The 71,166-nt window shown below is 44.2% G+C and overlaps 5 protein-coding genes and 2 pseudogenes across 5 annotated transcripts; 2 read left to right on the forward strand and 5 right to left on the reverse strand.

The window, feature by feature from the left end:
- The first annotated feature begins 514 nt into the window (after positions 1-514).
- On the forward strand, positions 515-1,834 carry LOC141025445 (F-box protein At2g43440-like). The gene has a single exon (XM_073500723.1). The coding sequence runs from the start codon at positions 515-517 to the stop codon at positions 1,832-1,834; it is 1,320 nt and encodes a 439-aa protein (XP_073356824.1).
- Positions 1,835-11,425: 9,591 nt separating this feature from the next.
- On the reverse strand, positions 11,426-14,190 carry LOC109736659 (multiple organellar RNA editing factor 2, chloroplastic). Its single transcript, XM_020295869.4, has 4 exons — positions 13,739-14,190; positions 13,447-13,544; positions 13,278-13,343; positions 11,426-11,776 (listed from the first exon to the last, which is right to left on the reverse strand). Exons 1-4 carry the CDS (start codon positions 14,167-14,169, stop codon positions 11,625-11,627), a joined length of 747 nt encoding a protein of 248 aa, XP_020151458.1. The 5' UTR covers positions 14,170-14,190; the 3' UTR covers positions 11,426-11,624.
- A 5,525-nt stretch (positions 14,191-19,715) lies between these two features.
- On the reverse strand, positions 19,716-21,950 carry LOC109736662 (immune-associated nucleotide-binding protein 9-like). The gene is made up of 4 exons (XM_040392514.2): positions 21,418-21,950; positions 20,436-20,713; positions 19,960-20,124; positions 19,716-19,871 (listed from the first exon to the last, which is right to left on the reverse strand). Exons 1-4 carry the CDS (start codon positions 21,674-21,676, stop codon positions 19,719-19,721), a joined length of 855 nt encoding a protein of 284 aa, XP_040248448.2. The 5' UTR covers positions 21,677-21,950; the 3' UTR covers positions 19,716-19,718.
- Positions 21,951-28,669: 6,719 nt separating this feature from the next.
- Positions 28,670-30,031, reverse strand: LOC109736667 (pathogen-related protein). Its single transcript, XM_020295875.4, has 4 exons — positions 29,785-30,031; positions 29,512-29,644; positions 29,140-29,441; positions 28,670-28,945 (listed from the first exon to the last, which is right to left on the reverse strand). Exons 1-4 carry the CDS (start codon positions 29,920-29,922, stop codon positions 28,817-28,819), a joined length of 702 nt encoding a protein of 233 aa, XP_020151464.1. The 5' UTR covers positions 29,923-30,031; the 3' UTR covers positions 28,670-28,816.
- Positions 30,032-30,719: 688 nt separating this feature from the next.
- LOC109736661 (uncharacterized) lies at positions 30,720-34,591 on the forward strand (annotated as a pseudogene).
- A 5,855-nt stretch (positions 34,592-40,446) lies between these two features.
- Positions 40,447-42,667, reverse strand: LOC109736666 (crocetin glucosyltransferase, chloroplastic-like; annotated as a pseudogene).
- Positions 42,668-58,682: 16,015 nt separating this feature from the next.
- LOC109782001 (protein ENHANCED DISEASE RESISTANCE 2-like) lies at positions 58,683-64,487 on the reverse strand. The gene is made up of 22 exons (XM_020340590.2): positions 64,152-64,487; positions 63,826-63,900; positions 63,518-63,571; positions 63,375-63,440; positions 62,893-62,993; positions 62,755-62,810; positions 62,544-62,657; positions 62,421-62,461; positions 62,221-62,321; positions 62,052-62,147; positions 61,773-61,837; positions 61,609-61,680; positions 61,327-61,482; positions 61,007-61,233; positions 60,838-60,874; positions 60,583-60,728; positions 60,399-60,500; positions 60,199-60,243; positions 59,940-60,080; positions 59,746-59,841; positions 59,444-59,545; positions 58,683-59,360 (listed from the first exon to the last, which is right to left on the reverse strand). Exons 1-22 carry the CDS (start codon positions 64,485-64,487, stop codon positions 59,151-59,153), a joined length of 2,439 nt encoding a protein of 812 aa, XP_020196179.1. The 3' UTR covers positions 58,683-59,150.
- Between the last annotated feature and the right edge of the window lie 6,679 nt (positions 64,488-71,166).

The following is a 71,166-nucleotide window of genomic DNA, read 5'->3' on the forward strand; positions in this document are numbered from 1 at the left end:
AGCTCCGACGCATGTCAGTTGAAGCCCCTCTTCTGTCCTAAATCCCGCTTTTTTTCAGGTGCCGTTTGAAGTTTTTTCAGGTGCTAGATGAAGCATTTTCATCTGTTGGTTGCAGCTTTTTTTTTTGCGGTTGCGCCATGGCTGCCCCTAGCTTCCTTGTCTAGTGTTGAAGCTTTTTAAGATACTGGATGTAGAATTTTAGGATGCCGGTTGTAGCATTTGGAACTGCCGATTGCAGCTCCTCCGCACGTCGGTCATAGTCAAATCTGCTCTCTCGTTGCAGCAACAAAAAAAGCCCAAACGTTTTCCAACAAAAATAATAGTAGAATTTTAATTCTATTCTCACGTGAAGTTTGGGGTCTGTTAAGAGCAAATCAGGAGTAGATCGGTTCACGGCTTTGAGAGATAACTTTAGCGCTAGCCTCCTATTAGATCGGATCTCACGCCAACATATATAGCCCAGACTTTTGCGCGAGGTCATCGGCTTGATCTCATACCACAGATTGATTCGACAATGCAATCTTTCGGGGAGGAGCTTTTGCGTGCGATCCTGGTGAAGCTGCCGACCAGGGACCTCGCCCGGTCCGCCTGCGTCTCCCGGCAATGGCGCACCGTCGTCGGCGAACCCTCCTTCCGCAGGCTCCACGCCAGCGCCACCCACGTCGTCTCCGGCCCACCGGAGACACTGGCCGTCACGGAGATCCGTGGGATGCGCATACGCCTAGAGGCGGTGGTCCTCAACGTCGCGTCCGAAAAGACAATGTGCCGCATCACCGACCTGGCCGGTGGGTACGTCCCCACCAACGCCTGCAACGGTTTCCTGTGCTTCGCAGCCAACGCCGAGGACTGGCATGTGTGCGTCTGCAACCCTGTCACCGGAGATAAGATCAAGATCGCGCCGCCGCCAGAGAACAAGGGCGTCCGCTCGCGCATGTATGCCATGGGGTTCAGCGCGTTAACCCACCAGTACAAGCTGTTCCGACTCTCCTTCCACCATCGTGACGGCTCCGGCCACTACCTGGACGCGTACACTTTAGGCGGCCACGACGGGTGGCGCCGGAACCCACATCTACTCCCATGTCGCGCGAGCTACAACTGTGCATTCCCGCCACCGGTGCTCATCGATGGCAAGTTGTACGTCTTAGCTGAACCGGCAGAGTATGGCCAGGCGTCAGATAAGATAATAGTGATCGATGTGGACAGCGAGACGCACTGCATACATCACCTCCCGGAGGAGTTTACCGGGGCGGTCATTGCAGCGATGCACGCCTTCAACCTGAGCGGGCAGCTATGCATCGCTATTCGCCTTGCTGGCCAGCAGCGACTACGCTTCTGGGTCATGCCACCGCTGCTGGGAATGAGCCTGTTTGGCAGCTGGGAACTGCGCTACACCTTCGACATGAGTGTCGACGATGATGGCAGGCAGGACATATCAAGGGGCGCCTGGTTTGATGACGGTGACAGGATGTTGTGTTACAGGCTACATGACCATCTCTACCAATTCGACACCACCAACAAGAAGGAGGAGGTCGATGGTTCCATGCAATGGGACCACGATATACAGTTGCCAGAGGTTCCACCGCAAGAGAAGCAACGATGGAACGTCTACAGTGGCTACTGTCCCAGCCTCGTCTCGCCTCGTCTCGCATTCGCCTCCCCCATGACATCACCGGGTCACATGGATGAACAAGAACTCTTCGAAAAGGCGTTGGTGCACGCTCTGCGACGCAAGAAAACATTGAACTCGAAGAAACCATTCCCTACAAATGTTGGCCTGCCCGATTGCACCGGTGACGAGCGTGTTGCCAAAAGGATTTGCGAGCCAAAACAGTAATCAATCAACAAGATAAATATTGGAGAAATCTTATCCTAGAGCATAAGGCATTGTGACAATGCAAGATTTCTCAAGATGGAACATTTATTATCTATGTAATAAATTATCTTCTAGTTTCATAATTATTTATCGTTTTGTGGCCAAATGTTATACCCTCCCGTACTAGTTTCTATACCAATAATTTATGTATTATTCTCATTGCATTCGAATTAAGATATATTTTATTAGTTTTCTGCTAGTGTGTTCTATATGTAAGTGTTTCAATCTTGTCAGCCCGTCCTAGTCTGCTCAGCCACACGTTTCCCATGCGACTTGGCACCATCCTAAATCCCTTCCCGTTAGTGCATCGCTGAAAAATTAGCGATTTAGAGAAAAAACGAGATATGCAAACTCTTCCGAGTATCTGGACTGGCTAAGCTCATAGATTTGGCACATGATGTGTAGTATACTTGTTCGCAACATATGCTGTGCTAGGGGCTACGACAAGGAACCTGACAACGAACATTGTCATCAAGAATGCCGACTTGCGCATGTATGCCATGTGGTTCAGCGCGTCTGCCCACCAGTACAAGCTGCTTCGCCTCTCCTTCTACCACCGGGAGGAAGCTGGCCACTGCCTGAACATGTACACTTTAGGAGGTCACTGTTAGAAGGGAGAGATAGGAGATTAGCGGAATATGATGGATGTATTATTGAGCCTCGAGGGCGAGTATACATTGAGTACAAGACTTGGAGGGCAAGACGTCTCTCCTGGAGATAAGGTAGTAGACATGTTACAAATCCTAAACTACCAAATATACCTCTAACATCCCCCGCAGTCATAGCGGTAGCGTTACGAACAACAGGAGCGTCGCAGACGGTCAGACTGGAGAGAATAGCAGCCGACAGGCTGACATCCCCCCGTAGTCGTAGCGGGAGCGTCGTGGACGGTGTCACGTCGCGGACGCGCTGACTGTAGAGGAAGCCGACGAGTTGCTCAAGCGGATGATAACCCTTTGTGCCATTGTCGAGGTAGCCGAGAGCGTAGGGTGGTGTAGCCGTGCGAAGAGTGTCGTGGTCGATCTCGAGTCGGGGTAGCTGGTGTCGAGGGAGTCGTCGTGGAGCTGCGGGCGCAAGGAGGCGCCGAGTTAGTCATGGGCGCAGTGGTGTCGAGGTAGTGGTGCGCCAGGAAAAAGACGGTGTTGATGAGGCGTCGTGCCGGGTTTGCCAAGCCTGGGGACACATCGTGGGCGAAGGCACGCATCGGGATTGCCAGCACCGAGCATGCGTAGACAGACGAAGACGAAGTTGACGAAGCGCCGACCAGGCTTGCCAGGCCCGGGAACACGTCGGGGCTGAAGGCACGCATCAGTGTTGCCAACACCGGGCATGACGCCTCTCCTGGAGATAAGGTAATAGACAGATTATAAATTCTGGACTACCAAATACATGTATCGCAAATATATCTCTAACGGTCACAATTGGTGGCGCCGGAACCCGTACCTACTCCCATACCGTGCGAGATACAAATGTAAATTCCTGCCACCGGTGCTCATCAATGCCAAGTTGTATGTATTTACTGAACCGCCAGAGTAGCGCCAGGCATCAGATAAGATAGTGATCGATGTGGACAACGAGACGCACTGTTCGTAACACCTCCCAAAGGAGTTCATGGAAACGGAGGGAGTGAATATGAGCACGTCCCTTCACCAAGCTTCTTTTGTGTTCATATTTGGTCCATCACAGATATGATTACGAACTGATGAAGCCACATATTCACTCCCTTCGTGTTCATATTCACTTCCCCCGTCAAACACGAAGAGAACAAAGTATATGGACATGAAGCGATCAAACAATATGTATGATTTAGATCGAGTGACTGATGTGCTAACCTCGGTTGTTCTGATCCGGCGACGAAGACCGATGAAGTGCTTGTTGTCGGGACGGCAGTGGCGGCCGGCGATGTGGCAGAGGAGATTGAAGCTCGAAGGGCTGGCCACTCTGTTTATAAACCTGACATAAACCAAGTGTCAGGGGAGCCCAATAGTTTCCGATTTTTAAAAAGGACATGGGAATATAAGCCGAGTGTTCAGGGAAGCATACTCGGCTTACACGAACGGTCGTCAAGCTAGCCGTTAAGCGCCGACGGCGTACACGTGGTAGCAGCTTTTGCCGATGAATGGTTTTAAGCCTAGTACATTTTTTACGGCCACACGGCTTACTTAGATAAGCCGTGTATTTTCTTGGAAGCCGAATGGCTTTTGTAGGAATACACGAAGCCCGAGTTCCTATATTTTCCCGTGTGTCCCTAGTAGCTCCCCACACGCCCGGTTGCAGTACCGCGGTGTGTCGGTTGTAGCCCTATCGTGCACCGTCCGCAGTAATTTGCATCGTGCCAGCCATCATCTCCCAACATTGCAACGTGCTTTGCGCAATATCACGCCTGCTATATATGACGGTGAGGATGGCTGGATCGATTTCTCTGATGGCCACAACCTACGACGGCGACAAGCAGGTGCTGCCACGGCCGCCACCGGATGTTGCGACCGCGTGCGGCGACGTGTGCTGCCTCTTGGGACGGCACTGGTACAGCGAGCATGCCAATAGCAAGCGACTAGCCATGTGCGGCTGCTGCATCAAAGTCGGAGAGCCCAACAGTGACATCGCCGATTTGTGCAACATTACCGAGGAGGAGCCTTCTGGGCAAGATGATGATGGTGCTAGCCATGTTGATGGTGAAGAGAGGAAGTGGAGGGAGGAGTATCGAACCAGGGGTTACGTCGAGGTCGACGAGGACTACTACATCCAATTGGCTGAGATGCAGGAATTGTGGGCAACGGAGGACTTTAGCGGGATCACCTTGGTTGACTCGGACGACGAGGGCCTCAAAGCCGTTCCGTCCGGCGCTCTCCATCCCCGGATTCGGGAACCCCTCATGCAAAAAGAAGCACAAATCATGCCAAATCATGGTCGTGTGAAGACGGAAGAGGCAGTCGACCAAGAAATCATCGCTATTCTGAGGAGATTGCGCGATACTAACCCAAAGTCAACGGTACATATCTAGTTGAATTTCTTGCTCTACCTAGCTGGTTAATTAATGATCTACTCCTGTGTCTGTACATATTTTGAACATCTATCTGCTTGCTGCTGCAGTTTTTGAAGGAGCTTAATACCTATGGGGGGCGGCCATACGAACCTCGCCAAGAGTAAGAAGAGATGGCTGCTTTCAAGGAGAATGGGCATGAAGACGACTTTTACCACTCTGACCCCACCGCCGCCGACGGAATTATATAGGATATGGCTATCTATACTACTATAAGGGATTTAATTGTATCATCGAAGATGCAACTGTGTTTGTAAGTTTCATCTTGGTGACATGTAAGGGGGTATCTATCTATTTACTAGTAAGCTTGTACGTGCAAATGCACGTCTCGACTAATATTACAAAGATATGTCAGAATTAACATGCATACAAAGGTATTTTGATTGCATTAAAAAGTACTAAAAATCAACAAAACACTTTAACATGGCAATAAGCTATGCACAAAGCCAAAAAAACATAAATATCTCATTATTTCTTAATACATGTAATTAATTCTCGTACAACAACAGAAATTTTGTGTGCAACTTCATTGTCGATGAAGCTAAGTATGGTGCACCGCAAATTGATTCCTTAGCTGGCAAACATCGTGAATGAGAATAAAAGTCATTATCCTGGGAATTTTCGCTTAGTAGAATGTAAAATCATGAAACAATGAATAGACCCTGCAAATTGGTTGATTTAGTTCTTCCCCGTACCATGAGTGCATAAAACTAAAAAGCAAAAGAATCAAGATTTTGGCAATGTGCTGATACACAATTATTCACTTCTTTAGCATATCTAACAATATGAGAACCCCATTTTAAGATTCTCTAGCAATGTGCTAATAAACAATCTAATGACCTACATATGTATGATGTCTCTTATAAGAACAACTGATAAACAAAGTTAGGTAGGGTTCCTTCGATTCATTCGATTTTTCGAGGATACGAATCTTAAGGATCTTTTCCCTATGGAGATGGTTTGATATTTTCCCAAAGGATTCTTTGTACTCCATTTTGGAATGTCTCTCAAAAGAACGATATATGAATTACTACATAGTTAGATATATACAGGGATCCTTCGGTTCTCAAGAGTTCCATAGGATTTTCTATGGATATGAAGCCCGAGGATCTTTTCCTGAAGTATTCTTTGTACTCTATATTGGAGGAAAAAAAATCCATCCTCTCAAACCTCTAGTTATGATTTCATCTGTTAAAATTGTTACATATGCCTAAAATGAGGGGGTGAGAGAACTGAAGAGAGACTATCCAATTTTTTAGGCTTAACAAGGGATGGGTAAAACGCAATTAATGGTACCTAGGTTTTTCTTAATCCCGTATTTTGATAATCAGATAATCATGTGAATCAAAGAGACCCTAAGAAGCTTTAGGGACTTCAATTAAAAACATATGGCAGCATTCAGTCTCATCATGTGTACCACACAACTCTTTGCCTTCGAAACCCACACAAAGACACCACATAAAATGAATGGAATTGAAGGATATAATCTGTTTTTTACTTATAAAAGCATCATCAAAATCATCGTATGGTTTTCCTAAAAGAGCAAAAAGAAAGGCATGGAAGTTACAAGAAAATACACACATGCAGAATTAGCCAGCACATGCAACTTTGTTTTTTCAAAACCACTATAAATTACAATGGCATGAAACAACTTCACCGCTAAACCAAAGTGTCCAGATTTTGTTTATGCCTACAAAAGTTACAACCCGGAACAACTTCATCAAGAAAATGTTTCTCTTCAGTGCACTTATCAAGCTTTGTGTGTAACGTTTGCAGGTATCATGCAGTAGCAGAAACTTATATTTAATTCTCTTTGATTTCTAGCAGAAGTGACTTATATCGGTACTACATTAGCACAAAACCAGAGTCACAATGAACTTATAAGCTGGTAATAAACGTTGACCAGATCATTGTACTATCCAACAATCTAAAAGAAGAGAAGTAGCACATTTGTAAAAGAAAATACACAGAAACATACCATAGATTACAGCTTAACTTTCCTGTTCAATAGAGCACTAGTAGAAAAAGGACCTAATGTGACACACATTAGTCCCGGTTTGATTTTAGCCCGGTACTAATGGTACCATTAATGCCGGTTCGAACGGCTATTTATTAATGCCGGTTCGTGTTGAACCTTTAGTACCGATTCGTGCCACGAACCGGTACTAAAGGGGTGACGGCAGGCTGGCGTCAGGCCGGGGCCCCACGATCACCTTTAGTACCGGTTCGTGTCACAAACCGGTACTAAAGGGCTAACCTTTAGTACCCTTTAGTACCGGTTTGTGCCACGAACCGGTACTAAAGGGGTCTGACCTATAGTCTCGGCTGCAGACACAAACCGGGGCTATAGGGCAATTTTCAAACTCTACCCCCCCCCCCTTACCGCCATTTCAGTTTTGAAAAAATCAAAAGAAAATGATAAAAACTTCAAAAAATAAAATCCTTCGAGAGGTAGTTATATTACTACATCTACTAGTTAGGAAAATTTGAAAACTTAAATTTGGACATGTTTTGCTAAAAGTGTAGGGAAACGTAAAACGGCTATAACTTTTGCATACGATGTCAGAAAAATTGTATAATATATCAAAAAATTCAGCACGAAAATCCGCATCCGGTTTTGACAGCCTACGGCCTGTTTGCAATTTTTTAGAATCCTCAAATTCCAAAAGGAAAAAAAGATATGCTCAAGTTTCAGTTTTTTTATTTTGGTTAAATCTGGTCAAACTATTAATGTTACTACATAATTATTCAAGAATATTAGTGTTACTAAATAATTATTTCATTTTTTTGAATTTTGGTCAAACCTGGTCAAACTATGGTCAAAGTGTGGTCAAACTATGATCAAACTTATTCAAGAAATATTAGTGTTACTAAATAATTACTGTTTTTTAGAATAATAGTTTCAAACTCAAACGGTGAAACGTGTGACCTAATGCTCAAGCTAAACTGCTGAGGGTTAATAGGATTGACAGCTTACCACTAGTAGAAAAGGGGGCTTTTGTCCCGGTTGGTAAGGGCCTTTAGTCCCGGTTTTTGAACCGGGACTAAAGGGTCGTTACTAATGCCTCCCCCCTTTAGTCACCGGGACTAAAGGCCGCGGCCACGTGGAGCTCCACCTTTAGTCCCGGTTGGTGTTACCAACCGGGACTAAAGGAAATTTTATGATTTTTTTTGAATTTTTTTTTTGCGAATTATTTTTTGAATTTTTTTTTATTTTCAAATTTTTGAATTTTTTTAACCTCTAATCTCTAATCACCACCCCTCATCACTGCTCAATTTATACTCTAATCTCTAATCACCCCTCATCATTCCAAATCATCTAACTTCCCGGACGGTCACCCATCCTCTTACTACTCCAGCCTGAGCATGCTTAACTTCCGGGTTCTATTCTCCCTCGTTTCCAAGTCTGCACTTGTTGTTTTCCTGACAATAGTAAGATGTCAATCCTATTAACCCTCAGGAATTTAGCTTGAGCATGAAGTGACACATTTCACTGTTTGAGTTTGAAACTATTGTTTTAAAAAACAATAATTATTTAGTAACACTAATATTTCTGGAATAATTAGTTTGACCATTGTTTGACCACTTGTTTGACCACAGTTTGACCAGATTTGACCAAAATTCAAAAAAACTAAAATAATTATTTAGTAACACTAATATTCTAGAATAATTAGTTTGACCATTGTTTGACCACAATTTGAATTTTTTTGAATTTTTTGCCTCTATAGATCTTAAAAGCCCCGTAACTTTTTTTCTGTTAGGTTTTTGAGGATTTTGAAAATGTTTAACGGGGTCCCCCAGTTAAAATCAGATGTAACTTTCCGAGTAGATGATTTTTCATATAAAAAACTTTTTAATCCGAGTTCGTATGCAAAAGTTATGCCCATTTTACAAATTCCAGAGAGATTTTGCAAATAAAGTCGAAATTCATATTTGTAAATTTTCCCAACAACTAGACCACATATCACATGGGAAACTTATTTTATTTTATTTTTTGACATTTCCATCATTTTCTTTTGTTTTTTCTAAAACTGAAAAGGCGGTCCACAGGGGGGGGGGTTTGAAAATGAGACATTTAGTACCGGTTCGTGCCATGAACCGGTACTAATGCCTCAAAGCCCATTAGTACCGGTTGGTGGCACCAACCGGGACTAAAGGTCTAACCTTTAGTCCCGGTTGGTGCCACCAACCGGTACTAATGGGCATCGCACCCTTTAGTCCCGGTTCGTGGCACCAACCGGGACTAAAGGGCCCAGGTGAACCGGGACTAATGCCTTAGCCGCACGAACTGGGACCAATGCTCACATTAGTCCCGGTTCGTGATTGAACCGGGACTAATGTGAATATTGCCCTGTGACGAAAGCCCTGTTTTGTACTAGTGAACATTTGTCAGGAAAACAACAAGTGCAGACTTGGAAAGTAGGGGGAATAGAACTCCGAAGTTAAGCGTGCTCAGACTGGGGGAGTGAGAGGATGGGTGACCGGCCGGGAAGTTAGACGATTTGGAATGAGTGATCCACACTTGAGCAGTTAAGAGGGGTGATTAGACACTAAATCATCAAATAATTCAGAAAATTGAAAATAAAAAAAATCAAATTTTTTTTCCAAAATTTTCAAAAAAAAAACCTTTAGTACCGGCGGTTCGTGCCGAACCGGTACTAAAGGAGGGGGCCTTTAGTCTCCACTCTTTAGTGCCGGTTGCAGAACCGGCACTAAAGGCCCTTATGAACCGGTATTAAAGCTCCGTTTTCTACTAGTGGAGCTTCATCCATTACTGCACCACCATTACATATGAACACATACCATCTGCTTTGGACACAATACATGATGGACATAGTCGTCACGAGCATAATCCCAAACCTTTGGTGTTTCTAATTCAAGTGAAAAGTGGTGCTCGGTTTCTCTCCAATGTTCAATAACATGACTGTGGGGCTGGCATGGAGTGGAGCGGGGTGAGGCGCTGCAATTATCCAAAATTCCACATGCTATCAAGATATAATAGTAAAGCTTGTAGGAATAAGGACGTGCAGCAAATGACTTCTGTGCATCAACCCACATGTAAAACATACAGTATTTATTCTGCCCCAGAGAGATCAAATCAAATGTGATATGTGGAACACAAAAGACAGTACACTTATTTTTATCTAGAAAGAGGCAACTTAAATGAAAGTACGAAACACAAGCATTCAGCAAGGGAATCGGCTGAATCAGAATTCTTTAACGTGGAGTAGGGAGAGATTATACTACTCCCTACTTATTTTATCCTTTCTCAAAGTGCAACTTATGTGACTTGAAAATTATACTACTCCCTCCGTCCGGAAATTCTTGTCACTCGAACGGATGTATCTAGAACTGAAATATGTTTAGATACATCAATTTTAGCGATAAGTATTTCCGCACGAAGGCAGTACTAATTTTTTCTCAAAAATGAGCTCAACGGTATAACTTTTATTAGGTATAACCCACATTTGGTTTGTTAAATTGATTTTTTTACGAAAAGGAGGAATACCCCCGGCTGTTAAATTGATGGTCAAAGTTAGATTTTGAAATGTGTGTGCGCCTTATTCATTTAAGTGGAGGGAGTAGTAAACTTTTTTTGCGGAAATCAATTTATATACACATGTTTGAGCATTTGTCATGAAAATGTCCTAGTATCTTCTTCGTAGGTGGGTGTATATCCAGTTTCTGCTCTTGTCGTGGCGTCCTCATTTCAGATACAGCAAATTAAGAGCATGTTGAAATTCCGGAGTCAATTTTGACAGTGGCTTGATTATGCTCCACAGGAAGAACCATTGAAGACATATATTTTCAAAACTATGTCCTTTTTTTTTCACACCCACAACATGGCAGATTTCAGAACATCCATATGTATTTTAGATAAAAGAATAATAGCTCAATGTCTATTTCACAACATGGCCTAGAGCCGACTCCATCGTGCTGTTTGTCTAGACGGCACCGTCACCGTATGATACTGTTGGACGGCCGTATCCTTCACATATCAATACGATTGCATTGAATACATCTTCTTCTTCTTCTTCTATCCGTGAGGATGCAAGGTCAAGAGCATATTGATATTCTTCAGATTCCGCATTTTTTTTTCTTCAACATGGGCAGGCGCAGCAACGCGCGCCTATATGTTCTAGTGACAATACACAACGGGCGGCAGCTTTGTGAAACAAGAGGACAACCTTAAGACCTTGCTACAGGCACTCTCCACCGCTTCCAAGCACATACTGGATCTCCACCACTCCATGGTGGTGGAGCGAGGTTGAAGCTTTATGGGCATACTCTCGTCCCCTGTGAAAGAAGCAAAAGATTTGTAGGCCGAGGCTCCATCTACCTGCTGATTCAGGTTGAGTTGAGGCGCCTTCCCGTAACATTGCACACATTTTGAGCAATATATTCAGGTGGAGACGCTCTGCCACGCCTCAACCCTCAATCAAAAATCTCAGCTCGGATCATTTATACCGTTCAAGTTTCCACACGACAAGATAGCACAAGTACACGACTCACAGCTCTAAAATTCGTTTATGCTATCAAGATTCTTAGTTTCAAGTTCGAAGTAGTCAAATACATACAGATAACAAAGTGGCAACACGAAACGGATTACTAAAACCAAGCAATAACAACTACTCGCTATGTCGAGGGGGTGAAACAGGCACAGCAGGCTGCCTCTGGCTCTGGCCTCCGCCTCGGTCGTGTGATGGATCATCGCTGCTGCTGCTGGTTCTCCCTCCGCCGCGCGTACCGGGTCCTGTCGTTGTACCTCGGCCTGTCCGACGCTCTCTGCGGCACGGGCTCCACCCTCCTCTGCCTCTCGGGTGATCTCTGCACAATCTCCCCATTCACAAACAGCTCGGCTGCACATCACAACCAAACGTCAGAATAAGATTATCACAACCAAACATGTAAGCAAGACATAGTGAATGAAGCATCTCTTTTGTGTCAACGTTTCATAAACAGAAACTTGCACACTACATCAAGGCGAAGGGACAAATTAATAGTGTGCTTCTCCCTTGATTCACAAATATAAGATGTTTTGGATATTTCAATATGGACTACATACGGACTAAAATGAGTGAACAAACACACTAAAACATTTATATATGCATCCGATTCACACAAAATAAAATACAACATCTTATATTTGTGACCAGAGGGAGTAGTCCGCAAACCAAGGCATAGCTCAGGAAAATCACTTGCTTTGACCAGAACTAGGTGATTACCCCAAATTTCATGGTAAAATTAGCAAGGCAGAGCATTTCTCTTAGATATAATCAATACTAGAGGCACCTCTCTTATCTCTACAGATACTTAGCCATGTTCTGTCAGTACAAATACCATTAGAGAATATACAGGGACTTGTTAGGATCCCATTAGCACTAAAAGCAAGAATCACACACTGCACCTCATTGCTTCAGCCACATGGACTGTATAGCAAATTTCGGTAGTTACATACAAATTCTCATAGCACTTGATACCGTGCACTGTTACTGTTATATACTCCCTCTGTAAAGAAATATAAGAGTGTTTAGATCACTAAAGTAGTGATCCGCTCTTACATTTCTTTACGGAGGGAGTATATACAAACAATGCTCATAGCACTTGATTGCGTGTGTTAGGTGTTAGGTATCACTGCCCACCCTAGATAGATTAGAGCAGCAATGGTTGTAGGTTGTAACTAAAGAGGGAATATGTCTCATGATAATTTATTGTACCTCGAACCTGTACAAATATTTTGTAATACTTGGGGAATAAATAACCTTCAGGGAATATGCAGGTACTTGTTACATACTTACATGCCCATAGCAAGAATCACTCTCTCGACGTCAACAACATGGAATACAGAACGAATGTTGAAAATTGACAATAGTCATAAATACACAATGATACACATTGCTCCTACCACTTTATAAGGTGCATTAATAATGTATTATACATAATGCTTAGAGCACTTGATAGTGTGTGTTAGGCTTCATTGCTCAGCAGAGACAGATTAGAGCACCAAGGGTTTGTAATTAAAGAGAGGGTATGTTTCATGATCAATTTTTTCTACCGACGTGCATAACCATCTAAAAGTTCATTAGCAGGAATCAAATATATTGCGATAAGGCTGCACTGTACAACATAGATGGAATCATTTAAATGCTTCTAGTACTAGACATAGATATCTTGCTGGTTGGCACAAGACAATAGATATACTGCAGTACTACAAGTATGTAAAATGGTTGTCGATTTAAGCAGCCGTAATCCCAGAGAACACAGTAGTCTAACTCCCTTCCATAGATGGCATTTTTCAAACAATCATTCAAAAAGAAGCAGAAGAAGGTTGCAGGATATGTATAATATGTCCAGAATTACCTCCATAGTCCTTGTGTTCAGGGTCAACATAGGAATCGGGGAGTACAAACAGAACACCAGGAATCCCTGCAGCACAACCAACGGATGTATTTAGACAAGCTGTCATCTACCGAAAGGAGAAGCAGGACAGGTCAGCCCTCGTAAATTTAGATGTGGATAACAGGTAAACCTTCAAGCTTGTTGGATGTCTCCTCGTCGATCTCGCACCCGAACCCGAAGTAGCGCTCGCACGAGACGTTGTAAATCTTCCTCTTGGCCTCCTCCTCGCTGCCACAACATCCGAAGATAGAACAATATTAGTTCATCAGGCTTACACGAACGATACTTGACAGAAACTAGCGCGGAACTAGTCTCCCAACCCAAACAAGACTCAAATTTGGAGTCTTTGCCACTCGTTTCCTAGCAGCGAGCGAGACAGGCTGAGCCGCTCTCAGACAACGGGATAGAGGCTGGACGGGTACCTGCCGAGGACCTTGGCGAGGGTGTGGATGTAGCAGTCGATCATCTGGTGCTTGGAGGCGCCCTCGCCGCCGGGCTTGTCCATGACGATCAGCCAGTGCTCGTAGTCGCACCCGGGGAACAGCGGCGCCATCTCCGTCGGCGCGCGGTCCCCGCCGCCGCCCCCGCCCCGCGCGGGGGCGTACCCGTCGCCGCCCCCCGGCCGCCTCGCCATGCCCCTGGCGCCCCCGGCGCCGCGGAGGAAGAAGGCCGACGAGGAGGCGACGGCCGCCGGGCGCAGCATCTCCTTCGCCGCCGCCGCCGGGGCGCGCGGGAAGCACGGGGCGGAGGCGAGGCGGCGGGAGACGAGGAGGCGGGCGGTGGTCGAGTGGGAGGTGGTGGTGGGGGAGAGCAGCCTGCGGGCCATGGCGGCGGCGGCGGCGGCGGCGGCCATGGTGAGGGAGGGAGATGGGGAATGGGGAATTCGGGATGGAGCCGGGACGGAGACCTACGGGGGGTTTAAGCTTAGATGGGCTTCTTGCTCTCGCATGTGTGTGGGCTCAGGATCACACGGGCTTTTTCCCGGCCAACTGAAGCCCCGCGGCAGTTTGGTTTTCTCGATCCTCAAAAACAAAACCAAAAAAAAAGGAGGAGGAGGAGGGATTGTCAAAAGTACTCTGCTGTTTTTAATTTGTGTGACTTTGTCCATGACTTCAGGTCCTCGAATTTACATCTAGGGGTTGGCCGCCATATCTGGTTAGGCCAACCCGGTGATCTTTTTGTCCGTTCCTATAAACATGGTGACGGTTTAATAAGGCTTGGCGAGGTTGTCTAACAAAAAAAGCATTAGTACCCCTAAAAAGAGTAGTAGTGGGCGTGCATTTGATAATTCGCTCCAAAATATTGTATTTATTGATCAAGGGGAGAATCGATATATCAAACGTGCTTTCATTCGGTTAAGGCAGCAGTTGTCGAGTTGGTACGGAATTCACCTGACATAAACAACAGCTCATTAGGTTTGTATTTCCAAGCACTGGCTTTGGGATTTATAGTTTTGGATTACCTAAATCATGCTTTCCAGAGGTCTTTCTTGTCTTTTTTTTTAAATCAAAATATGCCTGGATTTTGATGCGAAAAGAAAAGTTGTGAAAATGTATCCTCTGATCCATGTAGTTGTCGCTCAAACGGATGTATCTACCACTTAAATGTGTATGTTTCAGCGTCAACTAATATGGATCGGAGGGAATACATCTTTTACTCCAGAAGGCATTTGCCCGCATTGATCGTTATGATTTGAAAACAGAACACAAGAACCAGAAAAGCACATGAATAGAAGGATTTCAATCACACAAATCAAATGCAAATCCTTTAAAAGAATCCTAGCAAATTCCTTTGAATCGAAGAAGCCTCACGACTATTACAAACTTTAAAATTATTTTCTACATCCATACAGTGTGAAATTCATGTTTATGATACTAATTTTGAAGCCCAATCATGGCCAACGGTCATAGTCAAGTCTAGACCTAGAAAATCCGCCTATTTAGTGATGTTATCCCGGTTCGGTTATAAACCATTACAATTATACATGGACATAACATTGTTCATTAAGATCCATGCGGTTGGCTGGGTTCTGCTGTTCAGTTGAAGAAGCCAAACCAGGCAAGGGGTTTTCATGTGTCAAAAATTACACGGCCACCAAGTTAAAACTATTAAAGTGGTCACGAGTGCTAATTATTTGCCCTATGAAAAAAGCGAGTAGAAGCACACACACGGAGGCGGATGATTGGGATGGCTCTCCTGGCTCCATACATAACCATAACTAATAAGTACCATATTACATGATAGTGCTTAATGCTAAATAGGTACATTACATAACCATAATTTAGATATTAGTAGATCATTCATCTAATAGTAGTCATTACATAACCATAATTATAGTACTCATCATCCCATAACCATGCTGATGGTACTAATAATCAACATATTAAATTATACTGCTCATTCATCTAAGATGGCCTTGATCCCATTGAGCTTCAGCTTGGTCTGCTCCACAACCTTCTCAAGCTCATTAATGTGGGCCTGCAACTTAATCTTCTCTTCAGCAAGCTTCAACTTCATGTTCCTAATGACGTTGGCTTGCGCAACTGTTAGGTTCTTGAGCATGTCATACTTCTCTTGCAGCTTGCTCTCATCAGGTTTGTTCTGCATCTGAGCCCTCTGCTCCTAGGCATCCAAGAGGCCGTTGACATCTTCAACCAACCTCTCATAACTTGTCTGCAGCTTGATCTTCTGTTGTGTCAGATTGAACAGCAAATGAGCTTTCCAGATTCTCCTCAATCTTACTCCTCCTGCACTCTTCATACTTATCCCACAACTTGGTCAATGCATTCTCCATTGAGGCTGGCCAAAATGGATCAACCCATTCAACTAGCCCACAGTTTCTTCCCTCATGTAATATTACACTAGTAGAAAAAGGGTCTATTGTCCCGGTTCGTGAGGGCCTTCTGTCCCGGTTTATGAACCGAGACTAAAAGGTCGTTACTAATGCCCTTGGCCTTTAGTTCCGGTTCTTACATGAACCGGGACAGATGGTCCTCCACGTGGCCGCTGCGGCCGGCCTAGACAGGGGGGCCTTTGGTCCCGGTTGGTGACACCAACCGGGGCCAATAGGCATCCACGCGTCAGCATCTGGCTGGAGCTGAGGTTTTTTTTTTAAAGGGGCTGGTTTAGGGGTTTTGGGGGTTAATTTAGGTTGTTATTAGGTAGCTAATAGAGAGAAGTGTCCTCTCTTATATCTCCGTGCTTGGTTTAGCAATGCTACTGCTATGCCTAAACATGGTTTAGATTGAAGTGAAGGCAACATGTGGTGCATGTCGAAAGTAATACTAATCCTAACTTGATCAAGTTTGGATTGTACTACTTTCGACATGCACCACATGAATGTTGTCTTCACTTCAGTCCAATCCATGTTCATTTCACCCGCTGATGTATAATAACCACTGAAAAAAATAGCACGCTATAGCATATTGAGAATTGTCTCGCTAAATATATCAGTGTACAACGTCTCGCTAATAGCATATTTTGAGGTCGGCGCTATTTTGTTTTAGCACGCTATTTTTTTCATTGATAATAACTCTTCATGCTCGCATCATGCATCATCATATATAATAACAAGTCCCACTAATCATCATACAACTTCTACTTGTTTTTAATAACAAGTCATACGATCATCATCCTCATAGTCATCGAACCAACCCTACTTAATTGTTTTTAGCACATGATCATCAGTATTAGGTAGGACCTAAATACCCTCTTTAAGGTAAAATAGCATAAAACAATATAGACCCTGACTCTCCATTATGGAGAATGGAGATCATCCTATCTCTAATTCTTGCGCTTCGCTTCCTTTTGCTTCCAAGAACCTCCTTACGACTGTCCATACATTTTTCCATTCCTTGATTTGCATGTCTCCACTTCTTTTAGAAATCCGGTATGGACAGTTGAGATTCGTAGGATGACCTGGACGTATGTTCAAAACATTAAGGCGACCGCTCTGATACATCAAATGAGGCACACAATCCTTTGGGATTATCTGTTGAAAAACATAGTAATAACTTCATAGTTAGAAATGATGTACTAATTTTAGAAGTATGCAAAAGATGTACGAATGTCGTAATAGTAAAAAATCTTACCATGGTATCTCCATAGTAGTTACCATAGTTCAACACGTGCACTAGTGGCACGTATTGACCATAATGTGAAGGAGTTTTACAATAGATATTGTAATTCTCAAGATCAATACAAAATCCGACCAGATGATTTTTCTCCTTATAAGTTAACTCAGAGCCATCGGTGTAGTAGGTTCTGTCTACCAAGTTTCGCACATTGTTTGAACAATCAAAATAAGCTGTCAATGGAAATAAGCTGTCAACTATTTTGAAATAAACAATATAAATTAGTTAATAACTATGTTTGAGAAATTCACATAACGGTAAAATTGGAGGCGTATCAACAAGGACCCAAATGTCCATATTGTCTTGCTCGATGTCAGGATCACCAAGATCCATGGTGACAACCATACCCTCATCAAAACCATACATCTTGCAAAGTGCTTCCCATTTTTTGTAACCATGATGGGTCCTTAGGTGAATTTTCTTTGTTTCGAAACTTTCATGGTCTTCAAAACCCATCCTCTCCAAGACATAGCGTCTAGCATGGCATGAGATAAGCTAGTCGAATTGCAAAAGATGAAAAGTACACGTTGAACTTTATGTGACATGCTATTTTTCCTGAGTGATGCATAAGCAAGAAAACCTAGCTAAGTCATCTTAATATAATAGGACATGCCTGGTAGTTTCTCAATTCTTAACTTTCTTTATTTGGCACATGGAAGGACATAGCCTAACACTTTATAGATGTAGGTATTCTTAATGTCTTCAGTTGAAAATAAATGTGATATTCCTTGTGTTGGCACCGTGCAATTTACATGTCAATAGAATTGAATCATAGAGACATGCATCATTAGGTGAAATTTTTAACGAGAGACAGACAAAATACAAGGGGCAAAACTGCAACAAGAATACCACTAACCTGCATGATCTGAACGGCATGTGGAATACCAAAAGGTCTATTCCTACCATGCGGCCCAGTTTGGAACTTGATGAATTCATGAATTCCTGCAGCAAGACAACAACTACATTGTTTCCTATGATCCATTGAGAGGCATAGACACGCTTTGATTTTTCTTTCCGATATATTTCTGATTTTTATGTTACTTCTTTTTCAGGGAAATAGTTCAGATTTTTTATGATTGATTAATCAACAACTCCATTGTTTGTTCTGACCCATTGCAAGGGATATATGTTGATATTTTTTTCAGTTTGTTCCACCACTGTTTCGTTCAGATTTTATCTTTTTTTCACAAATAATATGGACAGTGTGTGGCATTTAGTTGATAGATGTGTCAAATTTACAGAAGTTGCTACGTAAGATGATAGTTGTCTGAAAACAGATCCTGTACACGTGAAGTCCAGCATGGTTCAGTGAAGACCCCCTTTATCTAACCTGAGCAAAGACCCCCTTTATCTAGCCTCTTGATTGACATGACTACCACTGATTGCCCGCCTCATCCGTCATCAATGGTTGCACATACTCTGGTGTAGTGTTGAGGTGGGGAACTGGACACCATTGGGAGAGGCTCTAGGCATGCATTCTTGGATGAACGACGTAGTGGGGAACTTATGCACGGAAGGTTTGACTCAGTTCATCGGGTTGCGGGAGATCATTTCGGAGGTTCAATTGGATGTTCAGTCAGAGGACCGACCCATCTTGGCGTGGAACGAGTCAGGAGTTTACTCGGCGTCGTCAGCTTACAAGATGCTTTGCGAGGGAGGAGTGAGATTCCACTCATTCTGAGCCATCTGGAAATGTTGGGCTCCACTGGCGTGCAAGATCTTCATGTGGTTGGCAGTTCAATACCGATTGTGGACGTCATATAGAAGGATGAGACATGGTTTGCAAGACCGAACTTCGAAATGCCCCTTTTGCGACTAGGAGGAGGACTTGGTCGACCACATTTTGCAGCAATGTGTGTTCTGGCGGCAAGTGTGGTTTCGTTGCATCGATAGAATGGGTTTGAGGATCGAGCTTTGCCCTGCAAATGACTCTAGGTTGGTGCAATGGTGGTCGGAGGTGAGGAAACAAATTCACAAGAAAACTCGAAAAGGGTTTGACACGTTTGTGATGCTAATCTGCTGGACACTTTGGAAACAAAGGAACGCGAGGGTGTTCGGATAAGGCCAGATCAAGAACGAGGGTGATATAGTGGACATGATCTTCGACGACTTGAGGACATGGGCCACGGCAAGAGCTTTTGGACGACAACTAGCACCCGAGTAGTCGAGTAGCGTGAGGGAGTGGGGTGGAGGCTTGGTTAGGGTCGGCTTCTGACACCTAATCAACAAATCTGTAATCTCTTGTACATAATTTCTCTCTTCTATAAAGCTAAGGTACGCCATTGGCGTACCCTCGAAAAAAACAGAGGTTGACGAGCCTCCAAAAATGTTTTACCTTCTTTGTTATGCTTGTCGGTTGTTCATAAATCCGTTCTGCTGAACATCCATGAACACTAATCTCATGTTGTCCGTCTTTTGCTTCCTGGGACAAGGGAATAAAAAGGTGAGAGAACAGACAGGTCAATCCATACAATTGTAATATTACTACGAGTAAAAGCCCAATCAACCACCTGAATGTGAGGGAGCATCTGGTAGAAAAATGCTTTGCCACCATTGCTTGATATAACAAAGTCAACTGCAGCAAGCAATTTCCTGCGTTGCATCTCACGGCACTCAATATTATCGGTCATGTTGTCAAAGAGAACAACCCTATCTTGGCATAGCTTTATCATTTCCTGTAAAAAAAGAGGATGGAAATATAAGCTATATAGGCAAGAAGATTGCGACTGGTGGATACAAGCAACACACAAGAACCATTCTCACAATACAATCAGATAAAATGCAGTTTGAAACAATTTATTGTTGGTGCTAAGAATTAAGATATAGAATAGACCTTTTTCTCAATTTTAAAAATAAGACATAGAATAGACCGTTCTAACAATACAATCAAATAAAATGCAGTTTGAAACAATTTATTGTTAGTGTTAAGAACTAAGATATTGAATAGACCTTTTTCTCATTATAAAAAAGAAGATAGAGAATAGACCTGGAGATAAACCGGGGACCTCACGGCTAGCATTTTCTTCCAAGCAACTTCGTTGCCCATTGCATCCCCATGTGTGAATACTAATATAATGTGGTCAAAGATTTTGTCACCGAAAGACAATTTAATCGACTCAACTATATTCTGCTCTTCACAAGAAAACAGTGATGTGGCCGAGAACACCATAATCATGGCATGTATGCCATCTTTAATCATCTCAATACATTTGATGATTTCTTTACGGGAATCTTCAGTTGAGATCTCCATGTCAAATAATAAGCCTATCAAGAAAATGTAGTGAGGCCATAGTAATTTAGCTTTCAATGAAGTGATTGATGCATGTTTAGTTTTTCATATGCAGCACTCGGAACAAAATAAAGGCCACCAAAAACAAACATACAAAATTTAAATGTGCATCACTAAATGGGATAACAGTGTTGATGTGACATTGAGGAGCACTTGCCCTCATATCATGAAATAAATGTTATTTTTTACAAAAAATGAAACAAATAATATGTGATGAGACGGTGACAGAGTGGAGAGGAACAAAAGGTATATGGTAGCATTGTTTATGTGCCTTGCCGTTGAGTATGCAGACAAAGAAACATGATATCGATCATGCATAGCCCATATAGGAAGATAGTTGCAGCTCTAGAAGAATAGCTTCCATCCGAAAAAAAAAAGATGGATTAATTGCTAGAAAGACAAAACATGGCTCAATTTGATTGAACTGCATACTAGTTAAAGGGTGTTAATATAATTGGATTTTCATTAAAAATCACAAATTTTGACAAATGTTGGATAAATGTCCAGATTCTACTAGGAACGAACATGTGATCCCCTCTAAGAATAAGGTTCTTTTTCTCACAAAAAAAAGATTAAGTTTATTTGGCAAAGGCAAGGTGCGCCATCTTGAATGCATGACCAGTACTAGAAACAGATTGTCGGACATGCTTGAGTAATTAGGCAGGGACTCCGTTGTTACCTGGGGTGTCAATGACGTTGACGGTGCGTGTGGCGCCGCAGCCGTCGTGGAAGGTGGCGCTGCTCTTCTGGCAGGTCTCGGTGACGCTCACGTAGGCGAACTCGGGCGCAAAGGCGTGGGTGCCGAGGATGCAGTTGGCGATGGCGTTCTTCCCGATGCTGATCTTCCCGACGAGGGCGACGGTGACGTCAGAGAGCGGAGGGGAGGGAAGGACCGCCCAGTCCCCGTCCCCGTCTGCACAGCCACCGCCGCCGCCCATGATGGATGGGATCTTTGGAAAGAAACACGGTGAGAACTGAGAAGAGCAGAGATTGCAGCCAGGAGGTGGAGAAGATAGATGACTACGCTGTGCATGCGCACAGGCACAGCGGCCTCACATTCGCCGGAGGTTTTTCTAGGAACAGTACATCGGGAGGAGAAGTGGGGCGTGCGGGAGCTGAGACGGCGCCGGAGTAGGTGGACGACACAAATAGGGGAAGGAGAAGGTGGAGGGAGGGTGTTTGTTCGTCGCCTCGGAAGCTGAGAAGCGCAACCGTCCGGCGGCCGGGGGGATTGAATGCGTCGCCAGTTCACGAGGACGTCCACCGCTTCGTGTTCCACCGGAATTTTGACGGTCAATGCTTTGGTCAATGGCAAAAAAAAAAAACGGCAGAACGTTCGCTGCGAGAAAGGTCCCAGCAATGGCCCGCACAGCGGCTCGATTCAAACCATGTGAATGATGGTTTTTTCTAAATGTCTTCTATGCCAAAAAATTGTCTCGGAAAACGTTTGTGAATGTCATCCTTTCGGACGAACTGTCGCCAGCTAGCGGGGTCCAAAAAAATTATGCTCGTCCAGCCTTTGTCAACCAGCTCGAGCAAAGGATCAGTCTATTTTATAGTTAAAAAAAGTTAGACAAAAGTATAGTATAGATTTGTTTTTCGTCCGTCTGGTTCAAAGGGTATTTCCTAGTTGCCGCTCATCCGGTATATACCTAATAGACTCTTAGACCTAATTCTTTTGGTCGATTCTGCCACAATCTTGAGAATCGAACCTCCCCCCAGAATCTTGAACCCATATTTTTTTGACAATCCCAATAGCTAGTTAGAATGTAAACGACTACTCCGGTGAAAAGTGTACATATAGAAAATTTTGGACAAATTATGAAGTGGAGTAAAAAATGCATTGGGAAGGTGCAAGCCACCACCTCTCTCCTCTTTAATTACCCAACCCCCAATGAGCTAAGTGCATGTAGAAATTAAGGAGATCATGTGTAGAATATTATTGGTCTTGATTACCGTGTGATGAGAGTGAATCATTTTCTTTCTACTTTAAAGTGCATGGAAAGGTAGAAGCACACTCTTTGATGGACAAATTTTAAAGCCAAACATACACTCTTCACCGGACGGAGGGAGTAGGATTGTCAAAAAATATAGGTACTGAGAGAAGTTGGGTGGAGGTTCGATTCTCAAAATTCAGGGAGAATCGGCCAAAAGAACGGGGCATCATCCTCGCTACTATTAATTATTTCAGTGTGTGTGCTTCCATATCATCAGAATTGTTATAACCGTTAATTTTACTAGCTTGATCCACTCGCAACCATCCGATCTATGCATGAGAATTCTTTACCATGCAACATGCATGAGCTCTTTGATTTGCGGGATAGCAAAAAACGCGGGAACAAGAAAACGTAGGATTGGAATGACATGCTCATTGGATTCTTATAGGATTTTATCGTATCACAGAAAAAAACAAAGGAATTCATCTAAGAGGTTGGGGTGGATGCTAGAACTCCTATGAAATGTAGTACATTAATCCTTATAAAAAATTTCTATAGGATTCAATCCTACGAATCAAACGACCAACGTACGAAATTTTTTCAAGGATACTAATTCTTAAAAAATCCCATAAAACCCCTTTTGTATCAAAGAGGCCTTTAGTGTATTTTTAATGAATTTTAGATAACATTGCATTCTAGCTTAAAAAAACATTGCATTCAATTGTGACTAGTTGAATGCCCGCTTATTTCCATGAATAAATAAATATTGACTCAGCAAGTAAGTGAAAACCTCGATGCAAGAGTTAAGGCCTGCAACTTCCCAGCTAGGTATAGTCACTTTTTTGTTGGATGGGTAGCATGTCAAAGTGGTTGGAGATAGGCATGATGTGTTTGGTTGGAGGGATGAACGGTGAATACGAGTCGAGAGGTGACCTTTTCTTATTGAGATGGTGAGATTACCATCAAAATTTTGTTACCATTGATAAATTCGAAGGACCTTTTAGCAGATAAATAATTGCTTTGGTTCCAAAATTCTAAGTTTCCACGATGAAGCCAATCCCATACAAGAAACAACATGTATTACTACACAATACCTATTCACAAATTAAAGCCAGAGAAGAAACTAGTAGAGCATCTACAACCGGACCTGGAACTAGAGCGGAGATCCAACCGGATCCGGATCTTGACCAACCTCTTCTCCCATCGGCAATAAACCCTAGCTACCTAGCTCGGCAGTCCGCTTCCCTCAAAAAAAAAAAAAAAACTGAAGATACAGAATGCAATTGGGTTTATACATGACGAATTGAAGTTACCTCTGTAACGTACAAGGGACCAAGGCAGAAATAGCTTCGGTATGATCCCCATGATGATGGAATCACGCGCGTGCGATCTAGATGTAATTAATCAATTATCTGGTAAGCAATATTCTAGATTAAATATGAACAAGAAAAATGAAGCGCCACATTTCTTTTGAGAAGGAGGATCACCCCCGACCTCTGCATCCGACAGATGCATACGGCCATATATTATTAAAACATTCCAGCGGAGTACAAAGTCTGAAAATAGTCCAGCCTGTAAACGGAGTGAAAAAAACAAAGTCTGAAGAAAAAGGCCACAACCGGCATAAAAACAGGATTAGATGACTAGACACCTATCCTATTAATGGGCTGCCATTCAAACCGGTTGAAGTGCCACATAAAGGGGAGGGGGGGATTAACCTTCAGTGCCCGCCGGAGCAGCACAACTTGACGTCTGACACTCCGGAAATACGTCGGTCGTGATAGATGCAGACCCATGGGTGGCGTGGTGGCGCTGTCGCCGCGCGTCCTGGTAGGCCTACCATCGCCCGCCATGGCCGGCACCCACGGCACACTACTCCTTTGGCCGTCTACCGCATGCCTTTGTCGACCTTGATGTGTTGCCCGATCATCGGCCGCACTCCTGGAACGGCCCCTCTCGCGCCCTCACTTTGCCGGCATCGCAACAGGACTGCCATGTACCTGGGTCCATACGCGACGATGCCAACCACCTCTACTCTTGTATGGCCGTCGCCTATGAGAGAAACGAGGGAGGAGAGAGAGAGAGAGAGAGAGAGAGAGAGAGAGAGAGAGAGAGAGAGAGAGAGGATAGTGACTCCGGTGTTTTCTAGTTCGAGGAAGTGGTGAGAGCAAGAGATAAACGGTTTGGGGTGAGACTAAGGGGGTGGTTGGCTTCGTTTGCCAGATTTTGCTGGCTCCGCATACCCTCTGTTTTGGAGCAATCATGTCGGACATATACCTTCACCCATTATATTCTATATTTCGGTAGATTTCATTTGATTTGAGTGTGGGTAGGGAAAGGCAAGAAAATTTTGATTAACTGAGATTTTTATAAAATTTAACATGATTTGATTTGAGTATGGGTAGAGAAAGGTAAGGAAAATTTTGCTTTAGTTGAGGTTTTGGTAAATTTGATTTGGTTGAGTAAGTGTAGAAAATGCTTTTGAGAAAGTACCGACTGGTTTAGATTATTCCAAGTTTCTCTATTAACATTGGTTTTTATTTTGTGTGGTATCGATTGAGATTAACAAAAAAAATATCAATGGGAAACGAAAGGAGAGGGGGGTGTGGGAGAAAAAAAATCAAGAAAGGAGAGGAGGCGAACCTACCAACTCTCATTTAGAGATTTTATAGGAATAATGGATATCCTTATCCTGCCCATCCTTATAATCAGACGAGCGACAACCTTCTAAGCAGGGGGCCCTAACCAAATGCATCCTTCGATGACAACCTAGTGCGGCTCCATGGCGGCATCCCAAGATGCTCGTGCTATGTTACCAAACCATATGAAATGTGGAAATGCAAAGTAGGCCTGGGCGTTCGGTAGAAACCGAAACTTCGGGGTTTACCTTTTTTCTTTCTAAATTTTGGTTTACAAAACTAGAAAGAGAAAGATACTTCCTCCATCCCAAAATAAGTGTCTCAAATTAATTTAGTACAATCTTGAGACAATTATTTTAGGACGGAGGGAGTACATAGCAACAATTTCTAGCATTGCGCGTCAATCAATTAACATATTTCATTTGTCATTAATCTTTAGGACACTGAAGCACCAATATTCTCGTTCTTTGCATTTGTTAGTGATTTTACAGAGAATGTGTAACAACTAGCTTTAAAGGGAAAGCTCATCCTAGGACTATCCAAAGATAGCAAGGGAACTGCCACTACAATAACAAAAAGGAGCAAAAGGCTAACGCAGGAACAGCTATCAGGTAACGTTGCAGTCTACAACATCACAATGAAAGAACATCCATCAGGCCGCGACCCCCCCCCCCCCCCCACCATGCCGTCAATCCTTCCCAAAGGAATGATGTCGCCTCACCTAGTAGCACTAGAGTTGAGCCGTATTCCTCACCCCCGTTTCGCCGCTCCTGGTGCGATACGATCCTTCTAGGCCATCTCTCCTTATCTCCCACGATTTGTTTTGTTCCTGCGCTTAGCACCACCACCTTCGCGTTGCATCTCACCATCGTCTTGGACCGCGACAAGATCTTTACATGTTCTTTCTATAGTGGGACCTCTTCGCGCTGGTGGGCACCAATGCCTACGTTGTGCCCTCCATGACATGCCGTGCTACTGGAAGTGCTGGCTGCCCATGGCGTAGTTCTAGTACAACTCCAGCCAACACAACACCATTGGCGGTACTCTGTTAAAAGATTTCTATGGTGTGCACCCAAATTTTAGTGCCCTGTCGAATCTCTTCCACACCAAGACATCAGAGTCTCTGCACGAGCTCACGGTGGAGCACTAGCAGTTCACAGAAATTCTCAAAGCACACCTCATACATGCGCAAGACAACATGAAGCACCAAGCGGATCGCAAACTTACAGAGCACTAGTTTGTCGGCGGTGGTCATACGTCTAGTCCTCTGTCGTTAGCATGCCAAGTCCCAAGCTTGCCTACAAGTTCTTTGGGCTGTACAAGATCCTCAACCATATAGCTCCCTTGCATCCAAGCTCGACTTGCCGCAAGAGAACAAGATTCACCCTCCTTTCATGTTTCGCAACTCAAGCCATTTCACGATGGATCATACACCAGTCTTGAACCAATTACTAACATCACTAAACCTCACGATTGGGGTTCTCATTCCTTAAGCAATCCCGGAGTGCCACCTCACGATTCCTCAGGTACTTGTGCATTGGACCACTTTGTCACCTGCAAGTGCGGCCTGGGAGGACTATCACTTTCTGCATCAATGGTTTCCCAGCATGAATTGTGCTGAAGACGTGGCTCCAACTCAAGGAGGGGCAAATGTCACACACTCTTGTTCAGACATGACCAATCCTGAAGTGGAAAAGAGGAACAAGAAGAAGGCCATTGGAAGCTGAGGACGGATAGTCGTCGTTAGGTGTGTGTGTGTGACAAGTGGGCCATAGGTCAGCCAGCTAGGCTTTAATGTATTCATGGGTGATGTGTTGTTCACATTAGGTGGAATATCAGAACTCCCTCATCTCGTTTCTCTGCATCTCACCTGCTCCCCATCTTCTTGCTCTCGATCTCATCCTCTTCTCTCTCACCTACCAATCCCCTCATGTTCAATCCGCAAGGGTTGTTACATAGATGGTGTCATATATGGCTCATCATATGTCTATGGTTGTGGACATGCATAAGAGGGATGAACCTCAAATGTCATTGTTATCATTGTTTCAGTCTGTCTCTTAGCAGCATGCAGACATGCAACTCATACGTGTATTAGGCCCTATTTATATACGCATATTACTATTGGATATATGTGTTGTTCTTGTATGCGCGTTGGGCTATTACCTCATGCCTCCTGGGTTATTATTATTGGATATATACGTTCTGAAAATCTATTCAGCGGACCAATTTTTGGCATGACCCATGGATAGGCGGATCTCCTCTGTGTAAGGAGTTCCCTGATGTGTTTTCTCTCTGCTCGGATCCGACGACGTTGGTTTTCACAGTGACGCACAATGGCTAATGGATCATCTTGTTCCGACGGACATTTAGTCCTGTGGAGACCGTAGATTGGGTCAACTTGCGGGCTACCCTCCCGCTGGTTCTCGCGGACATCCGGACACAGTGTCTTGGCAGCTTTCCCCCTCGGGGATCTTCTCGATTGGCTGAGCTTACCGTGCCTTATGCCAGTAGCCATCTCTCTCCTAGACATTTTGGCTTTGGAAAGCGCACATGCCTATGAAGATTAAGATTTTTGTTTGGCAAATGTTGCAGGATCGCCTCCCATATGGAACGGAGGTATTCAAGCGGCACGAACCTGGCGACAAGTTGTGCCCCCTTTTGTGATGCGCTGGAGAGAGGGACACACATTTTTTTCTCTTGCACGACGGCAGGATTCCTGTGGAGCTTTGAAAGTGAGGCACTGGGCCTAACTGAGAGGCCTCGGACCTGCTAGGTTCCTCCAAACCCGTGCCAACTAGACATGGAGGAGGAGATGGCTCTTCCAGCTTGTGTTCGCGGCGCTAGCTTGGACCCTATGGACAACGCGTAACATGATAGTGATCGAGCGGATCTTTCTTAGGCGGGCCTCTGGCTCTATTTTTAAATTCCTTTCATTTTTGCAACACTTGCACCCGCTATCTATACAGCAGAATCACGACCGTCATGGACACATGGTGGACGCGATGACAGCTGCCGTGTGCCGTCTTGTGTCACCGCAGATCAACTGAGCTCCCGGCTACTGGGGGCCATTTATCCTATTTCTTTTATGCTTTTTTGGGCGGAGTTGTGCCGTTGCTCCAGTAGACTATTTTATTTTCGGTGCGGCTCATGGACTTGTTGCATAAACGTGCTGGTTGCTTTATTTAGAAAGTGGAGCGAAAGCCAATTTCGAGAGAAATACTCATTCGTCCAATTTTGCGTAGCCATGCATGCTTTGAGTCATTTTCATGCATGTAGCTCTTCCGATAGTTATGTCCTCCAAACCAAGTGGGGGTTCTTAGTTCTTACACTTGCACACCTGAAGTGGTGTTTGTACCGAACAAATAAACTGCTTTATTTTAACATTGTATATTGTAAATTTGTAATGTCACGAAATGGAATATAAGCCCAAATTGAAATATGAAGGTGATCATCCAGGGCATTGATTAGCAACATATATGCTTCAATTTCTTTGGTGCTTCAGTTAGTTTCCTCTCATCACAGGGCAACCTGAAGCTGATGCAGCAGCAGCAGGCGTGCTCAAGAAGCTCGCGAGGAAGTTGCCGCGCTCGTAGAAGTACTCTGCCTTCTCCACTTTCATCTCCTCATCAACCTATCATTACATTGTTGCAGCAGCGCATCATATAAGTGAAGTTCCAACTCTGAACAAAATTGACTGTGCAACGCGAAATTTGGTACTCCCTCTGTCCCACAATATATGACATTTTTGCAACCTAACATAATTTGCAAAAGCGTCTTATATTATGAGACGGAGGGAGTATATACCAAGCTGCATGCCAAACTTACATGGAAAATGCAGATGCCAAACAACTCCACGCGCTGGCCGTGAGGAGGGTGGCCCTTGAACGGCCCCTCCATGTACCCCCAGTGCCGGAACTTGAAGGCCACCCTGGGCGGGCCGGTGCAGTAGACGTCGAGCACCTCGATGGCGAAGCCCCGGGGGAACGCCGTGAGGAACGTCTCCATGCCGGAGTCGAACGTCTCTGTGTCCGGGTCGTAGATGCGGTGCTCCAGCGGCAGCTTGGTTGCCAGGAACGCGTTGTAGCCACCGATGGCGGTCCACTCCTTTCGGGTCAGAGGCTTCATCCCTGGTGAAAAGCGTTGGTGCCTTATGTGGCCAGAAAGATCGATGGACGGACTGACGGAGTGAGGTCTCACCGTTGGTGCTGCTGGTGAATCCCTGGGAGTGCACGCTCTTCTGGTCCTCGGGCCGCAACTTGTGGAACATCTCCATCTCCCATGTCTTGAGCAACCGCTGCACCTTCTCTTCCACACTCCCCTCCGCCCATTCCTGTGGCGCATGCATGCGGCGTTAGTCATGTACACGTGATCAACAACAAATTATGTTTGAAAATAAGTACAATTCGTTCCAACACACATAGAAGAAGCACATGGGGCGTGTGTACTCGTGGAACAACATATTGTGGGTACCTTAGTCCTCTCTTCCTCGAAGAGCTTGTTCACCACGTCGAAGTTGGGAGGGACTCCATGCCTCCACACGGTGTTCTTCTCGCCCTCGCCGTCCATGAACGACCGGTACTTGTCGCCTCCTGTTTCAGCAGACGCCATAGCTGGCTAAATTACCTTGGTCTCAGTTCAAGGTACAACTTTTTCTTTTTTGCAGGGGAGTTCAAGGTACAACTTGGTACTAGGTTAGTAGTATTCGGAAGGTGGGTTGAGAGTCAAGTGAAGGATTGATCCCCTACATATAGGAAAAATCTGAGCGGCCTGCCTCATCGCCAACGTCACTGCATTGGAAAAACATGACTAGTATATGCTATCCACCAACCCAGATGTGTCCAAGATGTTAGTAAATATATTTAGTTTTCTCCACTTTTCTCCACTTTTAGCTCATTATTCTTCAAGATGAAGCGTGCATTCACACTGCACCTCAGGCAACTACATGTATTCCTCGTGCTGTTGGAGGGTGTTTGGTTCAATGCAGTGTAAGCAGAGGGTCAAATCTCTTAGCGTCCAAATGCATGCTCACAACACCAACTACTCCCTCTGTTATCTTATATAAGACGTTTAGACAATTTAGATAGAGCACAAGACAGTTCAATGTCAGCTGTCCAAAACGTCTTATAAAAAAGAACGGAGGGAGTAGTTGGCGTTGGAGCTAGTATTTCATTTCGCAAGTTTGGGCTTTGAACAACCACCTCCAAGTCAAAACTAATTCAGTCGGCAAACAGTAGATCCGATGGACGCCAAATCCGATATCGATTCAAAAGCAAGTCGTGTTGCTTGCATCATCCCCGTTCACACCACACCATATTGATGGCTGAGCCGTGAATATATATTCATGCCGTCGCACTCCACAGCTGAGTACTTAGACATCCTCCTGCACATGAGAACTTTGATTTCTACACTCCATAGCTGTAAACTACAGCAGCCATGGCATCTTCCGCTGTCTTGTTTCCAAGCTTTGTTTGGTTTCTCTACCTCTTTTGCTTCCTTTGCAGCCTGCCACTAGCCATCTGCAAGGAAGCTGAAAATGATAGACATGCCCTCCTTTGCTTCAAGTCCAGACTCTCAGGCCCAGCAGGAGTTTTAGCTTCATGGAGCAATAAGTCATTTGATGTTTGCGAGTGGCATGGGATCACCTGCAGCAAACCGTATCCTCGCCGTGTGATTGCGCTGGACCTCGAGTCGGAAGGCATATCAGGCTCCATATCACCTTGCGTTGCTAACCTGACTTCTATTACAAGGCTGCAGCTGTCAAACAACAACTTCAGTGGTGGCATACCATCGGAGATTGGCCTCCTGCGCCGTCTCCGTGATCTCGACCTCAGCAGGAACAATTTAGAAGGTAACATACCGCCATCTTTGGGCAGCAGCTCTTCTCTCACCACTAGTAGAAAAGGGAGCTTTTGTCCCGGTTGGTAAGGGCCTTTAGTCCCGGTTTTTGAGACTAAAGGGTCGTTACTAATGCCTCCCCCTTTAGTCCCGGTTCTTACACGAACCGGGACTAAAGGCCGCGGCCACGTGGACTAAAGGAAATTTTATGCTTTTTTTTTGAAAAAAAAATTTGCGAATTTTTTTAACTTTTTTTTTATTTTCAAATTTCTGAATTATTTTAACCTCTAATCTCTAATCACCACCCCTCATCACTGCTCAATTTATCCTCTAATCTCTAATCACCCCTCATCATTCCAAATCATCTAACTTCCCGGACGATCACCCATCCTCTCACTACTCCAGCCTGAGCACGCTTAACTTCCGGGTTCTATTCTCCCTCGTTTCCAAGTCTGCACTTGTTGTTTTCCTGACAATAGTAAGATGTCAATTCTATTAACCCTCAGGAATTTAGCTTGAGCATGAAGTGACACATTTCACTGTTTGAGTTTGAAACTATTGTTTTAAAAAATAATAATTGTTTAGTAACACTAATATTTCTGGAATAATTAGTTTGACCATTGTTTAACCACAGTTTGACCAGATTTGACCAAAATTCAAAAAAACTGAAATAATTATTTAATAACACTAATATTCTAGAATAATTAGTTTGACCATTGTTTGACCACAGTTTGAAATTTTTTGAATTTTTTTGCCTCTCCAGATCTTAAAAGCCCCGTAACTTTTTTTCTGTTAGGTTTTTGAGGATTTTGAAAATGTTTAAACTTTTCGACTAGATGATTTTTCATATAAAAAACTTTTTCATCCGAGTTCGTATGCAAAAGTTATGCCCATTTTAAGAAATTCCAGAGAGATTTTGCAAATAAAGTCGAAATTCATATTTGTTAATTTTCCCAACAACTAGACCACATATCACATGGGAAACTTATTTTATTTTATTTTTTTGACATTTCCATCATTTTCTTTTGTTTTTTCTAAAACTGAAAAGGCGGTCCACAGGGGGGGGGGGGGTAGAGTTTGAAAATGGGCCCTTTAGTACCGGTTCGTGCCATGAACCGGTACTAATGCCTCAAAGCCCATTAGTACCGGTTGGTGGCACCAACCGGGACTAAAGGTCTAACCATTAGTCCCGGTTGGTGCCACCAACCGGTACTAATGGGCATCGCACCCTTTAGTCCCGGTTCGTGGCACCAACCGGGACTAAAGGGCCCAGGTGAACCGGGACTAATGCCTTAGCCGCACGAACCGGGACCAATGTTCACATTAGTCCCGGTTCGTGACTGAACCGGGACTAATGTGAATATTGCCCTGTGACGAAAGCCCTGTTTTGTACTAGTGCACATATGTCAATCTTGGGGTGAATGCTCTAACAGGGGTCATCCCGGAGTCCCTGGCATATAGTTCATCCCTCCGAATACTTTGGCTCAATAGCAATAGTCTTGGTGGAAAACTGCCAAAGGCTCTCTTCAACACATCATCTCTTGTTGACATTTCCCTCCAACAGAACAACCTTGTTGGTTCCATACCTGTTGTTACTACCACTTCTCCCCCTATTGAATACCTCGATTTAAGCGATAATCATATTTCAGGAAAACTACCTTCCTCACTAGGGAACCTTTCCTCCCTTGTGGATCTTCGTCTTACAGGGAACAATTTAGTCGGGAGCATACCAGAGAGCTTAGGTTATATCTCACCTCTGCAGATACTGACATTGACCGCCAACAACTTGTCTGGGACAGTTCCACCATCTCTCTTCAATATGTCATCTCTGACATTTCTTAGCCTAGGAAACAACTCGCTTGTTGGAAGGTTACCCCCCAATATTAGCTACACACTCCCGAATATTCAGACATTAGTGCTCTCAACAAACAAGTTTGATGGCCCAATCCCAGCTTCTCTTCCCAAAGCTTACAACCTTCGTCGTCTTTACTTGTATAACAACACACTAACTGAGTTCATACCCTTCTTTGGGTCATTGCCAAATTTGGAGGAACTTGATTTGTCATACAACAGGCTAGAAACATGAAAATGGGGATTTATGTCTTCACTCGCAAATTGTACCAGGTTGACTAAGCTGCTGTTGGTTGGGAACAATCTTCAAGGCAAAATGCCAAGTTCGATAGGCAATCTTTCTAATAGTCTCGATTGGCTTTGGCTAAGGGAAAACCAAATTTCTGGGCCTATACCACCGGAGATTGGCAATCTTAAGAGCCTCACTAGGGTTTACATGGATTACAATCTTATCACTGGAAATATACCACCAACTATTGGTAATTTGTACCGCTTGGTCCATCTATCCTTTGCACACAACAAACTGTCAGGGCAAATCCCAGATACCATTGGTAATCTGGTTAAGCTAATTTCTTTGAAACTGGATGAGAACAACATTAGTGGAAGGATACCTGCAAGTATAGGAAGTTGTACTCAACTCGAGGAACTCAACCTTCGTCAGAACTCACTAGATGGGAGTATACTGTAAGAAAAACTGTAATGCGGAAACTTTATGTAATATTGTTTTGCACAAAGTTGATTCAACCCTTTTGACCTCTCCTATTTGCTCCCTCCGTTTCTTTTTAGTCTGCAGATAAAGTTTGGTCAAAGTCAAGCTTTGTAAAGTTTGACTAACTTTATATTAATAAAAACATCAACATTCACAACATAAAATCAATATTATCAGATGAACCGTGAAATGTATACTCATACTATACAGATTTAGTAGTATTGTAAATGTTCATACGTTTTGATATCAATTTGGTCAAACTTTGTGTAGTTTGACTTTGACCAACTTTTATATGCTGAGCAAAAGGAAACGGGTGGAGCACATGCTTTGATGAGCCCATATATAATTTATGCGGAATACGCAGAAATCCATGTGAAATCATCGGCACAGTAGTTGTGTAGCCGATTAAGGTTAGTAGGGTGTTTTGTCTTCTCTTTACGTCTTCACTTCAGTGTTGTTCTGATGGATGAAGAACCAACACTTTCAATTCCAATGTGTGCACCTTCCCGTTACGCCATGCGCTCCCTACTCTCCGGCGAGTGTTCTCGTGTTCTTAATTGATTGAAACTAGATTGTTGGAACTCTCCCAAAGGGTCGATCACATCGAAACACACGAACGCACACGAACAAAAACTTTAGCCAAGGGTACGTCTCGTATCCTCTAATATGCGCAAAATCAACGGACCCGAGCTTTAACGAGCGCGAGCTTAACAAGCCGAGCAACTCGTTAATCCACCCCTAATCATGGACTAGGGCTCAACAGCTAACACGAACTAGTATTTCTCCAATACAAAAGTAGCTTTCCTAACACAGCACGACTAGCACTTCTATTTTGACTGTCACGTGGCTTTACAAAGCCAGGACACTTCCCTAAACTAATCACCGGCAAGGCCGATCACTTCCTAATCGTACAGAACTAGCCTACAAAGTAATACCTTTTTGAGTTGCCATGCATGCAACGCACATCAAATCTATATCTATACCTACCCCTACTAATAAAGCAAGGTGATATTCTTGGTTTTGTCCTCCTTATAGGTTCTCTGAATTATTTTTAGTCCCTTCACATATAATTTCGTCCTTCCACGTATATTGAACATATAATGATTTGTTTTTGCCCTTGAGGGCGTATTGGGCCTTGGTTCTGGGTTTTTCGTCCGCATACACATGTTGCTGCTGTTAATTGGGCCGGTTTACCATCCGTATAGACGCAGGCAAACGTTGCTACCACTCGCCGGACGTGTAAAAAGCCTAAAAATTTACCATCCAGTGATATTGCCTCTTATTTAAGCTAGTCACAACAATTATCACTTTGATGCTCCAAAAGATAACTACGTAAGCAGGTTCTTCCAGCTGGGTTCCCACCTGCTACAAACATTTAAAACGGTTACATGATGGAACACAACAAGCTTAATGTCTTCTTTTTAATTTGTTGGCATGCGCATTTATTTTGAGGTCTCTATCATCGTGGCCCAATATAGGAATTACAATATATAAGTGCTCCAGTAGGCTCACCCGTCCCGCTCTGCACACCTCCAGATCCGGAGTAGGACAGCCCAATCCTCTCGCCCTCGGTGGCAGCTCCTCCCGGGCAATTCTAGGTCCTTCTGCACGCGGCTCCCGTGAGGATGCAGATGCCAGAGTCGGAGGCCAAGGCCGCCCTGCACGAGCGGCAGTGGGCTGAGGCAGAGTCCGGCTCTTCCCGCCAATGTGCACGTTCTATCCCTGTCGACCCGGAGGAATAGCTCCTCCGCGAGGTCATGTGCCGTTCGCTAACCCCGGCGGAGACGGACGGTAGACACCCCCGATGAAAAATGCAAAGGCGCTCCGGATCAGGATTTGAAGCTTCGAAGCGCTTCGTGAAGGAGAAATAGAACGCCAAGGCCAATGCGCCACGCCATGCGAAGAAGCAGTCCTGCACCGTGTGCTGCCTCTCCAGCTACATCTCGTCATCGTTGGAGAGTGGCACCACTAGCACGGACGGCAGCGATGATCCACCTGCCACGGACGCCTACACGGAGATGGACCGCCCCACCAGTGACCACAAGGGCAAAGGACTAGCCAAGAAATGGTGATCTCCGCATCGTCTAGCTCTATGTCTATTTTATATCTAGTATAATCCAGCGAACTATGTCTTTTGGGTCCGATGAAGGGTGTCCGATGCACTATGCCCGACGCAAAATGTATCTGTATTTCTCGTTTGATATATTCTGATTTTGATCTACGTTTTCTATGTTGCTTACGTTGTTGCTTGCAATGTATGGGTGTGGATGCGGGCATATGAGGACTATGGTTGTAGACAGAGAGAAATGGGGACTGCCTGTCACTGCCAGCGGGCGCGTCTGGACACGTCCGCGGCCGTATAGGGCCTCATATTAGACAATTATGGTTGTAGATGCTCTAACATACTATGCTACCATCACATAGCCTTTCTCAAGAAAAAAATGAGTACAATCTAATAAATGCAATAATCTGTCATAATACCTCTATGATACTTTGCACTACGAAGGTAATATAGACTAGTGTCATATGCATGACCCTAGTCTAAGTTACTCGTCACTATGACTAGCCTTATGTCATGACCAAATATGAATACATATACTAACTTATCAGCGTGGGTGCGAAATGAAATGAATATTGTAGCAGTTGCTAGAATCAATATACAGTGAAGGACTAATGACAAACATACCACGACAAGATTGTATTCGTTAAATGCCACTTTTTTAGGGACGTTAAATGCCACTTGTTTGTTGTACTACATACACGCATGACAGGGGCCAACCAACAACCGGTTAGGTGATGATGGAGACAACGGCCTTAATTATGGGTGGAGAAGAAATATTTTACTTACTTGTGGGTTTTGAGTTGCAGTGGGTATAGATCAGGTTATGCGCAATGATTCATAGTCGGTTATGATAAGTTCAGAAATCCAATTGGGCTCAATCGTGCTCGTGCTCCTCTGAGCCGAAAATAATTTTTAAAATGTCAAAAAAAATACAAGCAAAATTTTTATGTGTTCATAGTCACATCAAAATGCTACCTGCAAAATTGTAGGTAAAAAGGTTAAGCATTTTGGCTTGCACAAAAAAATATTGAACACCAAATGTTTGCCCCAAATGTTACACCCAGATTTGTTTTTTCACAGACAAAACAGTGCTACTCCATTTCGCATGAAAATTGTCAAGCACGCTAGCGACACTAACAGAAACATCTAAAAAAATTCAGATTTTCTTGAAAAATACAATTTGTTTTTATTTTACTGTTCATGTGGGAGCAAATGCACCCGGAAACCAAAACACCATGCGACAAGTTTTGCAATATTACAAGACAATTATATTATTTCTACATTGGCAAGTTCATTTTTCGATGCATGTGACCTGTATGTTATAACAAAGAGCACGGAATTTTTGTCAAAATATATTTGCAGATTCCCATAAGTCATTTTCTTATATAATACGCGCTTTTGCCATGCTCTTGGAAATTTACAAGTACTTTTCTTTTTTATCCACATTTTATCATGATCTACCTCTGTATTTTTCCACTAATTTTAAATGTTTTTGCTGGACATACATCATTTGCCATATGGGCAATAAACTTTTGCCATGTTTGTATATGTATCCTTGATACAAGTACTCTTTTTACACACTTGCCTTGACCTACATAAGTTTTAGGAGTATAGCCTGGTGACTTCCTTTGTAATTTAGAGCACGACTTCTTTTGTAAATCATCAGTAAATAGTTTATGTATCAGTAAATACTTTCCTAGTGATAATTAGTGGTAATTTTTTAAGTCGGTAAAAGACATACACATATGCATGCTATTTGTCAGGCCAGGTTCCCAGTCTTTGATTTCTCCTAGCGAACATCTCTAACCTCAGGTAGATATCCCGGTATTTTTTTAGGAAAATTGAGATGGAGAAGAGATTGTTTTTTTTTTAAGATGGAGAAAAACGCGTGCCTTCCTCACAAGCCACTGGTAACGTGCAAATGCAAAATTCCTTTGGTATTGCAGAGCAACGTGGCAATACCTTTAGATGATTGGAACAATGCTACATTAACGAAATTACAGAACGGCCAAAGGAGTGCCTTAGGGCGTCTGTCCGTGTACAGGGGAGGACCAGTCCGCGGACATGGAAACGGGAGGTGGCCATCCGAAGCTGCCCGTATAAATTTTAACTATTATCCGAACAACCCGACGAAATTCATGCAAACATGTTCAAATTTTTTTCATGCAAACATCTTGGACATATTTCAACTAAAAGCGGTGCTCATCCGACACGACAATAGAGGTATAATACCTAAACTAAAAGATCATTGGCGCCCGTTCCCCATGTCTGGCGGTGAGCCACGAGAACTGAAGCTTAGCCTTCTCCAATTTCGCATCGGCGCTCCCCAGCTCCGCCTCCGTAACCTTTGCCTACGAAGCCCCGGAAAGTGAAGTTGTCCGCGTCCACATCGCCGCCAAGCGGCTAATTGACCTACAATGGGCAGCCCATGAAGCTTGGTGTCGATGGGAGGGGAGGAGCAGTGGACTTCCTGGGACCCAAGCTGCGGCGACCTACCATGCTGCCGGCTGCGCCCGCTGACGTGTTGGCTCATGGTCGTGCAAGCGGGGCGTGGCCTCGGCGCAGCCGGTGATGTCGTCCTCATCGTCGGTCTTGCCACACCTCGTCTCCCACCTCATCCAACTCCTTGTAGGCGGCCTCCAGTTCCACCTGATGCAGGCAGTACCACCAGCGGCGAGGCGGATCTCACGGGTGGAGGTGTAGGGCTCAAGCAAAGCCGCTTGCTACACCACGTCCGCGTCTGGCGCGATCTTCCTATGGACGTTGAGCTGCTCCTCAGCCTGCTGGTGCTCCTGGAGGAGCTGGAGGTTGTAGGCGGTATCGGCCTACGCCTCCCAAAATGCTCCTCCAGCACCATGTCCATGTAATGGGCATGGGCCTTGCCGATGGTCATGGTGCGATGCACCGACGAGGGTGGCGCCGGCTCGTTCTCAACTGCATCCTCCATTGAGATGTCGTTAGCCTCCGGCCTGCCAGCCGACAGCAATGGCAGCCATCTCCTTCTTCTGCTCTGGCTAAAGTGCGTCCCAGTGAGCTTTGGAGTGAGAGGATGCCATGGTGGGAGTTGTGCAGGAGAGGAGAAAGGGGCCAGAGGAGGATTAATGCAACAATGGCTGGGGATGCAGTTTATATAGCGGGCGAGACGGCAATGGGCGGCAGAGGGGCGAATGGGTGGCGTCGGAGTAGGTTCCTCGGCAACCGTGTGTCATTAATGTGGGCGACAGACGGACGGACGGATGACCGCAATTTTTTTTGAACGTGGAGCATCTGCATGCATCAGGAAGCGGCGCGGGCGGCGCTCTCTTGGCCAGCGCGCCGCTTCAATGCCAACACCAGTGAGAGGTAGTGTCCTCTCTGGATGGGCATGAATGCGGACACTAACGCTCTGGAATGGCACTTACCGTTTCGGGCAGGAAGCATACGTGCGGGCGGGGGAAGGGCTTTGTGTGGTCCAGGGAGGGCACACGCGGGTGTGGTAGCGGTCCGGGCGCCCGCAAAGCCTTCACGTTTGTCCCAGGTGTGCGGGAGAAAGTGCGTTCACTCAAAACCCTTTGCGGACCTCGTGACTCCATCCTCCCCATTTTCTCTCCTTCCTTCTTTCTCTCTTGTCTTCGCCGCTGCTCCACCACACCGGCCGCAACGCCACACCCCTGCCGGAACTCTGCATCACCGCACCTCCAGCGCTCCAGCAGGACTCCACCCGGCTTCTCCTCCGTCTCCGTTCAACCCCTGTCCTCGGGCAGCCCTGCCAGGTACCATCTGCTACCGCTATTCTCTCACCATGCCCGTCAACTGTTCGATCAATCACAAGAGCTAAAAACAGTTGTCCCTTCTTCTTTCTAGCAATGGATTCCGATTTGGAGTACATATACAAGCAGTATGTTGAGTCGTCGGATAGCTAGCCAGGAGAGGAGTACTCCGATGAAACGACGATGATGCACACGGTCCTTAAAGATATGGAGCGTGCAGAGGACCATGTTCTCAATTTCAAAGGCTCGATCAAGGGTCATCGGGTGCTCAAACGCAATAGGGCACGCATTTGACACTGATCGCCGACTACTTTGCCCCCGATGCATTATTCGCTGACCATTTTCGTCAGCATTTGGAGTTCTGGAAGCCCGTTTCATAGTTGTTCGTGGACCTCCTAAACGATGGGAACCAGAGACCTTGTGCGAGGTGATGACATGTTGTGTCATCATGCATAACATCATCATCAAGGATGAGGGTAACGATGCTGCCGTAGCTCTAGAATTTGAGAACATGGATGATCCTATCCACCTTCAGGACCAGAATCCGGCCACATTTAAGGAGTTTATTCAGATGCAACAACAAATTCGCACTGTTCAAGAAATCTTCCGATTCAGCGCTTTATCGTCCGCTTTATCACTACTCATGGGGTGACCGATAAGATTATGCCATATCCTCACCATTTATCGTTTGGGCCGATTTATCACTCAAACAAGCGATTTATCAGGAATCTACCGTCTGGCCTATTTCTAGCACTATGTGTGTAAAAACTATGTTTATTTGTGTTTTTGGACGTTGTTACCTAATATGTATTCTTGTTCTATTTTTTTGTCACTTTATAGTATTCAAAGCCAAGTAATCAAGGTAACACTTTTGCTCAATATTTTTTGCGTTGAATATACCATATTTTAGTGCAGGAAACCTGGGAGTTACAGAAAAATGCCCGATTAATAGTCAACCAATAAAATTGATTAACCGGTCGATTTTCTATTAATCTCTAATCCCCAACCGACCGAAACGCTAACGATAAGCGATACGAGCAGCTGAAAAAATATCTGATTGAGCATCAATGGGCGATGAAAGGGGAGAACAATGTTAGGATGTGATATTTGATTTTCTTTTTTAATTTGAACTTGTGCTGCATGTGGCTGTTTGAACGTCTGTATCCTTTGCATGCGGCTAATTGATCGTGCGGACTTGGAGAAAAAATGAGGAAGGCCGGACGGATGCGGCTAGCGTTGGATGGCTGCTCTCGCATCCGTGTTTGTAAACTGGTCCCCTGTCCACACACACGGGAAAGATTTTTGCGGGTTACTGTTAGAGATGTCCTAACCAAGGGAAAAAATAGCACGCTACAGCAAAATAGCGTGGAGCTCAAAATATGCTATTAGCGTGCTATATCGCGCTATGGCGTGCTATTAGCGAGACGTTGTATATCGATATATTTAGCGAGACAATTCTTAATACGCTATAGCGTGCTATTAGCGAGGATATTAGCGAGGATATAGGGCGCTATTTTTTTTCAGTTGTCCTAACAGATGCAACGTCGACAGTACGGTACGGAGCAAGTCGTCTCGTCTCGTATGTACGTCGTCCTTCTGTATGTTTGCAGAACAATGCCGTGCATGCAAGGTGGCCTACCAGCCGGCTGGCTAGTTGCCGGCGAGGGCGACCTCCCCGGCAACGAACGCCCTGAGGTGAGCCGCCCACGGCCGCCGCCCCCCGTGCCTTTTTCCTTCCACAGCTCCGCCATGGCGCGCACAACATCCGATGTGACGAAGCTGATGCACCTCCGCAGCTCGCCAGCCTCTAGCACGCCGTCCTTGTCGCTGATCACGGCGGCCCTTACCCCGGTGCCGAGCTGCCGCTCCACGAGCCACGCATTGGTGCCCTGGTCCGTCCATTGCGGCACTCCGACTACCGGCACGCCGCACGCAACGCTCTCCAGCGTCGAGTTCCATCCGCAGTGCGTCACGAAGCACCCCACCGCCGGGTGCGACAGCACCTTTGCCTGGTCGCACCACTCCACCACCATGCCACCGCCGGCGCACAGCTTCAGCTCGTCGCCGTCGACCTCGCTGCGGTTGTCCTTCCTCAGCAGCCACAAGAACAGCCGGCCGCTCTCCGCCATGCCGCGCGCCACCTCAGTGATTTGCCGCTTGCTCATCGCGGACGAGCTCCCGAAGGAGATGTACACCACCGACCCCGCTGCCTGCGCGTCCAGCCACTCCAGGTACCCCTTGCCGTCCAGCTTGAACAGGTCGTTGTTGTTGTTGTTGTTGCTGGCCGACGCCGCCGAGGCATCCAGGAAGGAGAGCACGGGGCCGATGGGGACGACGTGGATGCCGCTCTGGCTCAGCGTCGCCACCGCGTCGGGCTCCATGGCGTGGAACGTGTTGGCGAGCACGGTAGGCGTGTCCTCGCGGCCCAGCACGTCGAGCAGCTCGCGCATGTCGCGTAGCATGAAGGCGTAGGGGTGGTGGTCGTCGCCGGTGGTGGTGAAGGAGGACGGCAGGTCACGCACGCGCATCGGCGGGAGCCCTCGGACGCGAATGTCCGCCCACGGGTTGCTCGCCGCCGCGGCGACGGCCTGGTCGAGACTGTCGGTGCCGCGCAAGAAGTGGAAGTAGGCGGTGAGCACGGTGGCCTGCTGGATCCAGTAGAGCACCGCGGGCACGCCGTGCGCGCGCGGGACGTCGGCGGCCCAGGAGACGACCTGCGTGTACACCAGCTGCGTGACGGGGGTGCCGGCGTCGCGGAGGCGCGCGAGCACGCTGTCCAGCGTGCGGGGACCCACAGCCTTGAGGCTCGATATGTAGTCCGTGATGTCCCCGTCGAAGCCGGCGTCGAAGCCGTCGGAGAAGGGCACGTAGCGGACGCCGGCGCCGTCGACATGGTCCACCGCCGCCGCGTCCGCGTGGTCCGAGAACATCTTGCGGCAGGCGGAGACGGCGGTGGAGACGGTGACACGGGCGCCCGGCGCAGCGCGAGGTGCCGCGCCGGGTTGATGTGGCCCTGCGCCGGGTACGTCACCACGAGAAAGTGCGGCGCCGATGACGCGCGCTCCACAACGGGCGCCATTGCTGCGTGCGTGCGATGTGGAATGTGGAGCTAGCTGGGTTAGGTTGATGTCCGTGTCCCTTTGCTGGGTTAGGTTGCGGCGAGTGAGCGATGTGGAGCTGGCCATTCCGCAGCAGCCCACTTGGGTGTCGATCGCGTCGACGTTGGTTCGGTGCGTCCCGCTGCCATACAGCGTCACCACGGCGTCCGGTGTCACGCCGCCCGTGGCAGACTCGAAGAGCTTCGTGTCGTGGTCGGAGACCCAGGACGGGAACAGGTCCTCTTGGGCGGCGTCGACTGCGCGGGCGCGGCGGGTGGTGGCGGCGTCACGCTCCCGCCCTTGTGCTTGCCGTGCAGCGCCAGCGCCGTGCCTCGAGCGCGCCGACCCGCCCGGGCCATGGCAAACTGCACTGCACGGAGGCCGCGAAGGGGTCCTTGGCCGCCCGCGACGCCGACGAGGACAGCGCTGTCCTGGAGGGTACGCCGTCGACGAGCCTTCCGCGACATTGCCCCCGGCAACCTTGGAGGTCGTCTCATGTTGGTTTTGCTCTCCGGCGGCAGCAACAACGTAACTGCTAATTTCATGAGTGCATAATGCACTATGCGGAAGCCATGCATCTATATCTATATGGCCTGCTGCTGCTTGAACAAATTTCTAGACTAGAATCAGATGAAGGATACAGATACACACGCTGCCTGGACCAGAAGTTGAGATGCATGGACGGGGGAGACGAGCTCTCAATGCTGCCGCTGCCTAGATCACAAGTTGAGATGTATGGATGGGGTAGACACTTACCTGCCGGCGCCCGTTGGCATTGACGACCACCAGAGAGAAGACAGCAAGCGAGAACAAGACGGGCAGGCCGATATTCTGCAGAATGAAGAGCAGTCGACGAAAAAAAAATCGGAGTTAGATTTAAAAGATAAGAATATTTTTTAAAGAATTTGAATCTGTCTCTAAACAGCCTTTAAAAATGGTTAACGGATAAAAATGACATCATTTTCATATTCTACACATTTTTCTAATCAATTTTCATATATAACATGTTAAAACTAGAGTTATGGTTTAAAAGATATGAATATTTTAAAAAACATTTAAATCTATATAAAAACATTATTTTGTAGACGTACGGCAGGTTAATTAACCAAAATCTCAGGGGGGTTTCTAAAAAAGGTGAAAGGTTTTTTATTGTCACTTAATATAGGACCACAGTTGATTAACCGAAACCTCAGGGAGTTTTCTACAAAAAGCGAAACGTTTAAGTTAAGACTGCGGGTTAATTTCTCAGGAACAGGGATTTTTCTGCAAAATGTGGGACGACGGACCACCAAAAGCAGTCGGTGCTTTGTTATCAGGTAAAGAAATATAGGAGTTAACTAGTCTACGCACAAGTGTTTAGCTAGTATATGTAGCAGACTAGTTTTTTTCTGGAAAAAAAACTAGTCTACTACAAGTACTAGTCGATAACTCATCTCGAATACGAACCGTAGACTTCCCCACTTCGTGGTTAACTTAAATAATCACCATTCTAAACCTGATATCCTCACTTTACAGCTTGAACGCCGATATTTCTTGCATTTTCATTAATTTATGTCACTTCAATGATCAGGTTTAGAATACCTGCAAGGTATGTATTTACTAAATATGTGAGGAACATTACTTAAACACTTAATAAATATGGGATCAACAATTTTCAGACATGCGACAAACATTTTTTTCAGAAAACATGATAAACATGATTTCAATATGCACTATAACTTTTCAAATAGACAATGGATATTTTGTTAAAATGTCATTATTAATTTTTAATTTGCAGACGATTTCCAAATATGCTATGTAATGGTTTTCCATCTTATACGACTTTTTTTACTTAGAATTAATGAAATATAAAAGGTAAGAGTATTTTCCCCAAAATATTCTAGAGATATTTAAAAGTAGATAAAAGAAACGAAAGTGAAAATAAGAAACAAAAATGGAAAGAGAAAAAAGAGAGAAAAATAACGATGCTTGCATGTCTTCCTCCGTGAGAGCAGGGCCCGTGTGCTTGCATAGTTGCATTCCTCGCAGGCTGGCGCCTAGTAGGAGTTCATGCGCCTACATGGTTTCTTCGTGGGCTGCATTAGGAAGCCCATTCGATGGTGTAACTGTTTGGTGTTGTTGTTATGTTCGATCTCTGCTTTGTTCACTATTTGTGTTGTAATGAACTCAATTGCATCGATCCGAATTCCCTGAATTATGGAAAATGGTTGTGCTTTATTGTTTGTTCTTTTGTTCGCCGTTGGAACGAGGTTGTGCACTGCTTTATTTTTTCTCTTATCTTTTAATTTTTATTTTTATTTAAAATAATTCATGAGGAAAGATAGGGAAAAGAAGATAAAAATGATTGAAGAACAGAACAATAATCAGGTATTACTTGGTTCAGAGATAATTTGTAGAAAAAGGAGAAAAAATATGTAGTGTTGAATTCTTGTTTGTCATAAAATCCGAAGAAACATTTTTCAATATTGAAGCCAACGACGAAATGAGAAAACGGATAAAGCACATTCAGAAGTCTTGTTGTAATAATATATTAAACAGAACGAGAGAAAGTACTACTCCGATCACAATCAGAGTGAACGTTGAATGTGAGTGGACTAAATTTGAGTAAGGTGAAGTAGTCTTTTAGAAATAGTAAACTAAATATGGATTTGAGTGAACTTTGGAAAGAGAATAAAGTAAATATGAATAAGGTGAACTAAATTTGAAAGAGTGAACTAAATTGAATTACTGAACTAAATTTGAATTAGAAAATTAAATAAGAAATAAAATGAACTAAATTTGAGTAAAAGTGAGTTAAATTTGAAATTTGGTGAACTATATTTGAAGTTAGTGAACTAAATATGAAAAAGAAAGTGAACTAAATTAGAACGAGGGTGAACATAATGTGAATAAGTAAAGTAAATTTGAAAAACAAAAACTAACTAAATTTGAATAAAGTGAACTAAGATTGGAATAACCGAAATAAATTAGAATAGGTGAAATAAAATTTGAAATGAGAGTGAACTAAATTTGAATTTGAGTGAACTAATTTTGGAAAAGAGAGTGAACTAAAGTCGAAGAAACCATATATGAATAAGATGAACTAATTTGAGTAACTAAATTAATTTAAAAATCTAACTAAATTTGAAACTGAATGAAATAAATTTGAATTTCAGTGAACTAATTTTTTGAAAAGAGAGTGTACTAAAGTAATTAAGTGAACTAAATTTGAATAAGACGAACTAAAATTGAATAAGAGTGAACTATATTTGAGATTAGTGGACTAAATTTGAAAAGGAGGGTGAACTGAATTTGAAAATTAGGTGATCTAAATTTGAATGGGAGCAAACTAAAACTGAAAAGCGAGTGCGCTAAATGTGAATAAGTGAACTAAATTTGAACGAATTAACTAGATTTGAATAAAGCAAACTAAATTTCAATAAGTGAATTAGTTTTAATAACTGGACAAAATTTGAAAAGAGAGTGAACTAAATCTGGTGAACTAATCTTGAAAAAGAGAGTGAACTAAATCTGGTGAACTAATCTTGAAAAAGAGAGTGAACTAAACATTAATTTGAGTGAACTAATTTTGAAAGAGAGAGTGAACTAAATTTGAACAAATAAACTAGATTTGAATAAAGCAAATTATATTTCCATAAGTGAATGAAATTTAAATAGGTGAATACAATTTGAAAAGAGAGTGAACTAAACCTAGTGAACTAATTTTGAAAAAGGGGGTGAACTAAATATGAAAAAGAGAGTGAACTAAATTTGAATTTGAGTGAAATAATTTTGAAAAATAGAGGAACTAAAATTTGAACAAGGGAACTAAATTTGAATACGTGAGTTAAATCTGAATATCTGGACTAAATCTAAAAAAAGAGTGCACTAAGTTTGACTTTGAATGAACTAATTTGGAAAAAGGCAAATAAAAAAATTTGAAAAGAGAGTGAATTAAAATTCGAAGAAGTGAACTATGTTGAAGAAGTGAACTAAATTGAATAAGTGAATTGAATTTTGAAAATGGAACTAAATTTGAAACTGAGTGAAGTACATTTGAATTTAGTGCACTAAATTAAATCTGAATTTAGTGAACTAAATTTGAGTGATAGAATTTTTAAAAAGAGAGTAAACTAAATTTGAACAAGGTGAATTAATTTAGCATAAGAGTGAAATAAATTTGAACAAGCGAGCTAAAGTTGAATAAGGTGATTTAATTTTAATATGAATTAATTAAAATTGAATATAAATGACCTGAAAATTGAATAAGTAGATTTACATTTGAGTGAAAATAGGAGTGAGCTAGTTTTGAAAAGAAATGATCTAAATTTGAATTTGAGGGACCAAAATTTTAATAAGGTGAACTAATTTTGAATTTGAGTGAAGTAATCATATAGCAAAAAGAGAGTAACGAAATTAGAATTTAGTGAACTAGACTTTAATGGGGTGAACTATATTTGAATAGGAGAACTAAATTTCAACAAGTGGACTAAATTTCAACAAGTGACCTACCGCCCTCCCGTCGGTGAAGAGGCGGAGGTCCTCCTCCTTGGAAAACATGTGGAACACCCTCGCCCCCGGAGCTTGCATGTCCTCCCTGTAAACGAACAAGGAGATGATCTCCTACATCCGCTCCATCTTTAGCTTGTCCTGCTCACGATCTTGAGCATCCTGGGTTCGAGCTGCAGCTTTTGGTGCACTATCGAATCCTAGAAGCGCTCTCAATTTGGGGCAGGGAGAGGGGGAATTCGAGCCATCAGGAGCAAGGGGATGGCAACTGAAGCCTGAATCATGTAGGGTAACGCAGCAGAAAACAAAAATTTTCCGACCTACGCACCAGCCCAGGACCACTATGGAGACTGCATACATGGTTTGATCTTTTTCGTTACCGACTCGTAGCGCAGCGGGAAGTAGAGTCGATGACGATCGGCGGTGCGGATCCCCGCAGCTAGGATTTACAACCTCCCAACCGCGAGGATGTATACCCTCATCTGCTCCTCAGACAGCCCTCCGGGAGGCGGTCGAACAGCCCCCCCGGACGGTGTCGCGGACAGCCCTTCGGGAGGACCTTCGAAACTCGAACGGTCACTCGGACAGCCCTTCGGGAGGACCTTCGAAACTCGGACGGTCACACGGACAGCCCTTCGGGAGGCACTCACGAACTAAGACCGAAACTACGATCTCTCTATAGAGTTGCACACATACGGTGTCATCTATCCGGCAGGGCTTCGCCGTCCAGAACTAGTTCCTGCCGGAACCCAGACAGCCTTACGGCTCTACGAAACTCTTTTCGTGGGAGGGAGAGAAGAAGCCAGATAATGCATGGCATGTGTATGAGAGCAAGGGATGAGTGTGGAGGGCTGCCCCTCCACCTCTATTTATAGGAAATCCCAAGGGGGTAGGGTAGTTTCACAAAAAACCCAAAATGCACATGAATGAAGTCCTTCCACAAGGACCTAGGAGTGAAACCAAGGAACAAGAGGGTCCCCAAGGGAGGATACCCCATGTGGCCGGCCACACCCCCATGAGGGGCCCAAAAAATGGCTCCTATCCATCCATGTCATCCCCAAGATCTTTTGGAGCAAAGCCCCAAAAGGTGGCTTTCCATTAAGTAACCATAAAGCTGATTTTCACTATTCACGACGACATTTTTCAGCGTCTGATCGAACTGAAAATATTTATGTGGGCTAAGAACATTTCCAGTACCCACTAAAATGATTTTCAACGCGTTCCGAAACAATTCCGGTTTTAGTGATTTTCATCTGCGAAACGCATCTGAAGTGGCTCCGGCAGCTCCGGAACATTTCCGGTTTTTATCTCAGAAAATTCCAAAAAGCTTCCAGAATGATTCTGGCATCCTCCAAGAATTATCAGGCATGTGCCGAAACCAATTTGACTTAATGGTGTATCCCGAAACAACTTTTCGGTATCATCGAAACTTATCCGATGACCTCTCTCTGCGGTACGATTCCGCTGTCCGAAACTTTTTCGGTGATTTTCTCTCAGACTCCCTGTCTAGTATTCAGCAGATAGATGACCCTTAAGCGTGTGACCCTATAGGTTCGGTGAAGTATAGACATGACCTGGAACCCCTTCCAATCAATGATCAACATCGGAGCCGTGGACACCCATATTGACCCCTATACCCACACGAATAAATATTCGAGTGAACCTTCAGTTGTCGTGTGCTATTCCTGTTGCTTCGCGATATGTTACAAATACCCGAGGTGAGACATGTTGGCATTCCCGTGGATCAACAACTTGTCCACTATGCTAGTTACCTCGTTACCGGTATTGTTCTCTTTTCTTGTTATCGTGTTCCGGCATCCCCGTGATCAAATCACAAAGTGTCTGGCCAGACGATGATGGATACCGTAACACCGAGAGGGCCCAGAGATATCTCTCCATCGTCGGAGGAGCAAATCCCAATCTTGAGCTATCAAGTTACTTGACACACTTTTCCATGAACCCGTAAGCCACCGTAATAGCCACCCATTTACGGATGACGTTTAACAAACCCCAAAGTTCATGAAGCAAGCATGAAGAAACTCGATACTCTCATGGTCTAAGGAATCATGCAAACGTTAACCATCTCTGTGTTATGTACCAATAAACTTGTGACGAATGAATCTCATAGCATAACATCATGCCGGGTCGATTCAACACAAATGTTCTCTTAACATTATGCCCTCAAGGTTGCTGACATAGACATGCCCATGATCAGGAAAACATAACCATCATGCAACACTTGAGCTAGTCTTAGAGGCCAGACTAGGAATACATTTTACCGTTTATTATTCCACACGTGCATATGAGTCTTCCTCCGAGCCTCGTGGTTATTGCAGAGTCGAGAACCATAGCAGTTATAGCATGGAACATAAACATAATTATGAACTCGGAGATAAATAATATCATTTATTATTGCCTCTAGGGCATATCTCCTACAGACTCCCACTTGCACTAGAGTCAATAATCTAGTTAATGCTAATGCACTTTACACCTGTGGCACACCGGTGTAAATGTGCTTCGCTTGTGGTATAGCCTGATGTCCAACGGATCTGACGACTTCAGTTCCGTGTGTATCTTTGCATGTCCTCGCGTTTTCACGTTTTCACAAAATTCATATTTTGTGTGGACTTGGCTTTGTATGTATGTGAATCACAGGTCGAACCTGGATTCCTCAGACTGAGTTTTGGAGCAACTACCTGCAGTAGTGTCCCATTGTCAAAAGCCATCTTGGAACTATACTAAGTTCATGAATGAACTATATGATTCAACATCTTCTTTGTCGCTTCTAAAGCGTCAACATACTTAGCCCTTGTTATAGAATTCGCCACAGTAACTAGTTTGAACAAATTCCAACTAACTGTGCCACCACATTGTGTGTTACACAAAACCCTTAATTTAAATCGAAAATCGCATGGAGAAAAGATGAAGACTGTATCGATGTAACATTTTACAACGAACTCTTCATGATCTCTGCTTGCGAGAAAACCATGTCATCAGTACTTACTCTAGTACTCTGTGACATCTTTCACTGTTGTCCCATGATCAGTAATTTGATCACTTTGGTATCCATACTCGCAACACCTTGGGAGTATCGGACATATCTGGTTGTTTTACATACCATGGAATACATGATTAATCCAAACACAAAAGTGTGTGGAATCTGCATCATGTATTTTACTCATCAGTGTTTTGGGACACCGAGTCTTGCAAAAACTCTTTCCATGTGACTTTGGCAAGAATCACTCCTTGGCGTTTTAAATGCTAAAAGGTTTTAGCATCTTGTCAATATGTATTCATTGCTTAGCCCCATTAGGTAAATCTATCTCCATAGATCATCATGCCTAATATTGAGGCTATTTAGCCTAAGCACTTCATCGAAAAACTATTTTCAAATGAAGTCCTAATTTGTGTCAAGAAATTTATTTCCAATTACCAATGTGCCAAGCACATAAGGTTTTTAGAAATATTATTACGCTCCCACTTACTTTCTTGAATTACAAGCATCTTCGTTACCCATTGATGAAGTCAAAACCCCTTTGACCATTTCATCAAAACACGAAGATTCCAACTCCATTTTGCTCTCTTCTGTCCATTGCTGGAACTCTGAAGTTTGCATACCTACTAGCATCCTCTGGATCGACAAATTACTTTGGACTGTATCATATACAAGTCCTAGCTTTCATTTCCATCAGATGGAAATCCTTTTATCATCCATGTTTCATATCTCATGATTGAAATATGTATTAATTGCTAGTTCAACCCGAACCGACTTTAAGCATCGCTACGATGAAAACAACCTCATCGTAGTCAACTCTTGAACTTGTTATTTCAACAAGTCGAGCTTTATGGATAAAACATTTTTATCCGTATCAGTTTTAAGTTCCATAAATATTCGTTAGACTCTAAGTCTTCCGAAAGGTGTATCAAGGTTTTAATCTTGAATCACTTATGTTGAAACTAACTCGGATTGTATTGGCATTTAGCCAATTCTGGAGTCAGGGCCCATCAACGCTTCCTTGTGTATCGTAGGTATAATGTTGTCTAACAAAAATATCTCGTTTGCGCACCTGAGAGGTTTGCACGAGCCTTGCCTACGTGGTTCAGCTGCAAGTTCGACCGAAGTTCATACATTTTATTGTAGAGACTTCCGTATCAGTCGCAGTAGGAAACTCTGGAACTACTTCCAAGGTCTCTTTCCTTTGATCTGATGAAGATACTGTTTATCTCGTCGAGTTGCACTATTCTCCCACTCACCTTTTAGAAAGAACCATTCTCTTTAAAAGCATACCGTTCTTTGTGGCAAACCTATTTGCCTCGGTATAGTGAGGGAGGAATACCCAATGACTTGGGATAACCTACAAAGTAGCACTTGTCTGATTTGGAATAGGTTTGTAACCTTTTACACAAGCCCCATATTCCAAATGTTAAGAAAAGATACAACATGGTTGGGCGTACCATACCATGGCTTCATTTCAACAGACCCGATGTAGCTCTTTTCAGTGTAAAAGCCGCAGTCTCTAAAGCATCACTTTAAAAAGGATAATGGCAAATTTATTTATGTCATCTTTGACCTTACCATGTCATAAATGGTTAGATTACATCTCCACGGACTTTTCACTTGCAGTGGTGTTCCGGGAGGTGCAAGTTATGAAACCCCTTTCACAACTCATCAGACATTCGCTAAACATGTAACTCAAATATTCCTTTGTGCAATCAAATTGCAGAAACATAATTTTCTTGTTACAATAACTTCTACTTCATTTTTGATAACCTTTCGAATGATTTCAAAAGATCCAGACTTACGTCTCATCAAGTAAATATCCATATATCTACTTGAGTCATTTCTGAAGATAAATAAATCCACCACTAACAACACTTATCGGACTACACACATCAAATGTATGGTCACTAATAAGTTTGTTGTTCGTTCCTTATGGCCTGTGAACGGTATTTTAGTCACTTCACTTTTCGGAGGAAAGTTGCAAGTGTCAGATGATTCAAAATCAAAAAGACTTCAAAATCCATCATAATGGAATTTTCCATGCGGGTTTCTCCAATGTGACCAAATGTAGTGCCACACTTGTGTGGTATTCTTTTAGTCTTGCGACATTTAGCGTCAGTGTTATGGATGTATCATATTACCCTCAATATTCATAACATACGTCCCATCTTGGATGGAAGCATGGCCCTTCATGTTATTCATAATACTTAACAACAATTGTTGTTTTTATGAACAACTCTTTTGCAACAAACATTGTGCAATGGGCTAGAGTGTATGAAACTCTAAAATGAATTATGAAAGTAAACCCAGAGGTATTGTATTATTATCAATATTCATAACATACATCTCATTCATAATGAAAGTATGGCCCTTGTGTTATTCATAACATCGAACATAAAAGGTTCTCTTATGAACAACCTTCTTGCAAGATACCTTATGCAATGGGCTAGAGTTTGTAAAACTCTAAATGAATTATGAAAATAAATACAGACGGCAATACACCGATGGAAGGTATAGTAACATTTACTATGTTCCCTGTGTATACCTTAACCTCATTTCTGGCTAGTCTTTTTAGGCCACAGTAGCTCTTACAGTGATTCGCAATTGAATGCAATCGAGCGGGTATCTTAGTGATTAACTCACAATACCCAAGAATTAGTGATTAACATGTTTAACCATAATTCCCAAGAACTATATCTTTGAACAGCCTACTATACATCAAAAACTTGTATGACATTCATACATGAGCTGGATATTCCAGTCATCTTTCTTTCTGCCTTTATACTTCTAACAGTTTAACTTTTAGTATTTCTCCTACTCGCAAAAGAAGCACCCAACTTAAGAGTGGCGTTAGCCCCGGACTTCCTAGGCGTGTAAGTCATACTAACACCCTTTGGACACTTCCTTTCTCTTTAAGTTGTTGTTTTATTCACCTTTCATTATATGACAGGCGTTCTTCTGGATCCCTTTCCCAACAGTCAAATGCATAGTAAACACTTTTACTAATACTTGCAAACAAACATTGCTTTGTTTGTATCTGAAAATAATTTTCAGTTCCATGAATATCATATAACTATCCCAACTTTCGAAGTTTGGGTTTCATGGAAGCAAACATATTGCACTTGACTGAAACGGAATTATAGCTTTTGGATCAAAGGACAAGAGTCACATGATCCATAGCATTAGCGGGAGGATACGGAAAGCATGCGATAGGACAAAGTCCTTCTCGGCACTTTTGAGGACAATCCTCATATTACGGTACCAATCGTAAAGTTTTAACCAAATATTTAACAGCTATTCAATTTTAACAGGGAAGGTGGAAACGCGAGCCATTATTCTACAACTATTTTGCATATAACACTTAGACAATGTTCATAATTAATTGCACTAAGAATTAAACATGTTAATTCAACAGTGCGCTCCCACTCAAATCAATATCTCTCAAAATTGATTGTGAGTGATACAAGACCCACATTTCAATTGTTCGCCATTGGTGTAACACCACTGATGACGAAAAATCTCAACCGGTAGGCCAACTTGCCAATCACATCTCTATGTGACTCTTGTTCATCTTTCGATGCGTGTGTTCCGAGCTCATGACGGTCATGCCTGAACGTCAAGACAACCAAGTGATCTCGCTGCGAGGTCTCAACTCACCCGCCTCACACTTCTCTAATCGTTCGTACCCGTGTGACACAGCGCACCCCGAAAAGATAGGTGCCGTGACGGTGCTACACTTGGGAGAACACTAACTACTTGGTATTTTAAGTGAGAGATCACCCTAATAAAAGCGACTACCGCGCAATCAAGAAGGGTGCATCATAAGGGATAAACATCTCAGGCAATTCATAATAGCATGATATGGTATAGCCCTTTCTGACGGAGAAGTCTTTCATTTCTTCGTCTTCAGCATTCGCGTCGGTGTTCACCTTCGTGAAGATTGCCACCACCTTGTCGATGCACCAGATAATATTGCTATCTCTATAGCTAACAAAATAATGCATTACAACAAGGTTGACACGCAGGTCATTAAAGTGCAATCATATGGCTCCAACCATCATGCCGAATCATGACACGCAGGTCATGTTAATCAAATTACATCATATAGTCATCTCATACATAATCGAATTAGTATGAGCACTGCTATACCACATCATATGCACATCCTGCAAAACCAAGTTAGACGCCTCTAATCGGTTTATGCAAAATTTATTTTACGTGGCTTCTAAGGTTTTGACTTAAACCGCAGCGACCAACGTTTTATCATCAAGTATGATTATTCAGGTTGCTAGATTAACATCTCGGGGTGTGTGAAACACGGGATAATTAAATCTCGAGCCCCATACTAAACTTTGTCATACGCATGACCCCCGTGCAGATCATATCTGCAATGCCCTTTCATCTGCGAATTTCATCTTTCTTTTGACTACGGCAGAACCCAAAGAACTGATAGCACTTCCATGATCAATCAGGATCACGGATTGCCAGAACTTTGTCAAATTCCACCATGCTGTCTCGAGATTGAGCAAACGCAAATTCTAGGGAAGCAATAAGAACCTCGGGTAACAGATTTCATCTGTCACCCGCATAAATAATTTTCAGCAATAGATCTCATCTACTACCTAATTATATTATGCAATACCCATACATCTCCATGTATTCTAGATCGAGACCTGCATCTACGCATAGCACGGCTCTTGATGCCACTGTAGGGTAACGCAGCAGAAAACAAAAATTTTCCGACCTACGCACCAGCCCAGGACCACTATGGAGACTGCATACATGGTTTGATCTTTTTCGTTACCGACTCGTAGCGCAGCGGGAAGTAGAGTCGATGACGATCGGCGGTGCAGATCCCCGCAGCTAGGATTTACAACCTCCCAACCGCGAGGATGTATACCCTCATCTGCTCCTCAGACAGCCCTCCGGGAGGCGGTCGAACAGCCCCCCCGGACGGTGTCGCGGACAGCCCTTCGGGAGGACCTTCGAAACTCGAACGGTCACTCGGACAGCCCTTCGGGAGGACCTTCGAAACTCGGACGGTCACACGGACAGCCCTTCGGGAGGCACTCACGAACTAAGACCGAAACTACGATCTCTCTACAGAGTTGCACACATACGGTGTCATCTATCCGGCAGGGCTTCGCCGTCCAGAACTAGTTCCTGCCGGAACCCAGACAGCCTTACGGCTCTACGAAACTCTTTTCGTGGGAGGGAGAGAAGAAGCCAGATAATGCATGGCATGTGTATGAGAGCAAGGGATGAGTGTGGAGGGCTGCCCCTCCACCTCTATTTATAGGAAATCCCAAGGGGGTAGGGTAGTTTCACAAAAAACCCAAAATGCACATGAATGAAGTCCTTCCACAAGGACCTAGGAGTGAAACCAAGGAACAAGAGGGTCCCCAAGGGGGGATACCCCATGTGGCCGGCCACACCCCCATGAGGGGCCCAAAAAATGGCTCCTATCCATCCATGTCATCCCCAAGATCTTTTGGAGCAAAGCCCCAAAAGGTGGCTTTCCATAAAGTAACCATAAAGCTGATTTTCACTATTCACGACGACATTTTTCAGCGTCTGATCGAACTGAAAATATTTATGTGGGCTAAGAACATTTCCAGTACCCACTAAAATGATTTTCAACGCGTTCCGAAACAATTCCGGTTTTAGTGATTTTCATCTGCGAAACGCATCTGAAGTGGCTCCGGCAGCTCCGGAACATTTCCGGTTTTTATCTCAGAAAATTCCAAAAAGCTTCCAGAATGATTCTGGCATCCTCCAAGAATTATCAGGCATGTGCCGAAACCAATTTGACTTAATGGTGTATCCCGAAACAACTTTTCGGTATCATCGAAACTTATCCGATGACCTCTCTCTGCGGTACGATTCCGCTGTCCGAAACTTTTTCGGTGATTTTCTCTCAGACTCCCTGTCTAGTATTCAGCAGATAGATGACCCTTAAGCGTGTGACCCTATAGGTTCGGTGAAGTATAGACATGACCTGGAACCCCTTCCAATCAATGATCAACATCGGAGCCGTGGACACCCATATTGACCCCTATACCCACACGAATAAATATTCGAGTGAACCTTCAGTTGTCGTGTGCTATTCCTGTTGCTTCGCGATATGTTACAAATACCCGAGGTGAGACATGTTGGCATTCCCGTGGATCAACAACTTGTCCACTATGCTAGTTACCTCGTTACCGGTATTGTTCTCTTTTCTTGTTATCGTGTTCCGGCATCCCCGTGATCAAATCACAAAGTGTCTGGCCAGACGATGATGGATACCGTAACACCGAGAGGGCCCAGAGATATCTCTCCATCGTCGGAGGAGCAAATCCCAATCTTGAGCTATCAAGTTACTTGACACACTTTTCCATGAACCCGTAAGCCACCGTAATAGCCACCCATTTACGGATGACGTTTAACAAACCCCAAAGTTCATGAAGCAAGCATGAAGAAACTCGATACTCTCATGGTCTAAGGAATCATGCAAACGTTAACCATCTCTGTGTTATGTACCAATAAACTTGTGACGAATGAATCTCATAGCATAACATCATGCCGGGTCGATTCAACACAAATGTTCTCTTAACATTATGCCCTCAAGGTTGCTGACATAGACATGCCCATGATCAGGAAAACATAACCATCATGCAACACTTGAGCTAGTCTTAGAGGCCAGACTAGGAATACATTTTACCGTTTATTATTCCACACGTGCATATGAGTCTTCCTCCGAGCCTCGTGGTTATTGCAGACTCAAGAACCATAGCAGTTATAGCATGGAACATAAACATAATTATGAACTCGGAGATAAATAATATCATTTATTATTGCCTCTAGGGCATATCTCCTACAAATCACACAGCCCGCATTAATACCTCGCCGGCCATGGCTCTCTTCCTCGAACCTATGACGTGTCGTACCACCCCTACAACCGCCCAACCAACGCAACGTGAGAGGGGAAAAAATATGTACACTATCTCCTACTATCTCACCTTCTTGCTCCGCCTTATCGTGGACACGAATGCCCCGGCCGTCGAGGAGCACCAACCGTCGTGTTCTAGTCCGGCGGACTAGGGTGCCTCACCGGTAAACACGCATAGCCGGCGTGCAGAGGTCGGAGACCAGGTGTATCGCCCACCACTGGTCGGGTGGAGGCGACGCAGACTCGGTCGTCGCGCTCCCTTAGAGGCTGCATATACCTAGTACTCCGTTGAGGAGGATTTTTTTAGTGGAACTAGTTGATACTTTATTGAAAGTTCACCTCTGAGCTAATATGTGAGTTTTGAGTTGCAGTAGGTAGAGCAGGTTATGTGCAATGATTCATAGTCGATTAGGAGAAGTTCAGAAATCCAATTCGATTCCCAGGTGCGCGTGCTCCTGTGCTTGGAAAATGATTTTTTAAATGTCAAAAAAATACGAGCAAATTTTTTATGTGTTCGTAGTCACATCAAAATGCTGCCTGCAAAATTTCAGGTAAAAAGGTTAGGCATTTTGGCTTGCAAAAAAAAAACAAATTCAACACCAAATGTCACCCCCAAATGTTACACCCAAATTTGTTTTTCCACCAAGGAAACACTGGTACTCCATTTCGCATGAAAAATATCAAGCACACTCGCGACACTAACAAAAACGCCTACAAGAACACACAGAAAAAACCAAAAGAATAGCTTTTAAACCCGATAGAGAAACACAGGAAAACTAGGGAATACCTTCTCAAAACCTAGAAAACTGGTGTGTGTAAGTGTGTTGCTCTCAACCAGCAACAAACACTCTTATAGGCGGGACCCATAGCGGCCCATAGCCCTCGACACATCAGAAGGCTTCAAACAAGGGAGCTTAGTATCTTAATAGATAGATTTCCTCTGCCAAGAAAGAGTAGAAATGTGTTTCTTAACAAAAATACCCCTTTAAACATGCACCGTTCATCTCATAATATAGACGTGTTTTGATTTGTTAAGACAAGGGTTGTACCAAGAGTCATTGTATTAATATGCAATTTATGCGACATAAAAGTTAATTGGTTTGATTCATATTTGAAGGCACTTGCTTATGATTATTATTTTGTATCATGCGGACCACAAAATTTAATGGATCAAGGCTTGTCTGAACAAAAATCAAGATAATTGATCAAAGGCTCTATTTTCTAAAATTGCCAGGATAGGGAGCCGGAAACAAAACATTAAATTTTGTGACATAAGTTTTCAAAAAAAAATGTGACATAAGATTTCAAAAAAATAAGAGAGCCAGAAACCGTGGAATGGAAATGTTGCATATACTCTTGAATCCAGTTGGATTTGGAAACTATATAAACTAAGATTGCACGAATCAAATGGCGCATGAATTAAAACCCTAGGCGATTCCTTCAAATCGAAGAAGCCGTGGGCCTACTAAAACCACACGAATCAAATGCCCTGCGCATTAAAATCCTAGTTAAAGCCCTTGAGTCAAAGTAGTAAAATCCTAGGTATTTACATTTACTATCTCCATACTCGTAATATTCATGCTTGTGATAGACTCATAGTGGTATCATAGGGCTCAACAGTCTAGCCTAGAGATTAGCTTCCCCGGTCCGGTTTATAAGCCATAGCAAATGGACATGGACATTACATTGTTAATTAAGCTGAGAAAACGAACAAAATGGTTCCTTTGCTTTGAAACAGGGCAATGTTTACATATATATGATATACTCTGCAGTCTGTAGTATGTAACAATTTAACCTGAATGTCACCTATTGGATCATACATATATTAACAAATATATACCTTGTAAAAGTGTAAGGAAGCGGAGCGCGTATATCAATCTGGATTCTGCGCGCGCGTAATTTACATCCAAGTGCTTCCAGACACCGAAAATGAAGTTGAAAAGAAAAAATGAATTGTAACGAATAAAAGAATGAACAAAATCAACACTGCCTCAGGTTCTGAACTCAAGACTGGGCTGCGAGTTGGTGCAGTGCTCGAGTGACTAATGGAAGAGGAAAGAAGAAACGAAAAAGAATCAACAAATTAATCTGCACGCACGCACGCCGACGGAATCAGTTGGTTTTCTTGGACGAATCGTCCTCCGAGGAAGTCGTGTTGTTGTTGGTGGTGCTGTTGTTGGTGGTGGTGTTGTCGTCGTTGTTGCTATCTTTGCTGTCGCTGTTGGTATTATCAAGGTCAGGAACTATTGCTGCCGCCGGTTCGACGTGAGCCAGCCGAGCCGCGCCGATCACCTGCTCCGGGAGCTCCTCATACGTGTTCGCCTGTATATTCATTGATAAGATAAGACAAGATTTTATTTTCTTCAATATAAACATGCTTCAACATTGGCATTTGGGGTTCCTACCTGTATTAGGAAGGCCATGTCAACTACCAATGTTGTGACAACACCAAACACCAGCCCCAGAACCCCATTAGCTACCGCAGAAGAACCGATGTCAACATCCACCTGCAGAAACAACCTATCCGTCAAGATGCATTGTCTCACCAAAAATGAGAAAAAAACAATAATGATGATGAATTTCTGTCGGTAGTAAAATGTTCTGAACCCAAAACTCTACTGGTCATTCTAATGCTGTAAACATGACATGGAAAAAGCTATCGGCGGCCCATCATTTGGAGGTTTTGACGTGATAAACAATGACTTACTTCCAAGTACCCCGGAGTGCGTATGTAGCTGCAGTCGACGGCCTTTCCCAGCAAACAAGGGGTGCTTCCGACACTTTGCCGTACTATCCAAGAGCCCTGAAGATTTTTTGTTAGTTTTTTGAGACAGAGTGAAGATGAAGAATACAACAAACTAGTTGCAGACTACAAGATTTTTGTGGGAAAAAAAAACAGACCTTCGGAACGGCCGGTATAAGCTTCAGTCTGCTATTGCGGAATTCATCATCGCCGTCGAAGAAACGTTGCAGCAGCGATCCCTTTTTCATGGTATTTGTGACGAAATACATCACTATGCTGTAATGGGTCGATCCAGGAATCTGCAATAGGATATTGATGACTTCACCAAAAATGCCTCCTTTCGAAAAGAAGTTTGACAGAAGTCTACAAACACATGAATAATATGTTACACAGAAATCTATTAAGAATGTCACTCACTTGTATGTTGGCAACAAATGTGTGCATCCCTTTCTCAGCAGCAAGCTGCAATACCGGTAGCAGTGGAAACAAAAGTATGAATTCAAAAGTGGTTCTGTTATACTTCAGAGAGAAACAAGCATGAACTCAAAAGTGGTTCTGTTGAGAAATTTAACTGAGGGCGTATTCTCAGAAAATTTCTGGTAAATTATGATGTTTACCTGAGCAACACAACCTTTCTGCCTGCCAACATTGTCCATACGCTTGGTGTCCTTAAACCAGTCGATCGCCGCAAGCTCCATGAGATAACTTGCTGCAGGTATCTGTAATTATGATGCGAGTGTGTTGAAGTTCTTCATCTAATATTCTTCATAGTTAATTAAGAATAAAATGTAAGATTTAGACCTTTGATTTATCAGTAGGGAAGTTCTTGCTGCGAACTTTAAAGAGGGTGCTATCGGGTACTGTCCAACAGTTGCGGGTTTTCTCATCCGGATCACGATGAAGGACGCTAGAAAAGCACGATAAATCAATCTTTTCTGGAGGTTCTTCTGCCACGGCAAAGCTATCGCCGTTAGAGCAAAAAAAAAAGCATCTGCCCTAGGAACTTGACAGCACACATGATAATGCAAGCACGCAGATAGGAAGCGGTAATCAAACCTGGCTTAGCGTCGTTGTCAGATTTGTTGGGGTCATCCTGTACATTAATTTTCAGAAATGTTTATTATGAAGTGAGAAAACACTTAAAACTGTTGTTCATAGTGTGGTTTAAGATATACTCAATTGGAAAACAAAAAAAAAACTATCAGTGTGGTCTAGGATATGTAACCTCTATGTTAGCTTCAGGAACTTGGTAGTCATCGTCTTCATCGGATTCTTCCTCGATGATTGACATGTTTCTACCATCTTTTTGGTCTTTATCTAATGGTTTAATCTTGTCGATTGCACGAGGCTGCGGGTTTTTCTGATCCGCCGACGGATCAAACATTTTCTCCATGACAGGAATCCTTGGAGCTATATGGCATTCATCTGTCTGTGAGAAGTACTCGCGCAGGCCTGGCAGTAAGTGTGAATTAAAGCCGTAAGCACCAGAATGAGTTGGTGAAGTATATATGCTCTCGAATAACAAGGGGAAAAACCACGCAGTACCGGCAACACAGTTCTGTATTTGCAGCAATGTATGGTACTGAAAGGAAGCGGAGTAGTTGAGGAACCATCCTTTCAGATCGATCTGCATAAGGTGTTGGACCTGCGTACGGGGCCGTCCGTTGCGACACTTGAGAGGAGTAATCTTGAACCCACCACCTGAACTAGTATGAAGTTCAGAAAAGGAAAAAAAAAATGAACCCAAGTTAATTTTGTTTATTTGAAGAGTCTCATCCTCTCAGGTAAATGAAATGAAGGATGGCCGATGGTCAGAAAGAGACTTACTTTCGATGAAAGCCCTCACATACCCTCTTTGCCGGCCACAGTTAGGATGTTCGACAGATCGAAAGAGAACAACTGCATATGTGTAACAAGAAATATACACTGTCAATGAGAAGGCACTGCAGGCAGCAAATGTGACAGCTATATGGAAAATTTCAAGACTGTACCATAGCTTCCATCATCATTCCGCCGCCAGTAACGGACATAACAAAGATCCCTGGGCCAGACTAGCCTGCATGTTATTTAGGATGGAAAGAATGTAAGCTAGAATCTGACAGACAATTCAAAATGCTACCAGTATTAATGATGCTTCCAGATAAGGGATAGAAGAAAGTATTATATGTTTGCGACATGCTAAAAATGTACTCCCTGCGCAACTTAATTAAATTACGGAGGGAGTATTTTCCAGATGGTAAAAACATGTTAACATGTGAGAGTGAGGTTACATTGGACACCAGTGCAGCTGCAACTTGTGATAGATTATTGCAGTGTGGCCATCAACCTCCTCAACTAAACTTCCGTAGCGAAAGCTACAGTCCCACCTATAGTGGAGAACAAACATCGACATCACGTCAGTAGTTCGAACAGCAGAGACTTAAAATGCCAAACTCTTACTCGTATCTCGTCACGTCCATGCTCATCACTAGACCAAAAATAGCTTCACATGTGGCTTCCACTACCCCGACAGCCCTCATAGCACGGCTACAGCTTCTTGCCTGCACAGCGCATAGAAGTACAAGTCGGTGTCAGATTCAGAATTTCAGGCACTGTTGAGTAGTAACTCTCCAGCAGTTAAGATTGCTGCCAGGACATACAAGGTAATCGACTTCAAGAAGTTCTTCAAAGATGCGAAGTCCTGCCAATGACAACACCAAGTTAAAATTAATCCTCGGCAAACAAAGGGTTCATGACATAAGGGGGGAAGAACCTAGACTTGCCATTTTGGCATCGAAGAAGCCGCCAATTCTTCTTGGAAGAAAACTGACTCGGCTCATTCTGATTTGACCCAATATCAGGCTCATTGGTCCAGTCGTGTATCGATTCGGGGGGACCTGGCACCACCGGAAAGACGCATGAAAAAGTTGAGAAATGCAGCTTGCAGACCAGTGCTCTGCTTCACTCAGGTAGTCAATGCGTGTAACTTCGTACCGTTCCCTATAGTCGTCCTACGAGTCAAAATGGGCCGCTCCTCTTCTTCTTCAGCTCTACATTTGTTCTGTAATTATCAAATTTCTGGCTAATTCAGCGATAAGAGAATACATAAGACATGGAACATCGCATACGTACGCGCTGTCATGATCTGAGAATGCAAACTGCCCTCCAAGCTCCGTATCGAAGTCCATCGAAGCAAAGGCCTTACGGTTTTTATCTGCCATAGAGTCCTGCTGCTGCAAGAATGTGGAGACGTGATGATCGATACAAACAAACGGAGCATATATATGCCATTACTATTAAAGAAAATGACTAAGAAATCCAAATGACATCAGCTAGAGTGCTACCCAATGCCTTATGCATGTTCCATTTAATAGATAGTTCTCTTTTCTCAATACAGTTGGGTGAGGCTCAAAGCTATCCAACGTGCCTCTCCTGGAATGAGCTAGCGGGTACCATATCTTAACAGTACAATTTACTGCACATCAATACTTCCTACTGTTTAATTGTCAAATAATACGATTATTTCACGATCAAACATGAAAAATAAATGGGAAACAAATGCCTCCTAAAATTTGAACATCTCTTAGATATGTTATTAAATTGTGCTACTTAACCTGATCAATTATCTGCTCTATCTTCTTTTTCCAAGCCAGTGCGTCTTCAATGTCGTACGCACCCATCTGAGAATTAAGTTTTAGTTACAGCATAAAACAGAGACCAAGTGACAGTGTTGAAGGGCTCTCAGCTTAGAACAAACCGTGATTTGGTGCTCCTTTTCTTTCTTGTTATAAACGCAAAGGACATAAATCATCTGAAAAGAAAAATCAGCAAGAGAAAATATCATTTCCCCAATTATACAGGCAATGAAAAATGTCAGCGTGCTAAGTTACTTGGTGATTGCTGCATCTTGCATGCACAAGAGCAGAAATGAATGAAGGTGTTTTTTTTCTGAATAAAATCAACATTATGGTGTTCAAAAACCGTGATTTAGCTATTTCACACTGTCAGAATCATAGGGTATCTAATAATCCAAAACTTATTCATTACTGAAATAATTAAACTCACCTGCCCATGATGTGTTTTCAGTCCTCTATCCTCCACCCTGCAATTCCCGTCGATTAGCAGCGACTTTAGCGGCACCTGCACATATGCACAAATTTCTTAATAACAGTTATCCACACGAGAGGTGTTGTGTGCTATCTGAATCTAGGAAGCAGAAAGCATGATAAAATCTTGGAATGTCGTCAGGATGAAATAGTGTCCCATCAGGATATCAGAAATAAATGAATGCAGATAACTAAGGATCAAACAAGACTAAAATCCCCCAGAAACAAACACAAAATTGATGATGGATTTCAAACTTTGATCGATGATGAGGCGTACGTACGAACCATGCTGTCCTTGGGCTTCTTCTTGTAGTAGGCGAGCAGCTTGGACTCGAGCACGAAGTATCTGGTGTGGAAGAAGGACCGGCCGATCTTGCGCCGGCCGTAGCGCACCATCCAGCCCTCGTGGTGGATGGCCGCGGCGGCGGCCTCCCTGACGGCGGCCAGGGCGGACGTCTTGGCCTGCATCTCCTTCGCGTTCGCCGCCGCCGCCGCGCCCGCAGCGCCGGGGGACGGGTCGCGCGGCGTGGCGAAGGTGTTGGCTTTGGTGAGGTCGGCGGCCTTGGCCGTGGCGGAGGACGGGGCCGCCGGCTCCCGCCTGGAGGCCGACGAGCTGAGCATGGTGGTGCGCACGTAGCGCGCGGCGCGGCTCCATGACGGGTCGGAGGTGGGGGCGGGCGTGGCGGGCGCCGGCGGCGCCTCCTCGGCGTCGGCGGCGGGCGTCGGCCGGCTCATTGCTGCTGCGGCCTGCTGGGGCTGGGTTCCATCCGCCGCCGCGCGCTCGTGGGGGTGGAACGGGTGGATGGAGAGGTGGGAGCGCATGCGGGCGGGCGAGCTCGACGAGGGAGGAATGGAGATGGAGACGGAGGGGGTGGCTGGGCGGGAGAGCCGCGGCCGGGGTTGGGGTTGTGGTTGTGGTTGTGGCGGTGGAGGGGAGCGACAAGAAGAGAGGAGAGGAGGGACAAGTGGACCTTGGTTGCTTCTTTTTTTATACTCCCTTCCTTCCTTCCTTCCTCTCATGCATTCCCCTTCTTTTCTCTCTCGTCGTCTTGTGTGCCAAATAGCATTGCCGAATGTGAAATTCGAATTTAACGTCGATGCAGGAGTAACTGGAAATTTGCCGGACACCCCTTTCGGACGCATGCCTCGTTCCTTGGCGCGTCATGCTAGGAATTTTTTTTGCATATTCCGGGAGGGATAACGCATCTGCAATATGCAGATGACACGCTAATTTTCATTAAGAACTCGGAGAGGGAAATAGTAAATCTCAAATTTATCTTGATGTGTTTTGAGGAGATGTCAGGCTTAAAAATCAATTTTGAGAAAAATGAGGTGCGGGCGGCGCACATGATGAGTTGTGAATTGGGATCCATCCCGATGAAGTACTTGGGGATGCCTGTATCCGCGAGAGCCCTTACTATGGGGGAACTACGGGGACAAAACTGCGGTGCGAGTGGATCCCTGGCAAGGCAAATTTTTAGCTTCTGGTGGGCGCCTGGTTCTGATAAATGATTGCCTAACCAACATCACTAGTAGAAAAAGAGGCTTCCATACGCCCCCATTAGTCCCTAAAATAATCGAACCGCGACAAAAGGGTTCTTTAGTCGCGGTTCGGGAGGAGACCCGCGACCAACTATCTGGGTCCAGCGCGCTCGGTCGACAGCTGGCGGACGGGAGGGGCTTAAGTCCCGGTTGGCCTGGCCAACCGGGACTAAAGGTCCTCAGGCTGGCCCGAAGGCCTTTAGTCGCGGTTGGCCAGACCAACCGGGACTAAAGGTTAGTCCTTTAGTCCCGGTTGATGCCACCAACCGGTACTAATGGGATTTGAGGCATTAGTACCGGTTCACGGCACGAACCGGTAGTAAAGGGCCCATCAAACTCTACCCCCCCCCCCCCCGACCGCCTTTTCAGTTTTAGAAAAAACAAAAGAAAATGATGGAAATGTCAAAAAAATAAAATAAAATTAGTTTCTCATGTGATACGTGGTCTAGTTGTTGCGAAAATTAACAAATATGAATTTCGACTTTATTTGCAAAATCTCTCTGGAATTTCTTAAAATGGGCATAACTTTTGCATACGAACTCGGATGAAAAAGTTTTTTATATGAAAAATCATCTACTCGAAAAGTTACATCCAAATTTAACTAGGGGAACCCCGTTAAACATTTTTAAAATCCTCAAAAACCTAACCGAAAAAAAGATACGGGGCTTTTAAGATCTGGAGAGGCAAAAAAATTCAAAAAATTTCAAATTGTGGTCAAACTATGGTCAAACAATGGTCAAACTAATTATTCTAGAATATTAGTGTTACTAAATAATTATTTCAGCTTTTTTTAAATTTTGGTCAAATCTGGTCAAACTGTGGTCAAACAATGGTTAAACTAATTATTCCAGAAATATTAGTGTTACTAAATAATTATTGTTCTTTAAAACAATAGTTTCAAACTCAAACAGTGAAATGTGTCACTTCATGCTCAAGCTAAATTCCTGAGGGTTAATAGAATTGACATCCTACTATTGTCAGGAAAACAACAAGTGCAGACTTGAAAACGAGGGAGAATAGAACCCGGAAGTTAAGCGTGCTCAGGCTGGAGTAGTGAGAGGATGGGTGACCGTCCGGGAAGTTAGATGATTTGGAATGATGAGGGGTGATTAGAGATTAGAGGATAAATTGAGCAGTGATGAGGGGTGGTGATTAGAGATTAGAGGTTAAAATAATTCAGAAATTTGAAAATTAAAAAAATTAAAAAAATTCGCAAAAAAACCAGGTTTAGGGGGGCTAAAACCCTAAACCTGCGGAGGAGGCCTTTAGTCCCGGTTAGCCACGAGAACCGGGACTAAAGGCCTTTAGTCGCGGTTCGTAAGAGGCGCGACTAAAGGGGGGGCCTTTAGTCGCGCATATTTAGTCCCGGTTGCACAGCCGGGATTAATGGCCTTTGCGAACCGGGACTAAAGGCCTATTCTCTACCAGTCGATCCCAATGTTTGTTATGGGCTTCTATCTTCTCCAAGATGGGATCCATGCGAAACTCAATAAAGTTCGATCCCGCTTTTTCTGGGCAAAAGAGAATGGGAACCAGAGGTATCATATGGTTAGTTGGGAGAATATTTGTGAGCCGAAAGAGAGAGGGGGGCTCGGGGTAATCAACTCCAAAATAATGAACTGGTGTCTCATGACCAAGTGGGCATGGAAAATTCTGACTGGACGTGGTGGCTTATGGTTAGATATATTCAGACGCAAGTACCTGGAGGATGGTGGGGTGGAATTCAGGAGAAATGCTAAATTGTCACAATTCGCGAGAGATGTTAAGAAAGTCCAGCCACTTCTCAGGCTCGGAATGAAGTTTACGGTGCACAATGGCAAGCCAACGTGCTTCTGTTTGGACATTTGGTGTGATGATAACGCCTCCAGGATGTTTTTCCGTCCCTTTTCTCAATGGCGGAGAACCAGACTGCCAAGGTGGCAGAGTGTTGGCGACAGGGACAATGGTCCCCGCGGTTTCGGCGACCTTTAGGGCAAGAGGAGAATCCCGAATGGGAAGAGTTACGGGATAAGCTTAGAGGGTATTCCGTGAGCCTTGGACAGGACGAGGTCGCGTGGATGAGGGGTGGTGATTAGAGATTAGAGGTTAAAATAATTCAGAAATTTGAAAATAAAAAAAAATTAAAAAAATTCGCAAAAAAACCAGGTTTAGGGGGGCTAAAACCCTAAACCTGCGGAGGAGGCCTTTAGTCCCGGTTAGCCACGAGAACCGGGACTAAAGGCCTTTAGTCGCGGTTCGTAAGAGGCGCGACTAAAGGGGGGGCCTTTAGTCGCGCATATTTAGTCCCGGTTGCACAGCCGGGATTAATGGCCTTTGCGAACCGGGACTAAAGGCCTATTCTCTACTAGTCGATCCCAATGTTTGTTATGGGCTTCTATCTTCTCCAAGATGGGATCCATGCGAAACTCAATAAAGTTCGATCCCGCTTTTTCTGGGCAAAAGAGAATGGGAACCAGAGGTATCATATGGTTAGTTGGGAGAATATTTGTGAGCCGAAAGAGAGAGAGGGGCTCGGGGTAATCAACTCCAAAATAATGAACTGGTGTCTCATGACCAAGTGGGCATGGAAAATTCTGACTGGACGTGGTGGCTTATGGTTAGATATATTCAGACGCAAGTACCTGGAGGATGGTGGGGTGGAATTCAGGAGAAATGCTAAATTGTCACAATTCGCGAGAGATGTTAAGAAAGTCCAGCCACTTCTCAGGCTCGGAATGAAGTTTACGGTGCACAATGGCAAGCCAACGTGCTTCTGTTTGGACATTTGGTGTGATGATAACGCCTCCAGGATGTTTTTCCGTCCCTTTTCTCAATGGCGGAGAACCAGACTGCCAAGGTGGCAGAGTGTTGGCGACAGGGACAATGGTTCCCGCGGTTTCGGCGACCTTTAGGGCAAGAGGAGAATCCCGAATGGGAAGAGTTACGGGATAAGCTTAGAGGGTATTCCGTGAGCCTTGGACAGGACGAGGTCGCGTGGATGAGGGGTGGTGATTAGAGATTAGAGGTTAAAATAATTCAGAAATTTGAAAATAAAAAAAAATTAAAAAAATTCGCAAAAAAACCAGGTTTAGGGGGGCTAAAACCCTAAACCTGCGGAGGAGGCCTTTAGTCCCGGTTAGCCACGAGAACCGGGACTAAAGGCCTTTAGTCGCGGTTCGTAAGAGGCGCGACTAAAGGGGGGGCCTTTAGTCGCGCATATTTAGTCCCGGTTGCACAGCCGGGATTAATGGCCTTTGCGAACCGGGACTAAAGGCCTATTCTCTACCAGTCGATCCCAATGTTTGTTATGGGCTTCTATCTTCTCCAAGATGGGATCCATGCGAAACTCAATAAAGTTCGATCCCGCTTTTTCTGGGCAAAAGAGAATGGGAACCAGAGGTATCATATGGTTAGTTGGGAGAATATTTGTGAGCCGAAAGAGAGAGGGGGGCTCGGGGTAATCAACTCCAAAATAATGAACTGGTGTCTCATGACCAAGTGGGCATGGAAAATTCTGACTGGACGTGGTGGCTTATGGTTAGATATATTCAGACGCAAGTACCTGGAGGATGGTGGGGTGGAATTCAGGAGAAATGCTAAATTGTCACAATTCGCGAGAGATGTTAAGAAAGTCCAGCCACTTCTCAGGCTCGGAATGAAGTTTACGGTGCACAATGGCAAGCCAACGTGCTTCTGTTTGGACATTTGGTGTGATGATAACGCCTCCAGGATGTTTTTCCGTCCCTTTTCTCAATGGCGGAGAACCAGACTGCCAAGGTGGCAGAGTGTTGGCGACAGGGACAATGGTTCCCGCGGTTTCGGCGACCTTTAGGGCAAGAGGAGAATCCCGAATGGGAAGAGTTACGGGATAAGCTTAGAGGGTATTCCGTGAGCCTTGGACAGGACGAGGTCGCGTGGCGACTCGGGTCGTCTGGACAATTCTCCACGGGATCCTTATACAAGGAGATTTTCAAGTCGGCGGCTCCATGCGACTTGTCGGGCCTATGGGGGGCACGAATGCCATCCAAAATCAAGATCTTCCTCTGGCAAGTCGCCCGTAATCGAATTGCGAGCGGGGACCAGATACAAAAGCGACACTGCCCGGGAGACGGCCGATGTGTGTGGTGTGGCGATAACGAAGATCGGGATCATATCCTGTTTCGCTGTATTATGGCTAGATTTATGTGGAGTGCAGTTAGATCGGCGACGGGGTCCTCACGGAACCCAAGTGGGTTCTCAGATTTTTACCGGCGTGCGGCCGCAACCTCCGGGAGAGATAAGAGGATGACGTGGCTAGGGTTTGGGGCTCTAGCATGGTCTCTGTGGACCACTCGCAATAAAGCGCTAATAGAGGGTGTTTTTATCAGGCATCCGGCTGATATGCTATATAAAATGGTGTCTTTCCTGCAGCTATGGAAGCTTCTGGCAAAGCGACAGGACAAAGGACTCATGGAGGATCTCGTCAAAAGGGTGCGGGGAAAGTGTACTGAGCGTCGACGCGCTTCATAGAGCTACTTTGCCTTACGTCGGCAAGGCGCCCATGCTACCTTGAGAGCGATCGTTGGACCCTGATCTGGACTAGCGCTGCGACGCTATGTATCCGCCTACGGGCTTGTATCCTTTTTTTTCGCTTCGGCTTGCTTGTTTCGCTTTCGCTTTCTAGTTGTGCTCGGACGTTTGTACTCGTAAGGGCCTCATTCTAAGGCCGGGCAAGCGCCTCTGTTCTAAAAAATATATATTTAGTGTGGTATCGGTTCTACTTGTCCGGAGGATTTGGCGAGGTTGTTTAATATGGTGGACCTCGCTTCTCCAGCGACCAAGCTAAAGGGGAGACGAGAGAGTTCTGGAAAAACCAACATAGACCCAAGCACATATGGTTTATTATTTACATTTTAACTGTCCACACCTCTATTTGCAATTAACACCACCCCTCCCCCCCCCCCCCCCCCCCCCCCACACACACACACACCTCAAGATGGGGCAAAATTGCCTAAGAGCTCCATCTTGTCACACAGCTTCAAGAAGGATACACCACTAACCCGCATCTCCTTAGGTTTGCTTCACAACCTAGAATCCCGTTTCCTTTTTAGAGAAAAAAAATGCAGTTGCTACAACTATACACTTTGTTAATACATCAGCAAGTTGATCTCCAGTTTTAACACGACCTACTTGAAGTACTTCCTTACCAAATTTCTCCTTAATAAAATGACTATGAACTTCGATTATTCAAGGAGTAGTTAATTTGTAATTCTCATTGTCGTAGAGACTTTGAGGACCATTTAACGTGCTTTGATGCAATGATTTTTTATAATTATAAGTGTCGGTCTTCTGGGACCCACATAATATCATAATGTTTTTTAATTTTTGATAATTCATAAAAGAAGATTTCTGCAAGTGAAAACAAAAATGGTAATATTAGGTTTTTGCATGCTGGTTCTAATAGTGGCAGACTCTAGTCCTGGAAGGTTGGGCCATGATTTTGTAGAGTTTGAGTAGGAAAATTGAGTTTGGACCTCAAAGCAGGGCGAATCCTAATTGCCCAGGAGAGAGTGATTTGGGCTGGGCCATTACCATTACGTTGGGTTTTCAAACATGTTTTGGTTTACTTGTTTTAAGAACCTTCTAGATAGGGCTTGTCTAGATTATCTCTTTTACTATTGTTGTTTTCTCTATCTTTTTATTTATTATTAGTTTTAATTTGTTAGTTTTAGTTTTATCCTAAAAATATTCATAAAAATTTCCAATATCTTTGGAACTAAAATATGGGAACATTTTTTAA

The sequence above is a fragment of the Aegilops tauschii genome, chromosome 6 (assembly GCF_002575655.3).
Source record: "Aegilops tauschii subsp. strangulata cultivar AL8/78 chromosome 6, Aet v6.0, whole genome shotgun sequence".
Lineage (NCBI taxonomy): Eukaryota > Viridiplantae > Streptophyta > Magnoliopsida > Poales > Poaceae > Aegilops > Aegilops tauschii.

Coding starts and splice junctions, on each gene's coding strand:
- LOC141025445 (XM_073500723.1), top strand. CDS start 515: ATGCAATCTTTCGGGGAGGAGCTTTTGCGTGCGATCCTGGTGAAGCTG.
- LOC109782001 (XM_020340590.2), bottom strand. CDS start 64,487: ATGCTCAGCTCGTCGGCCTCCAGGCGGGAGCCGGCGGCCCCGTCCTCC. Junction 62,994..63,374: donor TAGAGCAGATAATTGATCAG/GTTAAGTAGCAC, acceptor ACATTCTTGCAG/CAGCAGGACTCTATGGCAGA. Junction 62,322..62,420: donor TTCTTGAAGTCGATTACCTT/GTATGTCCTGGC, acceptor TGCGCTGTGCAG/GCAAGAAGCTGTAGCCGTGC.
- LOC109736662 (XM_040392514.2), bottom strand. CDS start 21,676: ATGGGCGGCGGCGGTGGCTGTGCAGACGGGGACGGGGACTGGGCGGTC. Junction 20,714..21,417: donor CAACGTCATTGACACCCCAG/GTAACAACGGAG, acceptor TTTTCTTGATAG/GCTTATTATTTGACATGGAG. Junction 20,125..20,435: donor GGTCCCCGGTTTATCTCCAG/GTCTATTCTCTA, acceptor CTTTTTTTACAG/GAAATGATAAAGCTATGCCA.
- LOC109736659 (XM_020295869.4), bottom strand. CDS start 14,169: ATGGCCGCCGCCGCCGCCGCCGCCGCCATGGCCCGCAGGCTGCTCTCC. Junction 13,545..13,738: donor CTCGCCAAGGTCCTCGGCAG/GTACCCGTCCAG, acceptor ATGTTGTGGCAG/CGAGGAGGAGGCCAAGAGGA. Junction 13,344..13,446: donor GACATCCAACAAGCTTGAAG/GTTTACCTGTTA, acceptor GTTGTGCTGCAG/GGATTCCTGGTGTTCTGTTT.
- LOC109736667 (XM_020295875.4), bottom strand. CDS start 29,922: ATGGCGTCTGCTGAAACAGGAGGCGACAAGTACCGGTCGTTCATGGAC. Junction 29,645..29,784: donor TCGAGGAAGAGAGGACTAAG/GTACCCACAATA, acceptor CATGCGCCACAG/GAATGGGCGGAGGGGAGTGT. Junction 29,442..29,511: donor ATTCACCAGCAGCACCAACG/GTGAGACCTCAC, acceptor GCTTTTCACCAG/GGATGAAGCCTCTGACCCGA.